This window comes from Biomphalaria glabrata, chromosome 3, assembly GCF_947242115.1.
Source record: "Biomphalaria glabrata chromosome 3, xgBioGlab47.1, whole genome shotgun sequence".
Taxonomy (NCBI): domain Eukaryota; kingdom Metazoa; phylum Mollusca; class Gastropoda; family Planorbidae; genus Biomphalaria; species Biomphalaria glabrata.
Genome location: NC_074713.1, coordinates 44,001,541 through 44,073,629, shown reverse-complemented (window position 1 = coordinate 44,073,629; position 72,089 = coordinate 44,001,541). Strand labels below are relative to the sequence as shown.

The 72,089-nt window shown below is 36.2% G+C and overlaps 2 protein-coding genes across 2 annotated transcripts in view; both read left to right on the top strand.

The window, feature by feature from the left end:
• Nucleotides 1-14,685, top strand: part of LOC106066193 (chitotriosidase-1-like) — a 51,414-nt gene extending 36,729 nt beyond the window's left edge. The window contains exons 7-10 of the mRNA XM_013225162.2: nucleotides 548-694; nucleotides 2,936-3,088; nucleotides 10,749-10,873; nucleotides 14,394-14,685. Coding sequence (XP_013080616.2) covers nucleotides 548-694; nucleotides 2,936-3,088; nucleotides 10,749-10,873; nucleotides 14,394-14,397 — 429 coding nt within the window. The 3' untranslated portion in view covers nucleotides 14,398-14,685. The remainder of the gene's footprint in view (nucleotides 1-547; nucleotides 695-2,935; nucleotides 3,089-10,748; nucleotides 10,874-14,393) is intronic.
• Nucleotides 14,686-22,613: 7,928 nt separating this feature from the next.
• Nucleotides 22,614-49,584, top strand: LOC106066205 (chitotriosidase-1-like). Its single transcript, XM_056022221.1, has 10 exons — nucleotides 22,614-22,676; nucleotides 23,996-24,050; nucleotides 26,372-26,546; nucleotides 29,417-29,669; nucleotides 31,512-31,642; nucleotides 35,944-36,052; nucleotides 39,106-39,258; nucleotides 39,688-39,840; nucleotides 43,698-43,822; nucleotides 49,089-49,584. Exons 2-10 carry the CDS (start codon nucleotides 23,996-23,998, stop codon nucleotides 49,090-49,092), a joined length of 1,158 nt encoding a protein of 385 aa, XP_055878196.1. The 5' UTR covers nucleotides 22,614-22,676; the 3' UTR covers nucleotides 49,093-49,584.
• The last annotated feature ends 22,505 nt before the right edge of the window (nucleotides 49,585-72,089 follow it).

The window sequence follows — 72,089 nt, the reverse complement described above, 5'->3', positions numbered from 1 at the left end:
ATGAGACGAAGCGAGAGGCCAGTACTGATTTTTATACAGCGGTACAGCTTTCTATCTTATGAGACGAAGCGAGAGGCCAGTACTGATTTTTATACAGCGGTACAGCTTTCTATCTTATGAGACGAAGCGAGAGGCCAGTACTGATTTTTATACAGCGGTACAGCTTTCTATCTTATGAGACGAAGCGAGAGGCCAGTACTGATTTTTATACAGCGGTACAGCTTTCTATCTTATGAGACGAAGCGAGAGGCCAGTACTGATTTTTATACAGCGGTACAGCTTTCTATCTTATGCGCAGAAAGCGCTATCTTTACGTTGTTTATGGGGTACGGTTGTTAACGGTCAAATAGATTCACAGCCAGTGTTACGTTTTGCCAAATGTATAGTTGGTTGTGATTTATTGAACCCCGAGTTGTCAAGTTCTTTGAGTTGGTGGTGTCGTGTGGAACAGTTTGTAGAGAGCCTAGATAGTGAGAGTGGTATGATATGTTAGGCGAATATTTATTGACCGTCCAAATGAACATTCTGTTATCTTGTATAATTTCAGAACTTTGTAACCAATTATGCGCTTTCAAAAGGATGCGCCAAAGAAAAACTGCTTATTGCTATAACTGCAGATGCTCTGACATTCCAAAAGTCACATTTTCTTAAATATCAATTTTATAATTTCTACGGATTATTACCATATTGGGTCGTAAGCATACATTTTTTTAAATATATTAAAATAAAATACATACGGACATTGACTGATTATATCTTTTACAATTCTTTTATACAGGTTGCACATTCATTTAAAATATTTCCAAACCTGGTACCTGGGCTCTAACATCTTTTCTTGAAATTTGGCAATTGATGTGCATCCTTTGGAAAAGGAAAACTAGCTCTTTGGCTACTTTGAAGAAAGCCTAGTTTAGCCTTTATATCTGTTTTAGAGTAAAGTAAAAAATATGTTATAGTTAGATAGAGAACTAGATAATCTTAATCCTAAATAGATGATGTCTTCAGGGATTTCCGCATTTAACTCTTTCTCTCCGTAATTATTTACCACATTATGGTGGAATCAACGTTGGTATCGTCAGTTAGGAGAGAAAGAGTTAAGCCATACTCATTAAAGACTTTTTAAAAAAAAACGGCTCTAACAATTTTTTTTATAGAATTTTAACAGTTGAAAACTAAATTCTAGCTTGTTGGTCACTCTAGGAAAACGCTTTTTGATCTTTTTAATTTTTCTTGTAAGAAATGAAATATATTTAAATTTAGCTAGAGATTTAGATCTCGGTCTAACATCGACATTTTAAAAAATATCACGTTCTTGAAAGAACTATCTCGTTCAGGTATTTTCGAATGTAAGTTATTATTCGATCAAGAGTCTTCAAAGTCAAGATAACAGACCAATATATAATACCTAGACTGGAAAGCGAAAACATATGCTTATCCTTTCATGATCATATCGTCATGTCAAATTTTTTTCCTGTTGAAAGTCACATTGAATCTGAAAAAAATCGCTCTTTTTGTCTTGGAAAAATAAATAATGTTTAGAAATAAATGCAGTCCCATTTTGTGGATTTTTTTTTTATAAAGACTATTAATCAGAGACCTAAAGGTCTATATTCAGACAAGTTTATTAAAAAAAAAAGCCAATTCCTGTTAGTTTTACAATTGATCCCTAAGACGAGCTCAACCAAAGTTCCAGAAATTTTACGAACGTGGCTCCTTTACATTTAAGAAGAGAGATGGAGACACTGATCAATAAGAACTCTACAAAATTAACAACTGACAATTATTCACATCAATTTTAGTTAATTAGTCGAGAGAAAATAATTGCATAACAAGAAAAACATACAAATATAAAAAAAAAATAAAGCTAATATGAAGTGCAACTGTATCACTAAGTTTGTATCAGTCATTCAATTACATTTATTGATATATATAGACCAACAGTTACAAATCTGTGTGAGTTGAACTATTTGTTTCAATTGTTTCTGTTTAGCGAAATGTTAACTAAGAAAAATTGAAAAATTTGAAATTCGAAATCAGGGTTTATGTCTCCTCCATGGGACTAATTGAACTCATACCACCATATCTATCAAGTACATTTCTGTTTCTTTTGTTTGACACCAAACAAAATAATTAATAACCACTTGTAAAAACAAAACTAATTTGTTCATTTTTTTTATTGCTTCTTATTTGTCAGGTACAAGAAATAATTGTGCAAAATGTTTACCAGACAGACAGAGTTGATATTAAGCTTTATAGAAATCCTCTCTTTCTTAAGCGTTATTTTTTTTAAATGATTAAATCTCCACTATGATACTATTTAGGGGATATAGTAATTGTCCTCTATGTAGGGCAAGGCCATCCTCTCATTAGTACAGGACGGAGCCACAAGAGTCGTCTGCCCATCTTAAACAAATTGCACTACGTAGCATAAAGTCTTACTCATTTGATATCAACTATCTTATCTTCTAATCTTATATGTTACAGACGTTACTTTAAAAAAAGAAGATGATTACGTCCTACGCGTCATGCAATTAGTCATGAGGTATCTCGTTAGAGCAGGGTATGGAGCTATACTAGTCTACATAGACCAGAAAGACTCATTGGTCCTGACGAAGCTGTATTACATATTAAGAGCACGCTGCTAGTGGACACTTGTTAAATACGACAGTTTGCTAGCCTAAGCCTTTTTTTTCGTCAAAAATGTGGAAAAAAAAACATAAATGTGTTTATACTCAAAATTTAGATATTTGTTTTATCTCTACTATAGAAGCACCAGTTGAGTCGCAGGGGTAGTAGCCCGCTCATTGCTATTGAATATGGTCCTGTTAACAGTACAATCCTTAGCTGGCTTGGACATGTACACATGTTGGACTTTCAAAAAAATAAAAAATTTTGCTACAAAACTTACATAAAAATGTATGTCTTTTTTTTTTAGTTATGCTCCAGACTTAAGAAGTATTCTCCCAAAGTACAGCGATATAGTGATCAAGCTCCTTTTGTCTATTACGAGATATGGAGAAATGATTGGCAACGTGTGGAAGAAAGCTTCTACAATTTCTACGAAGATGCTGTCAGTTTAAAGGCGAAGGTAACTACTACTACTCCTACTACTACCACTACAACTACTACTACTACTACTACTAGCGCCCTGGACTGATAATCTCGACGGTCCCGGGTTTATACCCTGCTAGCTGCCAACCCCCGTATCCAGCGGGAGGCTTGGACAAGGAAGTAAATTATCTTTAACTTTGAAGGAACATCCGAAAAATGTAAAACATTTTACAAAAAAAAATAAAAAAAAAAATTAAACAACGCTAAATGAATCTTGAAACATTATGACTTTTGACAATCAAACCAAAATCACGTCTTGAATAGTCCTTGCGAATAGGCGGATCCGAGAGGCATCCGATGGGACAGCCTCTAAGTTTGTGTCATATCACAAAAAACTTTCTGTGTAATCTTGTAAGTTTTCATTCTATTCATATTTGGATATTTTTATTCCTAAATGTACACATGGACTCAGAAGAAGTTCTACAATTAGAATATTTCTGTCCAGAGAGCTCCACTTACCATTTGCTATTTACTGCTCAAATCTATTCATTTACATGTGCAGGTCTAACATCGTGTCATCATTTTATGTTATGTTCTAGTTATTCGACACCTTCACTATTACGCACTGGCGGATCCAGGGGGGGGGGCGGTAGGGGCGATCGCCCCCCCCACTCGGCCGACCCCCCCCCCCCCCGAATGGGGGGGGGCGGACGAATTTTAGTATAGAATCACACAATTTGTATTCGAATTCATTACTTATGTTAATAATATATACTAATTATTTATATTTCAACCTATTTTTAGATTATTTCGCCCCCCCCCTCTCTAGTATGTTGGCCGATTTGGTGGGGTCGGGAGGAGGCGATGGTATCAAACCCGCCCCCCCACCCCCCTAAACTTTCGAGTGGGGGGGGTCCAATTTCTTTGTAAAAATCACAGCTTGCTAACAGAATCAATTACACATCTATGTGATTAAAACTTGTTAATGATATTTTAACCGATCTTTGTATTATGTCGTTCCCTGTTTGCCAATTTATCTCTACTGCCCTTCCCACCTAAGCCTTTTGAGGGGGGGCGGTCCTACTTTAATGGAGAAATCATAGTTTGTGAACAAAATTAGTTGAATTAATATATAGATTTATATGTCGCTCGCCTTCTTGTATCTTGGCCGTTTCGGTGAGGTTGGGGGAGGGGGAAATTGCATGTACTGCACTCCCCACTCTAGCCCTCTGAGTGGGGGGGGGGCGGTCCTATTTTTGTGGAGAATCATAGTTTGTGAACAAAATTAGTTGAATATCTATATAATATAAACTACATATTGATATCTGAACTCATTTTATATTATGTCGTACCACACTCTAATCTCAAATTTTATCATTATTAAAATTTAAATGAAAAAGGGTTGTACTAGGTGGGAGGGGTGATTCATGCAATCGCCTTTCCCCCATCGGACAAACCAATACTTTTTCTTTTTGTATTACAGTTAGGAAATTACAAAACAAAAACATCTGTCACTAATATAATTTATATATATTATAAATTAAATTCTTACATCGAGTCGCCACACCACTATTCTTTAATGCCAAATGCAATCTTTAGCAGAAATTATTAAAGGAGCGAGGATTAATCGTTTTCACTCTACCGCCCCTCCCATTTCCAGACAGAGTTTATGTAATTTCACATGAATTTATCATAACTATTTTAAGAAAGACTTTGCAGTCAAAAAATTAGAAATCAAACGAAATTTTTCAGTATAAGAGTCACGATTGAGATGAGTTCTAAACCCAAATCATTTTTTCATAGTCGCCTTTTTCTAACCTTTACTCAATCTGATATTTTTCTAGTTAAATAAATTTGGGACTATAACTCACATACTTTGATTTTATTGAATATTATTTATCGAATATTTTTTTTTTCGGCGGAGATCCTCAAAGCCAAAATCTAAATATGTGAGGTATCTTATCTTTTCAAGGAACAAATCGGATTTTTTGCAATGTATTAAGGGCCTATAAATTCATATTAGAATATTATAATTACAACATTATTCAAAAGGTACTTTTTAAATAGTATGAATAATGAGTTTTAGGTCAGGAGAATACCTTTCTTCTGTGAAGTATGCAAGAAAACTCTTTTGGCGGCGGGGCTTCGCCCCGAAATCCACTGATGGATAATGAGCTGTAAATGTCAGGAGAATACTTTTCTGCAGTGAAAAAAGCAAGAAAACGCTTTTGTCATTGGGGTTTCGCCCCGAACCCCACTTAAAAACATTATAGCGATGCCCCAGTTGTTTTGTTTTTCACCAAGGGTTGAGAAATGCTGCTTTTTTAAAATTCTCATATATATATATATATATGATTATTATGGCTCCTTTTGTCTCGAAAGGCAATGGATGCGCCCAAATGAGTCACTGGTTTTGGCTTAATCTTGAAACGGGGCAGAATCTGGTGTGGCTAATCAAGCCAATTCTAGAACGGCAGACTTTGCCACAATTCGTACATGTGTATGCCTCTGATTTAGGGCTAGCAGACAGGGCAGCTTTCTTTTTATCCCTCTTGATTAAAGCCGCTTCAATTCTTTTGTTCTCAGCAAGGGTTGTCCCAGCACGCACAGTCTGTCTCCATGCACTCCGGTCTTTGGCTATGTTTTCCCACATACTTTCGCTGATGCCTGAGGCTCTCATGTCTCGCTTGCAGACATCTCTATATGCTAGTCTTGGGCGGCCCTTGGGTCTGACTCCTTCCACAAGCTCAGCATACAAGATATCTATTGGGATTCTAATCTGGCATGCGGGTGACATGTCCGAGCCAGCGTAATCTTCTTTGTGTCAGGAGAGCATACATGCTGTTCATATTGGCCAATCTTAAAACTTCCTGATTGGAGACATGGATCCGCCAGTGCTATATATATATATATATATATATATATATATATATATATATATATATATATATATATATATATATATGCACGTTTATGCATAGGGTTAGGGTTTACTGGGCATTAGGGTTAGGGTTTGGAAAAAAATCGCCCCCCCACTCAAAAGTTCTGGATCCGCCAGTGCTATTACGTCATGCCTAGATATAATTTATTACTTTGATTAGTTAAAATTTGGCCGTACTAAACCTAAGGCAACTTTGTACATTCTAGACAGTGTTGGATATCTTTTTTAAAGTGGACATTTTGTTGTCCACTTTATTATCACTCAACACTTCCTCCTTGAGGAATGTTTGAAAAGATTGAATTTTATTTAGATCTAGTAGACAGTTTCATTTATGTCATGTCTAAGGTACTATCATTTACTTTTTTGTTTTTTTATTAATTAAAAAAAAACTTAGTTTGTTTAGCCTTCAGGGAAAAATGAAAGAGAGAGAGAGAGAGAAAGAGAGAGAGAGAGAATTAATGACTGAAAGAATGAAGGATTAAAGAAAGAAAAAAAAAAGTTGCAATTAATGTTTGTCAGGTTTAGGAATTATTTGTGTTGTTAAATAGCTGTGGAGGCGCGGTGGCTGAGCGGTAAAGCGCTTGGCTTCCGAACCGGGGACCGGGGTTCGAATCCTGGTAAAGACTGGGATTTTAAATTTCGGGGTCTTCGGCCGCCTCTGAGTCCACCCAGCTCTAATGGGTACCTGACATTAGTTAGGGAAAAGTAAAGGCGGTTGGTCGTTGTGCTGGCCACATGACACCCTCGTTAATCGTAGGCCACAGAAACAGATGACCTTTACATCATCTGCCCTATTGACGACAATGTCTGAAAGGGGAACTTTACTCTTTTGTTTTAACTAGCTGTACACAATTAAGGTGCCGAGGTTCAAGCTGACAAGAACATCATTCACACAGAGTCGTACATAGAGGAACCAACTAGGTGGATGGTTTAAATAACAACAAAAAATTTTAATTGTAAGATACTGATATATGTATATGTACAATGAGAGTGATAAAATGATGAATAGATAATATATATATATAACATGGGCGTAGCAAGGGAGGGGGGTTCAAACCCCCCCCCCCCCCCCGAAATGAAATCCCCCCCGGAATTAAGTGATTGATTTTTGCTTTCATTTTGTTTATATTAGGTGAGATTTTAATACTAAATCATCACTTACCACAACACGTCCGAGGGGGTTTTGAGTTTAAAACTCCCTAGCAGGGGGTTTTGAGATTTAAAAAAACCCTATCAGGGGGTTTTGAGATACAAATCATTCTACCAGGGGGTTTTGAGTTTAAAACTCCCTACCAGGGGCTTTGAGTTTAAAACCCCCTACAGGGGATTTTGAGTTTTAACTTCCCTACCAGAGTTTTTTGCATTTAAATCCCCCTCTTCTATAAAACAAAACAAAAGAATGCAAACAACAATCCCCAAATTCCAACTGCACATTTAAGAAAGATTTTTATTTTAAAACCCCCTCCAAAATTTACGATAAACCCCCTCTGCAATATAAAAAAAAAGCAAATCACACACTCAAAGTTCTATGAGTGTAGCCAAAGGGGTTTTGAGTTTAACCCCCCCCCCCTCCAGTTGGGGTTTCAAGGTAAAAAGTACCTCTTCAATATAAAAAAAAGCAAATTACACACTATAAAATCTATGAGCCTAGCCAAAGGGGTTTTGAGTTTAAATCCCCCTCCTCCAGATGGCTTTTTCTTTAAAGTTTAAAACCCCTCCAGATGGTTTTGAGTTTAAAATTCCCCTACAGAGCGTTTAGAGATGAAAACCTCTCTCTTCAATATTATTTTAAAGCAAACTACAATCACCAAATTCTATGATCGTAGCTAAATGGGGTTTTGAATTAAAAAAAAAACAAAAAATACTCCAGAAATTTTTTAGTTTAAAACCCTTCAACAGATGATTTGACGAAAAAACTTTCCTTTTCGATATAAAATCTAAAGCGAAATACAGGCATGTAATTCCAAGAGCGTAGTCAAGAAAGGTTACAAATTTCTACCAGTGGCTTGGGCTCCATTAATAAAGTGTGAGTAGTCTTCTAACGAAATTGAAAAACACTAAATGTGGCTCAACAAAGATGGCTAAGACAGATTTTAGTAGTCAGTTATAGAGATCGGGTCTAAATCAAAGAAAGCATATGCCGAACTGGGAGTCGAATCCTTAGTAAGGTTGTGACAGAGCGTCGAATGAGGTTTTGCTGGACATGTTCTCCGACAAAATGAATTGCGCAAAATAAGAGTTGCGGAAACAGCTTGCCGGAAAATGCTCCGAACGGTGCGAGAGGGTCTAAGTCAGTAAGAATAGCACATTAGGTTTTTGAAATAAAACTTTTTAATAGCAAGATAATGCACTGTAGATACCTCAGAATATGCATTTTGTTGGCTTTGAATACCAGAAATAGTGCTCGGCGGCGGGGCTTCGCCCCGCGCTTGGGGAGCGCTGAGAGCTCCCCCGACCCCCTTGCTAGCAAGGGCGGGGAGTCTACAATAAACAATAAACATCTTCCGAAAGGGTCAGAATGAAATAAAGATTAATTATGTGTGTACACACACACACACACAAACACACACACACACATATATATATATATATATATATATATATATATATATATATATATATATATATATATATATATATTTATTTTTTTCCGGGGGCCCCCCCCCCCGAAAAAAAATCCTGGCTACGCCCATGATATATAACATATAATAGATAGATATTATTCAATAATTCACATAAGCACCTTGCTACTGCTACCACTTGTCACTGTGATTTCGTAGTCAACCAGACGCTGACCGACTGACGTCACAATACTGCCAACGTCGACATTAATACATTTAGACCTCAGCTGATCCCAACTGATACCAACTTATGTGTAACTGCTCTGACACTCAACGTCGTCGAAGATCGCCAATCTGACAATGGCACTCAAGACTGTACAATATATTTCTGAGACGACAATCGACGCCAACACTGGCATAGAATCGAGCTCAGTACATACAACTCCAACACTGGCACCCTATAAACGAATTAAACATACAATTCAACCTCTATTCCAAAACTAGAAACAGCGACAACCTCATATAACATACAATAAAGATATCACAAAGAAGTAACTCACCCTAAAACAGGGGCCCAAAAATCCTATTGAATAATATAGGTCCTAGAAACTAGTACAGACTAATAATCAGAAGGTGAACTGTCTCAGGACAACGAATGACCAATACATGTCACCGGACTTAGTGACATAGCAAAAACAATTCAAAACAAAACTACAAGGCACTCTCGCCCGTACAAATAATGAGAGTGGAGGAAAGAAACAACGGTTGGGACAAAGCATAAGACACTTTTCTAAAGTACGCGACAATGTTGACATTGTGTTTATATGTATAAGTTTGTTATTCCCCTTAGTAAGAAATTTTAAATCATAGTGTTGTGTGCAACCTGTGTTAAGTGATATTGTATTATTAAAGAGTCTAATGTACCCAGCGTCTAGTGTTGGCGTCGCTTATTAAGTTCAGTGTTCTATAGTGAAAAGCTTGTAAATGTATTATCTAAGATTCTAAGCTAACAAACGTTTCAAACCTTAAAAAAATGTAATATTGTGGATAAGATAATTTTGTTGGCTGGGAAGAATTCCGCATTTGTTTAAAGAAAGAAAACCCTTGCACATGAAAGAAGTTTTCAATCTATGTCAACGATTATACACATCCAGTTAAAAGCTTTAAAATGCTCAAGATGATCAAGAATATGCCTTTGTGGCCGCAACAGACATACAAACTACAGAATATTACAGCAGAAATATGGCATTACGAGACCTGGCAATGTAGTGACAAGGCAAAGAAGAAGGAAGTTAAAGGCTCATTAGAGCAGACGATCAGTGACTGACCAACACGGGGAGATAATCACGTTGACTTGAGTCTATTGTTTTATTCTAGCACTTAGAACGAGTTGTAGAAATCAGAGAAGGAAACAAAATGTGTTTGTTGAGGTTAGACTCATAACTATGCGAAGAACTTACTTTCTATTTTGAAGTAATATATTTAAGGGTTAGTGCCAGATAATTCGCTCGGACACATGACACACTTTTCACAAGTACCGCATATGTAACAGGACTTACTCGGACACATGACACACTTTTCACAAGTACCGCATATGTAACAGGACTTACTCGGACACATGACACACTTTTCACAAGTACCGCATATGTAACAGGACTTACTCGGACACATGACACACTTTTCACAAGTACCGCATATGTAACAAGACTTACTCGGACAGATGCACTTTTCACAAGTACCGCATATGTAACAGGACTTACTCGGACACATGACACACTTTTCACAAGTACCGCATATGTAACAGGACTTACTCGGACAGATACACTTTTCACAAGTACCGCATATGTAACAGGACCTACTCGGACACATGTCACGCTTTTCACAAGTACCGCATATGTAACAGGACTTACTCGGACACATGACACACTTTTCACAAGTACCGCATATGTAACAGGACTTACTCGGACAGATACACTTTTCACAAGTACCGCATATGTAACAGGACTTACTCGGACACATGTCAAGCTTTTCACAAGTACCGCATATGTAACAGGACTTACTCGGACACAAGACACACTTTTCACAAGTACCGCATATGTAACATGACTTACTCGGACACATGACACACTTTTTACAAGTACCGCATATGTAACAGGACTTATTGCCTACTTCTTTCTTTTTCTCTGCATCTCTAGGTAAATTATATTAAGCAAAAAGGTCTTGGTGGATTTGTACTTTGGGAATTTTATAGTGATGATAATTCGAACGATTGCTTAGATGGTCGATATCCAATCTTAAGTATACTCAATCGAGAATGCACGTAAGTTTTAAGTTAGCAATTATATTTTAAAGTAAGCTTTGAACAAATGGCATTCCATGTATCCCTTTCTCTTCACCCTGACTCAATCCTTTCAAAGTATTTGTTTATTCTCTATCAATTTTTACTTCGATGATAGGAATTTATTCGTTAAACTGTTTGGTAAAGTAGTGTTTTTTTTAAACGGTAGATGGTTATTTTTAATTAGGTTTAGAAACAAAATTAATATTTTTAAGAAATGTGTAAAATTCATCAGATGAAAAAATTGAAATAATGGAATGTTATTATTTTAAATTTATAAATTATGGATTAGTTAATAGCATTTCTTTGAACGTAACTAATTCTTAACACTAATCACTTAAAGTGTTCCGTCTGTTTATGCGGTAGACATATATAATCGCTAGTACTGATCATAAAAAGTCTTGCAACTTCTTTTAAAGCTTACTCAAATTATTGCCACAACCAGCTTCCAGTTGAGATTTCCCATCTTCCCAAAATTTCCTTTCTACATTTATTAATATTTATATATGTCAAAGTACGACTATGGTTCATCTCCAACCCTTTGTCATATGACTGAGGAGCCTTTTTTAGGAGAGACACTCCCGTTCACAAATGTCACAGTTTAAGGTGGCTATCGCTTTGGTGGTAGAGGAACTGGTTATTTTTCCTATGGCACGTTTTTCTTTTAGAGCTGAAGCCTATGTTTTTCACTGTCCATAGGTTACTTGGTCACCGACTTTCTCCATCTACGGCTATGTTTTCCCAATGGCCAGCGTCGAGGTTCACTGCTTTGAGGTCGAAACTTATTACATCCACATAACGGAGTTGGGCGCAATCAGTTTTTCTTGAGCCAGACGCGAGTTGCCCTTAGAGAATTACTTTTGGGATGCAATTGTCCTCCATCCGGCGAACATGTCCAAGCCAGCGCGGTTTTGTCTGAAGACTGTAAAAATGCTGGGAATACCTGTTCGCGCAAGGATCTTAGTATTACACACTCTTTCTTTCAATGTCATTTTCTAGATCCTTCGAAGGCAGTGCAAGTGAAATGAGTTTAGAGCTTTGCGTAAATGTTTCACTGCCTTACTGTAGCTTACCTAGAACTAATGCCTTATAGACCTCCATTTTGGTTTCAGTTTTTTTAATTCTAATTTCCAAAACTCTTGGCCTGAGTCTAGCGAAGGTCCAGGCAGAGTTCCATATACTTTTTTTTTTATCTCCTCTTGTAAAGACAGGTCATCTTGAATTGTAGATCCAAGATAGCAGAATTCATTTACGGCATCCAGCTTTATAAAGTCTATGAGGATGGAGGGTGGTGCTGTGGCAGGCGGTTCCATAACATTTGTTTTCGTTGTGCTCATTTTAGGCCGTACTCTTTACATGCCTCGGAGAAGCGTGACATTAGGGGTTGAAGCTCTTTTTGTGAGTGCCACACTACCGCTGTATCGTCCGCGAATAACATATCTCTTACGAGGGCAGTTCTTATTTTAGTTTTGACCCTCGGTCTGGCAATATTTAGAAAATTGCCGTTAAATCTATAATGGAGAAAAATGCTTTAGGTGGATTTGTCAAACGCGTTTTGGATTAGCAGTATCCTAGTTGGGGTCGGGACATATCCTTGATTAACTCGCTGTTTATACTGAAACATTGGAGGAGGCACCGTTGAACTGCACATAACCATAACATTTGGTGACAGGAGACAATTACATTTAGCAGCCAAATCTGTTAAATTTTTAAAGAGGCCATCTCTGCTGACTTGATCAAAGGCCAATGAACGCAATGTACAAAGACATCATATATTCTCTGCCATTTTCCTGAAGTTGAAGGATGAAGAAAAGCATGTCAAGTGTCGATTACGAAAGCCGCACTGTAATTCTTGATAGACCGATCTGCGAGTTTTTTTAACCTGGAAAGTATTACTCAAGCACAGACTTTGCCTACAAAACGTAGGATTTAAATTCCTTCGTAAATTTTGCAGTTTCTTCAGTTACCTTTGTTCTTGAACAGGATAATGATTTTAGAATCCCGCAAGTCTTGTGGCACAGCACATTCTTGCCAACATTTGCAGAGCAATTCGTGTAGAGGTTTCCTAAGTGTAGTTTAGATCTGTTTTAGAAGATCTGGGGGATACCATCGCATCTAGGGGTGTATCTGGCAATCTTATTGTCTATGACTTTGTTGATCTCTATTAGGGGGGGGGTACTTTGTCTCTCTCATTCGTGTGGGTAATAGGTTGATAGCGTTAAAGGCTCAGGCGGAGACTGAGCTTGTTGTGGCGTAGAGTTTGGAGTTGTGTTCAACCCATCTGTGCATTAGTCTGTGATCATTTCCCCAGTGGTTGATTTGAGAGGTGATGTTTTGTTTTGGGAGGGTCCGAGAGACTTTTTGATTCCACTCTTATGTTACTGGCTTGAACTGCGAGCTGAATATTCTCGCTGAACTCAACCCAGTGTTCATTGGCATAGATCCGTGCTGTCCTCTGCACAGTGTCTCTAGTTCTTTCAGATTTAACAGGTTGCGATAAGTAGGTTTTGCATCTCTCTTTGCTCTTATGACAGATATCTGATTTAGATTCGAACCAATCATTTCATTTTGGAATTGTACTTTCGCCTGGACATTGTTTATGGTTGGAACGATGTCGCCCACAAAAAGTTCACCCCTCCAAGCAGCTGATGTGATCAAAGGAACGGAATAACTGTATACTTTTTTTGAGAGAAATAGGTCTCCTTTAAAGTTTCAAATGAACAATAGCTAACTATAAAACCTTCTATTCATATTAGCACTTTGTTGGTACAGTAGTAGGCAAAGTGTATCAGCTTGAAAAGGCCTGAGATCTGGAGTTCATATTCTGGTCGTTCAACTTATTTATTATTTTATAAATGTATTTAAAAAGAGATCATGGTAACATTCCGTCAGATCTGTCCTTCTGTCTCCATTACCTCCCCTTTCTCTATCTGGTCTGATAACATTCCGTCAGATCTGTCCTTCTGTCTCCATTACCTCCCCTTTCTCTATCTGGGCTGATAACATTCCGTCAGATCTGTCCTTCTGTCTCCATTACCTCCCCTTTCTCTATCTGGGCTGATAACATTCCGTCAGATCTGTCCTTCTGTCTCCATTACCTCCCCTTTCTCTATCTGGTCTGATAACATTCCGTCAGATCTGTCCTTCTGTCTCCCTTACCTCCCCTTTCTCTATCTGGGCTGATAACATTCCGTCAGATCTGTCCTTCTGTCTCCATTACCTCCCCTTTCTCTATCTGGGCTGATAACATTCCGTCAGATCTGTCCTTCTGTCTCCATTACCTCCCCTTTCTCTATCTGGTCTGACGTAATAGGATCATAGTGAGAAGCTAAAAGAATGAAATTGCGCTAAAAAAAAGATAAAATTAAATCTAATCGCACAGATTTATTGTTTAGTCTAGATTATACATTTAATTATTACATAACTGATCCAAAGTAATTGATAAAATACCAATAAATACAAGTTTTGTTTTGTTTTCTTATTTCCTTATATGTATGTATAGATGAGGACTGTTGATGTTATACAAGTTTATGTACTCAACCGATGAAACTGGACATCACATATTTAGGAGAGTCAAACAAAAAGATTATTGGCTTTCAATATTTTTTCTCTATATCTTATAAATAAGTAACATTTAAACATTATTGGGATTATTCTTTTTTGTTTCTACTTAACAATTTTCTTTTGAATACTTATTTCTAATACATAACTAGTTATCTCGTCCAAGATTTATTATTGAAATATTTTTTTCTTCATTCTAATATAGAAATAATAAAAGAAATATTGGAAGAATATCAATTATTAGTGTTATGTTTTCTATTTTAGATAAATTATATTTCAATTCCAATTATAATCTAATTTCCCAAAGAAAACCAATACTCTGATGGCTGACTAATCGTTAGGTATACGCGCTGGACAGTACCTTGGACTTCTCAATGGTCCCGGGTTCATACCCTGCCAGCTCCAATCCCTAATGTATCTTCAACTCTGAAGAAACACTCGAAACATGTAAAACATTTACTTGAAAATCTGAATACTGATTCAAAGGACAACTTTAAAATCTAATACAAGTGAAGACAGAATAGTATATGAGCTTTTTATTCAAAATTTAAAAAAAAAATGGTTCCGTTTAAAAGGCATCGAAGAGATTTAAAAAAATATATTTTGACTAAAAAAAGTTGGAAAATCAAATAATATTTTGACAATGTAGTATAGGACTATTTTCTATGGAAAAAAAGGAATCATCAAATGCACATGGACAAAGTTTTAGATGTATTTGGGGGAGCGGTATAAGGTCGTCTTTAATATGGCCTTACTGAGACTAAAATTCACGTTTTTAAAGGGGCAGAAAAAAGGATGATTAGGTCTGATATTAAAATGAACAGGCTAGAAGTGAATATCTTTTAAAGAACCTTTTTTTTTTAAACGGGACGTTCCAATAAATAGTAAAATAATATTTTAGCCTTAACATCTTATTTATAAAATTGCATTCTTAATCAATACAACTGCCAAATTAAATAAAACACATTTTGGGCATGTGAATTCATATGAGGGATTGTTGAATGTCGTCAGTTCTATTTAAAAACAAAATTTAAAAAAATGGAAGTGGTAATGGTCGAAATAAGGCGTGAGAAAAACAAATTGTAGATACAAATGTCACTGACCAAAAAAGTATCATAGAACTTATCATACATTTCGTTAAAGAACTAAATAGTTTTATAATAAGACAGTACATTGAGGATGAAAATCGGGGGATGGATGTAGAGGTGATATTCTAGTTGGCAAGTCAAAGTATGTTTGGGTAGACTTTACGATTGGACATCTGTACCTTTATATTTATAAGGTAGTAAAGAGAACTGCGTCCATGACAAAATAAACACAAGAACCGCTGTAAACGCTGGGTAATGTTTGATGGTATTGCAATAAGTCTGCCATGCGCACCGCCATCCAGGCTAGTGCAGAGGTGCGCACTTCTAGAAACCAGACTAGGAAGGATGTTGACATTAGGAAGAAGAGAACGATTTCCTCCCACGTCTAGAGCCGATGTGAAGAGACGGTGTTCAGGGCAGTTGTTGTTATAATGTACTTGTGATGTCCCCTTGAATAAACATTGCTACCTCGTTGAGTTGCCTCCCTCAGGTTATTACAGTATAAATATGTGTTCCAAAATGTTTGTATAAATTTAACTCTATTTACAATGTCCAGTTTTGTCCCCTTAGAGGCGGATCCTTCTGTCGTCGTTGCTGTAAGCTAGCCATGTCTGTTTGTATAATATCAGTATTGGTAGAAGTCAACTTATACTAAATACTAAATACTGTAGTTGAGACGAAAATTGGAATCATTAGTAGATTGCCCGCCTGTTAATACACTCTTTTGTGTCGCGGGGAACAGGAATGCGTAAAGAAGTGGTGGCGGGGATAAAATCGCTGTAGAGGATGTTACAGAAAGCGGATAATTAATTTTAGATGTAGATCTGGAAGCTCAAGTTTCAGCTAGTGTTTGTAGCTATGACGTACACAGACCGGGAGGAAGTGGGTCCAAATTTGAAAATCTCCAGGGGTCGCACTTGAGAAAAACCCAAAAAAGAGTATCCAAAATTTGTTTTTATTTTAAATATTACGCTATTATCTTATGTCACGTTGTCGAATTTCAAAATGCTAGGACCCCTAAAGAGGTCAGCATCCCAGCCCCCAAATCCTTAGCTACGCCACTGGCGTGTAGTTTTAGATATTCCTGTAAGCTCTTTTGCAATCTGTGCCTAGGAAAAGTAATGTGCTGTTCTCTCTCTCAATTATTCAGCTCTGCCATGCCTAGTGTTGGTTGTATGGAGATGTAAAGGTAGTTAGGGTTTACTTGAGGTAAATTAAGATGGGGCAGTCAGAGAGGATTTCATGACAGATGCTGTAGATCAACATCTCCGTGACCAACAATCTGGCTTTTGAAAGGAGAGATCACGCACAGATCAGAAAGCGACAATGCGCATAATTTAGGAACAGTCCATGGAATAAAACTTCCCTCTCTATGTCAGTTTTATAGACTATGAGAAGGTGTTTGGTAGCGGGGACAGACAGACAGACAGACAGACCCTCAGGAGACTTTTAATACACTATGGAGTGCCTGAAAAAATTATAAATATCATCAAGATGTCATATGAGGGGATGACTTGCTGAATAATTCAAAGCAGACAACTGACAGAGGCATTTGAAGTCCAAACAGGAGTGAGACAAGGCTGTTTACTCTCTCCCTTCTTGTTTCTACTAGCCATAGATTGTGTCTTCAAGACAGCGACAGACCAGAAGTGGAACGGAATACAGTGGACACTGTGGAAACAGTTAGATGACCTTGACTTTGCAGATGACTTGGCTCTTGGTAAAACTCAACCAGCCTTCCATCAGCAGAAGAACACCTGGGGATCTAGCGAAATAAGCACCACAACCAAGATCGGGTTCTTTAACACCATTGTTAAGCCAGTTAAGCCAATTCAATACTACTTTATGGAGCAGAGACCTGGAGAACCACCATCACCACCATGCAAAAAATCCAGGTATTCACAAATAATTGCCTGAGGAAGATTCTTATGATCCGCTGGCCAGACAAGATCTTGAATGAGGAACTGTGGCAAAGAACAAAGCAGCAGCCCATTGAAGTATACATCCTTCAGAGACGCTGGAGATGGTTAGGTTACACCCTTCGCAAGCCTGCATCCAACATAACAAGACAAGCCCTAACCTGGAACCTCCAAGGAAAGAGGAAGAGGGGACGGCTGAGGAATACATGGCGCCGCGATTTGGAAGCAGATGTCAAGCAGATGCCAAGAAGATGGGCAAGGAATGGGGACAGTTGGAGAGACTCGACCAGAACCGAGATGCCTGGAGGAATATGGTTGGTTACCTATGCCCCAGGAGGGACCACAGGCAGAGAGGATGTGGTTTTAGAGTTTACGATGTATAAATATCACATAATGATTTATGTCATGGTCCGTGCCTCTTTTCAAAATTAGAGCCTATTACAAATAGAGAAAAATAAAAAAAATAATGATGCCGTCATGCGGACACACGGTTCAAAGTAAGAAACAAATTAGTACAATAGTAAACAAGTTCACAAAAAAGCGAACAGCGATAAAATATAAGTAATAACTACTCTAATAATAAAACTAGAAGAACTACCTTAAGAAAGATATGGAAGGCGACTTTTATTCTATGCAGACTAAAGTAAGCAGTAGTACGATGAAAAAAGAAACAACCATTTTACACAAAAAGAAAGATAAAAACTTGTCGATTGGTCGATAAACTTCTTTTATAGACAAAGTTGTAAAAAGGGATAAAACTTGTTTATGCAAACTCTTTAGCCTAATTGTGGGTGCTCCACAAGGTTGTGTACTTTCTCCTGTACTATACACTCTTTACACTAATGACATGGGAAGCATCTATGACTCAGTTAAACTCATTAAATTCGCTGATGATACTGCCATAGTCGATCTTATTTCAGGAAACGAAACTCAGTATCGAAGCTCGATAGAAGAGTTTACAAACTGGTGCACCGACAACTTTCTAGAACTGAATGTCACAAAAACTGAAGAATTTATAATAGATTTTAGAAAGAAAAAACAAACTATACGTGAACTGCAAATAAACACTACATCTATAGAACAAGTAAAGGCAAATAAATATCTAGGCGTTATCATCAACAACAAGCTTTCATGGGAAGACCACCTTGGAACTCTGACAAAGAAAACAGCCCAGCGACTCTTTTTTCTATACAAACTCAATAGATTTAAACTTAACAAGAAGATCCTTGAGACTTTTTACGGCGCGACCATACAAAATCTGCTAACATACGGAATAGCTTGTTGGCAAGGCAACGCCTCATCTAAACTGTTGCAACGTCTAGAAAACATCATTAAAAAAGCATCAAAAATTACACTCACAACATTATCACATTTAAAGGAACTTTTTGAACAAAAGTGCCTAAGAAAAATCGATAACATCATGGAAGACAATGGCCACCCGCTCCATCACAACTACGTCAGGTCGTCGCGAAGTGGGCGACTGCTGTCAATCAAAACAAGAACGGAGCGGTACAAAAACTCGTTCGTACCTCACTCGGTCAGACTCTATCACCGCCACTCATTGATCAGGGAACATGAAATGCACCAAGATACCTGTGTGTAGTCGCTGAATGAACTCTTTATGTTGTCTGTTGTATTTATGTGTATTTTTCTGTTGTGTTGTCTTTATATGAGAAAAGAGTCCTTGTAATCACAACAAATTTCCGTAAGGATCAATAAAGCACTCTTAGTCTTAGTCTTAGTATATGTCCTTAAAATTGAAGATAAGTTCGTCTCCCATATTGGCTACCAGTGGAATGGACAGCAATGTAAATTAACCGATAATGATATGGTAACTATGTAACTAGATTTCGTCGCTCGAATGAATACATCAGAATCTGCTTATCTATCCGGGTTTTAAAAAAATGCATAGATTGGTAATAGATGGGCATAAAAAGTGTGTAATTGGTGTTCCTGCGGTTAATGAAATATCGTTTGTAGGTAATGGTATAATTTAAACCACTAAATATTAAATAATAACGTTTTAGATCCCCATTTTATTATGAAATAAGAGACACTATCTGTACCAAGGCCTAGACCCCATGACCAGAAGGTATGTAGTCTTTATAATATAAGCCTGATTACCACTTAATGGTCTTAAATACATGAACTATACAACAAAGACAGCACTATTCATTGGAGAGCTTCACATTAGTTTAATATAAATGCAAATATTCTACATTACCGATAACCGTATGGCCAGGACCAGTAGTGCTTTTGGATGCTTTAAGGCGAGAGTTTGGCGGAAAACAACTAAGACTTCTTGAGCTCTTTCACCAAAGATGCTTGCGCTCCATCATAGACGTACGGGGGCAAGACCGCACTACAAACAACGATGTCCTTACGAACGCCGGCATGAACAGTATAGAGGGACTTCTTATGGTCCGACAGTTACGCTGGGCAGGGCACGTATCCCGTATGGAAGAGGAAAATATGCCCAATGCAGTCTTTTTTGGTGAGCTAAAAGGTGGTCGACGTAACAGAGGCGCCCCACGGAAACGCTTCAAAGACCAGCTTAGGCGTCAACTTTCCTTAGCTGACATAGAAGAGAAGACCTGGTTGCAGGCGGCCTCAGAACGAGACAGCTGAAGGTCACTCATAAAGGCCGCGGGATACACATTTGACTCCAAACGAGAACCCGCTGCCGAGGACAAATGCGAAAAGAAAATATAAATTGACCACCTGCGGACAATGGTTATGCTTGCCCTGGTTGTGGCAAAATATATAGGTCAAAGCTGGGGCTTCGCAGCCACGGGAAATACTGCATGCCTCACTAATCTTCGGACTCGAAAACAAGCCTTATTATTATTATATTCTACATTAACCACCACACATTTACAGTCGTAGGTCTCGTAAATACACAGCATTAAGCAATACATAGATTAGTCATCACATCTGCCATATTCGCTGCCAGTGGAATAGACAACATCGTAATTAACCCGATAGCAAACTTGTCTGACTATTTAAATAGATTTCGTCACTGTAATGAATACACCAAAAAGCCGATTATCTCTCTGATTTAAATAAATGCCTAAGAAGTCAATCGATGGTATTGTTTCTGTTACACAATTAATGGATGTAACCTGTTTGTTTTAGGGGGCGGAGATTCGAGGAGGGGCGATTTTTATCATTATCTCTCTCACACACACACACTATCTAAGGTTTACAAAAAGGGGGAAATTAATGTTCCTGCAGTTAATAACTTATCGTCTGTAGCTAATGGATTAATTTAAACCACTAAAAATTTAACTACAACTCTTTAGATCACCATTATAAAATATATAGCGGTCCTTAAAAAATATAAGCCTGATTACCACTTAATGGTCTTAAATACATAAACACATCTACTCACTATTCATCCCAGACAGCACTTCTTATTGGAGAGCGTTAACATAAGTTTAATATGCATGTATATATTCTATATTAATCAATACATATATCTTTTACTTTCAGTAGCCTCGTAAACACACACTGTCAAACAATACACAGATTAGTTTATATGATAGAACTATCTGTTAATAAATGCTGTTAAGCTTTAATTCATCCATCAGTAATAGAGGTTAACAAGACTGTTTGTGTAAAATTCTATCAAATGCAATTGATAGATGAACATGGAGAAGGAGGGTTTACAGATTTTGTGTGGTGCCCCAACGGTCCAACAGACCAAGGAATACGTGAAAACGAAAAAAGTAGCCGTTGCATCAGAACTTGGAATGTTTAAAATATTGTTGTAACTCTGACCACACTGATGGTGCGCATCTGAGCACGACTAAACACAAGAGTGGAAGACATGTTTAGACAGGAAGAAGGACTGTGGCAGATCCGGCTGCAGTGATTATTGAGATCTGGGCTGTCTTGACTCGAGAGAACGTCCATTGTTCCTGTTTTGAGAACCTGGGGCGGCACTAACATGAGCTGTTTACAAGACATGTAGGTATTCGACTGTAACCAGATATCCTATTTTATTATCCAGCCATATCCAGCTCCAACCGGTTATCAAAAAATACTTTCTGGTACAGCCCAAATACATACTAATTCATTAGTCTATTAACAGATTTAACGCATAAAATGACTAATGTCCACATGTTTTTATTAATTTAGCAATGAAGTGCAGTACGCTATAGAGTGGTCGATCTGTCTTACACTAACCACTGTAACCACTCTAAGAAATAAAGCAGGTAGTGCTTATTGATTAGCTTTTCTGAAAACACATACATTATAAACACTAAGGATATAATTAAACGTACTTAACTATTATCCTATATTATTAGTGTTTACATTAACCCCATTTATGATTTGTGTTATAATTAGTTTATCGGGCATTTTTTTTCAATTAAAAAAATAATATGTATGCTCCTTTACGTTTGATAATAAACAAGTAATACAAATTATAGAAACATCGATTTCTACTTTATTGGATCGGATGTAATAGGATTGTCTTTACAAAAAATAAAAGGCTTGTACATGGGTCGGAGCCACTAAATTCGGCTTTTTTTCAAATTTTTAATTTCCTTTCACTTAGGACTATTATATTATGTGACCATATCCACTTTCAATGGTAATATACAACATAAAAACTTGGAACATTGATTTTTAAAGTGGTGTGTTTCTATGAGAAAAAGGTTTTCATAATTATATATAAAACAAAACTATTCGCGTTCAGAAAAAAAGTAACTGTTTCATCTAAATTTTAAAAGTGACGAATTATAATGAATTCAGAATTTGAAAATCAATATTTTTTTTATGTCTAAACCTAGTAGATGGAAGGATAGACGGGCAGATAGACCACATAAACCTAATAGCTGTTTTTCCTCCTGCGGAACTACAAAAAAAATCAATTTTCAGATAACCATTAACACATTCTTTTAATTTATTCTTAAGGCTCTGCACATCTTTTCAGATCTCACACTCTCTCCGTATCATATGGAAGTCATAATTTTTCCTTTTGATTTCACTTGTCTGGCTGCTATATAAGTTACAAGGATAGGGCTTATTAAAATATCGAAATCGATTACTTTTTTTAGTTGTGTAATAGATACATAGACTTTTTTTTTTAAATTCAAAATCAATATTGAATCTATTATACTTGTAAAATATCTTTTCTTTTTAGTATATATTACACATAAAATTCTCGCACACACGAGAATTGCAACTAAAGGAACGTGTTTCTTGTTCAAGGTAAATACCTCTATTTGTTTGTTGCACAGTCGATGTAAAATATTTCAAGGACTTTTTCTCTTTAGACGTTTCATGCTACACTAGCCTGTTTAGTCTCGACATATCTCCTAACATATCTCCATATACTCTTTCTTTTCACAAATGCCTCATAACGAATTCCTTTCGCCTCATGACGTGAACTGCGCTTCTCTTTGTTCTGCGTTCTGGAGCTCAAAAATGCTCTACTTCTTTGTATTGTGTATATCTCTTCTCTTTCTTTGTTTTCATCACATATCATTGTCATCTATATATATATACATATATATATATATATATATACATATATATATATAAATATAAAAAGAAACCTACCCTGTTAAACATGTGATCAGATACTGGAATGCTCAAAGAATGAAATAGTAGATATGGTTAAAGAAGTCATACATTTCCGACTCAATAGTATGTTGATAAAAATAAGACCGCTAATGTTATATTTTCTTATGATAATATAGCATATTGAGGCAAAATAACTCCGCAGTTTTACTCATGCGATTAAAACAAAGGTAACATTAACACCCAGCAGCAATATACCTAAAATAAAAAACATACTGTGTGTGCTGAATGTGTTAAGGTCAGGAAGACAAAAGCTGCACGTTCAAGTTTAAGTGATAAGATAAGATAAGATAAGCAGTGCCTGAACTGTCCTGTTGGCCAATAGACTTATTCTAAGGAGCGCCTTCTGTGTGAACAGAAAATTGCAGTGATAAAATGTAAAAGCACTTTCAGCCATATTTGTATATTTGTATGTGCAAGTCGTACACAAGTTTGCAAATTTCAATTCCAGGCAAATCCAAAACTCAGTGTCTCGCGTCATTTTCCTTTGACTATATCTTTAAATATATATATAAATGATATTCTTTTTGAAAATATTTTAACTTGTCTATTTTTTTTTCATGCCATTGCAGACTACTTTGGTGTCCGATTTGAGTTTTGTGTCCACACAAACTGTCTTTGTAATCTTGTAACCTTGTCTTCTTGTACTTATACAATACTTCTTTTTAACTCGTACCTAAGTCTAGATCTAAAAGCCTATCATTTGAATGTTATAGAGTGTAGTAAATTTCTACAGTAGCGTAACCAGGAATTTTCTCGTGGGAGATGGGCTCGGTGAGACCTGGTTTAAAAAATGTTTAAAAAAAAAATATTCCGTTGTTATTAAAAGCAAAATTATGGCTCTATTAACATGTATAACGGAAGCTGTTTTTTTTTTTAGTATTTTGAATGTTTTCTTATTTTAAAAAGTATTTTTTATGTTTTTTATTTATTTTGTTTTTAATCAGATGAAAATTACAGTCTTTGTCTTTGCACTGCTCAGTTGGATACAATTATCTCATGGTATGTTTCTTTTTTTATTTTCAAGTGTAACGATGTCCTTTATAAGTTCTAATATTACATGTGACAGATTTTTACAATACCTTACTTTAAGTCTCAAATTTGGAGTTGGTAAATCTTTCTAATCAAAGGGTGGCCACGGTTCTCGAAAACGGCTCAAATGATTTTAAAAGAAATTCAGCAGTTGGTGTACATTGTTGGGAAAAAGGTTCACTAGCTTATTGACCACACTAAGAAAACTTTAGTTTGAGTACTATGATTTTGAAAGTATATAAAATATTGTTACGATCTTCTCTTCTATGCCTTCTGCAAACACTACTTAACAACAAAACACAACACATCTAACACAAGAACTTGACAACAAGAGCTTCAAGTAACAAAGTGGCGATTTAATTTACAAATACATCGACAGCCAATTCAACACAATTGGCTACATCAAATTCAAATGCTTCATTGTACTCAACAGAACTGCCTAACTAAACATGACTAGTGTCTCTAGCTCCTACAGCTACATTTTCGAGGACTCACAAGGTACCACAGTCCTTATGCCTTGCTGTTCTGGACTCAACTGTCCTTTTCAACACACTGTCTCTCGACCGTGAAGGCTCTTGATCACATGACCACAACACAGGTCATACTTGCGGTTATTAGCAGTACTGTCCCTTGTCTATCGACAGCCGTTGACCCATTGACCTATGTGATTGGCCTGAGTCGTGTGTATCAGTAGGCCGCACACACATTAACCCTTTCAGTCCGCCACTGGAGTTGCAACAATATTAATTTAAATTTGTCTAGAGAACTAGAAAATGTTAATTTTGAACAGATCATACTTGATCGGGTATCTAAAAAATTACAATGTTTAATGGTGAAAATTCACAATACCACATTAACGTCAATTTGCTTTTGACTTTGTAAATTGTCTCTTAAGAATACATAAAAATAACGAATGTCCTTGTTTAGAAGTTTAAAAAAGAGAGCGTCCAATTATAGAATGTCAGAGAAAAACATTTTTACAGAACTTTATAAAGGCAATTATAAATTATTTAGAATTTAAGACTTCTAAAATCATTCCATGTTGCACGCTGAGTAAATTCAAAATTTAAAATAAAATTAATTGTGTATGCAAAAATAATTGTCAAAGTTTATGTATGGATTGCGTAATTTCTTAAACCCTGCTACCGCTTTTTATTACACGCTTTTTTTAACTCTGTTTCTTAAAAGTATCTTCCTAGTATGTTGCTTAAATCTTTCTGTTATGTTTTTTTTTTTGTATTTTTATTGTATCTTTTTCTATTTTTCTCGTATGTTACTTTAATGTTTCTTGTATATTTCTTTTTTGTATGATACTTGTAGGGTTGCACCTGATAGTACTTCCTGATATCATTTCGAAGCCGGAACCGAATAGAAAAATATGATATTCGGCCGGAGCCGAAGCCGGAGACTTTTAAATAGCTCCTGTTACTAAAAATTTTGCAAATCTTCAAACGAATTACCGATATTCATATTAATTTAATCGTATTATTTTTAATTACATTTATTTGCTTTATTGTTTTAAACTCTATTACTGAATGATAAATTAAAGTTAAACAGCATTTTTTAACAAATATATCTATCACAAACTGGTCATCAGGCTTGTTTTTTAAATGACATCTCAGACCGTCTCTAGTCCTGGCGTTTAGGGCTTATTAGTCTTTAGGACGTTAATTGAGATCTATGTTTAGATGTACATTTATATAGATCTAAGAGAATTAGGAAAAGACCTACTCTAGAAGACAAAAAAAGATCCACATCTTCCATGTTAACTAACCAACTCAAAGTTCAAGGGAAAGATTTTTTTTAAATGTGCCCGCAGATGATGCTCTGTATTTAAAGCGCATTTATAATGTAAAAGTCTCATTTCTAATTACAGAAACACACCTTGTCTTTGTAATTAAATGAGTTTGGTGCATATACATATATTTTGAAGCACATCATTATGTTTAAAATATAAATGTGTATAAATTCCATAACAGACATCAATTCAGCGATGTCCAATTGATACATATTAATAGAAATGTAGGTACAAGGTATACTTTTTACAATCCGGCCAACTATTCTGCAAAGAGTTTCGGCAGGAGCCGAATATGGCCGGATAGTGAAAAATGGGCGAATATTCCATGGAGCAAGAGCCGGAGCTACTAGTTTCGTGCATGTTTGTTGTATATTTCATGTATGTTTTTTAAGTTTCTTGTATTTTTTTTATATCTTTGTTGTATATTTCTTGTATGTATGTTTAAAAATCATCATTTTTTAAATATTCAAGTGTATGTTAAATAATTGTATAGGTCGATGTGCAAAAGTCTGCTTATTTCATGCCTCGAGCACATCTTTGCTAACTTTCAACTCTCGTCATATTGATTCAAATATAAGTTCCCTGTGCTCGCATGTCATCGTTGGCTATGGATTGGTGGTTGATCCCTATGATCCACGCATTCAGACTCACGAGAAAGTTGCTGACTTGTAATGTATCTTACTGTTTTAACATTCTTTATTAAATAACAATTTGTGTTTTTAATTAAATATTTATTGGGTAGTTGAGTTTCTCAACCATTATACTTCCGTAACCCCCCTTTTTTTTGTAATTGCTCACTATGTGGTGTGAATTCCAAATATTCAGCCTTCTCTGCTTTTGTTAGTGTTATAATATTATAATCATAATTTAATTATCTGGCGAATTCCTAAGGCGGTTTATTTAATCATAAAATACTACATAGATATTTGGATAGATAGATAGATATTTGGATAGATAGATAGATAGATAGATAGATAGATATTTTTGATTAAAACATTTAATTACTAGTCAACGTAATGGTACATTCTGATAAGCATATACGTAAAGATAAGTGCTGAAAGAAATGAATGATAAAATACATATTGAACATACACGGGCAGCACCGGGGACCAAAGTAGTAATATGAGAAAATAGTGAATTAAACGTCACAAAATAGGGGACTGCACCGATCGAGGCACAGCTTGATTACTCAGACTCACTGAAGCTTCTATATGTAATGTGTTTGTGTTGTCCACAATGAGATATGCACCTAGACAGAGCCTCAGACATAAAATAATAGCGGTACAAAAATAATGCCAATATTTTGTAATATTTAATAAAAATATTTTTAAGCAGTTAATTCATTTATTGTAATGTAACGTCACTGTTAGACGCTGTGGTTCTAGAAATGTGGTGCTAAGAAAGAAAGAGTGATCTTATGAGTATTAATAAATTATGTAAGTTTTAGCGATGAGTTTTTTTTATTACAATATCTCTATTCAAGTTAGAACTTCATGGATCCTGGATCCAGAAACTGCTCTACCGAAGTACATTAAATATGTAGTTTTCACATATCGCCCTTCGTTATCCTCATCCTCATCATCAAATTCAATGGAGTGAGTGAGCTCAAATACTCTCTTGCAAAAGCCCTGGACAGAAACCCTGCTCATTTGCGGGAAGGAGATCAGCAAGTCTGGGGCAGTTAAAAAAGAATATGAGACACTGTTTCCTCTTTTTCTTCATAGCGAGGACACGTGAGTCAAAGTTTTGCCACAGACGTCAGAAATATGAGCCAACAAGACAGTGGCCTGCCCAGAACTGTACATAATACCATGCACAAGCCTGGACAGCCTCCACCACGGGGAAGTGTGACTAAAACGCCTTATGCGCTCTCAAACGCCTTTCATGTCTTTTCTTTGAAAAAAATGCGTCGGGTTTGACCCCAACTCTTCGTATTTTTTGCTCAGAATTTTTATTTGTATCAGTTGCACTGAGATTTAAAGCTTAATATTTTATTTTCAATTCAAAAGTAATGTGCGAAATTCAAATCGCATGTAAAGAAAATGTTTTTAAAAGTTCCGTCTCAATATTTCATTATTTAAATAGAAGGTAAGAAAGTAACAATATCAACCCCTCAGAAGGACTCTTTTTTTTTTAAATTATAACAGCAACCATCCACGTGTCTTGTCAAAAGTTGGAGTATATCTTCATTCGTGATTTTTGAGCAGCTGCGTTTGTCTAATGCATTAAGAGCTGTGTCAGTAACTGATGAGTTTAGCTTATCGTTTTGTGTGTTAATATTCTGGTCAAGGGAGCTCAAGAAATTGAAGGCTGAAAATCACCGTACTAATAGTGTCTCAAATTCGGAGGCTGTTTGAGGTTGATAAACTAAGTCTTGGTCGCTTCCAGTGCCCAAAGCGTCTTGCTTGGCCTTGTAAACGCTGCGTCGAGTGTTATGAAAGTGTGCTATCTGGTTATACCAAAAAAGTCTGTGGCATTTGTTTCGTAAATAGGAGAGGTTTTGACTTAGAGACAATGATGCGACTAGTAAAAACATAAATAGGATTTTAGTAAGAATAGCGAAATATAAACAGATTACTTTCGACGGCTTTAGTAAGGAGCAATTTTTAATGAACGTAGAGATGTAGGTTGACGACATACGAACCTTTCCTTTGTTATTATTAAATTGATTCTACATTCTCTATCGAAGTCGAGTAACTTATTTTATTGGCCTTTCGCCTGTGTTCTATCAAAGACAAATGACAGAGATAATGGAGAAAAAGTGTTGACAGATTTTGTATGGTGCCCCAGCGGTGCAGTAGACCAAAGGATAGGTGAAAGTGAATGTGACGTTAGATGTGAACCTGGCCTAACTGATGTCTTATAATGAGTATCTAATTGATCTAATTATTTTGTAAAGGATCAATCTCGTATTCAAATCCTTAAGAAAAACAAATCCCTATGGTTGAGTGCTCAATAGCTACGGAACTTATCTTATAATATGAAAAACTACTTATTAATTTTTGTTTTAAATTCTGTTCAACTTATATGCATACTAAATCGATTTTTTTCTCTTTAAAAAATAAAGCGCTAGTAATGTAAATGTCGTGGGTTTATATTGATCTTTATTTTTTCACTGACAACTGAATATGAATATTTAGTTAGCTATACTATTAAAACACTTAAATTTGATTTAACTGTCTTTGTTAGGATTTTGACGGTCTTTGATAAGATTTTGTTTTAGTGGTAATGATTTGGACTATAGTGTTACGATTTGTTTTTCGTGGTAATAATTTGAACTAACCTGGCTGGATTTGTACTTTCTTATTTAAGAATATAAAGAATATAGATGTCTTGTTTAAGAATTTGGCTAGTTAAGATTCCAGCTCTCGTGACTAAGATTTTAGCTGCTGAGGTACAAATGTAGGCTCCTGAAAAAACATAAAAGAAGCATTTTTAATTTTTAAATAAGATTGCGAATTCCCCCTTAGCCTATTATATAATAAATGGGGAAAAAGTTCAGTGATACGTTTTTTTAATTTTATTTTTCATGTATAAGCTTGCCAGGATTAAAAGCATTAAGGAAGGCTAATGGAAACTTTAAAATTTTGTTGCAAGTTCAAAACTGGAAATATAGCAGTGAGCTTCAATTAACTTATGAGAATGCGATATCTACTTATTATGGACGACGTCATTTTGTTCCAAATATCGTGAAACTTTTGCGGGACATGGGTTTTGATGGCATACAGATAAGAGAAAGTAACTCTGGACGAATTGTCAGTATTAAAAAAGACCATATTTTGTTTCTTCAGGTATTGAATGTTTAAATTTTTAGTTCGAATAATTTTGTTTTTAATCTAAATTAATGAAAAAGTAATTAATATTGTTGAATATAAGGTCGTTTAGTAGCATGGCGCCCACATGGGGGGGGGTGCAAAGTGGTGCATTTGCACCCCTCTGGATTCTGAGCTGCCGAATTCTAGCCATTTATTGCACCATGAGATCAATTTAAATCTAAGTAGCGACTGAACAATTAGTGCTTCCACTGGTGACTGAAGTACTTTTGTTGTAGACGAGCCTAGACTTATCAAGCATTGTTGGCTGACCATGTACGTGAACCCATCTGAACTCTAGGTAGCCAAATTTAAACCTTCGTCCATCTTATTTGACTTGTGGTCACCTGTCACTGAACTGTCAACAAACTCGATCTTATGGACTAAAGATAAAGGGGGGTAGGAGTTGTTTATGTGTACCTCTGGAGATATACAAGCCTAGCAAGAGAGACGTCTGGTCAGCGTGACGTAGTCAAGGAATATAACATGTTAAGCACTGGCGGATCCATGGGGGCGGCGGAAGGGGCAATCGCTCCCCCCCCCACACACTCGGCCGACCCCCCCCCCCCCGTAGGGGGGGCGGACGAATTTTAATATAGAATTTACACAATTTGTATACGAATTTATTACTTATGTTAATAATATATACTAATTATTTATATTTCAACCTATTTTTAGATTATTTCGCCCCCCCCCTTCTAGTATTTTGGCCGATTTGGTAGGGTCGAGAGGGGGCGATGGCATCAATCCGCCCCCCCCCCACCACAAACTTTCGAGTGGGGGGGGGGAGGGCGGTCCTATTTATTTGTAGAAATCACATATTGCTAACAGAATCAATTAAATATCTATATGATTAAAACTTGTTATTGGTATTTTAACCGGTCTTTATATTATGTCGTTCACACTTTGACCGATTGGAAGGGGAGGAGCGAATACCTCTACTGCCCTTCCCATCTAAGCCCTTTGAGTGGGGGGGGCGGTTCTACTTTTATGAAGAAATCATAGTATGTGAACAAAATTAGTCGAATATCTATATAATATAGCGATACATGCAATCACCTTCCCCCCATCGGACAAACCAATACTTTTTCTTTTTGTATTATAGTAAGAAATTACAAAATTTAAAAAATCTGTCACTAATATAATTTATATATGCTATAAAGTAAATTCTTATATCGAGTCGCCCAACCCCTATTCTTGAATGCAAAATGCAATCATTAGCAGAAATTATAAAAAGGAGCGAGGATTAATCGTTTTCATTTTACCGCCATTCCCCTTTCCAGACCGTTTGTGTAATTTCACATGAATTGATCATAATTATTTTAAGAAAGACTTTGCTTTGGAAAAGTTATAATTCAAACAAAATGTTTTAATATAACAGTCACGATTGAGATGAGTTCAAAAGCCAGATAATCTTTTCCTAGTCGACTTTTTCCAACCTTTACTCTATCTCATATTTTTCTAGTTAAATAAATTTAGGACTATAACTCACAATTTATGCTTGAATTTTATTGAATATTATTAATCGAATTTTTTTTTCGGCGGCGATCCTCAAAGCCTTAATCTAAATATGTGGGGTAAAATATCTTTTCAAAGAACAAAACGGTTGTATTTGCAATGCAATAAGGGACTATAAATTCATGTTTGAATATTTTTCCACATTATTCAAAATATACATACATATATACATACACATAAATACATACACATAAAGACATGCATACATACATACACAAAAATAAATACATATACATACTTACTTACATACATATTCCTTACTTTCAATTATTTATATTAGATTTTAATTTTTTGTTTACAAAGGATTTAGCCGCAGCGTTTAGATCTGAGTCATCTACAACTGGAAGAGCAAAGTTGCTTTTGTTTGAATCTCTCCCAGAATCAACTAATATGCATATACTTGATACCTTTTCTGATGTTAATGGAATATGTCGGTAAAAATTGTTATTTGTGTTTCTATTTCCAACGCAGACATGTATTTCCGTTTAAAATTAAACTAATTAGGTGGGTTTTGTTTAAATGTTATGCATACAAAAGTATTGGGTTTGGATAAAACGTAATACTTTCTTATCTTATCTTAGACATTACAGACGTTACAACAAAAAAAGAAAATAATTACATCGTACGCGTTTGATGTGTCAATCTAGTCATGCTTAACTCTTTCTCTCCCTAATTATTGTCCATGATCTGTGTGACATGTCAAAAGCTTGCTGTCAGTGTCACTCAAACTTATCACAGCATTAATTATTATTATTTATTTATTTTATTTTAGTTATTTCCCCGTCCTACCCCCAATTTCACCCGCCCCACCTTTTATTCTACAGGCTAGACTTAGTCCACCACCTTGGCGGCTTTTCACTTATCTTCCCTTGACCGGGGTAAAGATAAACACAGTCTCTTTGATCTTACCTGCCGGATGTCTGGCGGTCGCAGTTGACACCACCTTGGGTGGAATGCAAGTCAATCTTTCTTTCCCCCCCCCTCCCACATCTCTCTTTGTCACAGTCTTAGTTGACATTACATGATCTAAAGTTCACGTCATGTTAAGAGTTTAAAAGACACGTGGAATTATTGATGTAGAAAACAGGAAGTAGAATGAATAAAGTTAGACTTTGGGTCAGTCAGTCAAGTAAAGAAGACTAGTAAAGTCAAGTTAGTAAGAAGTCAAGTGTTATTCTTTGGACCGAGTGGTCAAGTATATTTTAGTCCGGGATGGACAGTAGCGACTTAGAAAAGTCTGTAGTAATTTCAGTTAGAAAGTAACTTGTGGGCAGTTGTTGCCAGTGATCTTTTGAGACAGGTATTAGTTAATCTATATTTCTACACAGTGTTGCCCGCTGAGATGCGGACGTGATTTCTTGTTAACGTATTGGATACTTTTGATAACACTGTTATGTGGATAGGATTGTTTATTATTTCTTGACTTGTAGCACTAACAAGGAATGCAGTGTATTATTATTGTAGTAAAATAAACTTCATGTTTGTCTGCTGAAACGAGCTTCAGTCAGTCTATAATATTTGTCTTGTCACGTGTCTAGAGTACTTCATGTAGCAAGAATCCAGTATTACACGACATTCGCATTCTGCAACCTTACACCATTCAACCTTTCATTGACACTCTTTGATCTAAGAGATTACTCGAGTCAACACGCCTCTCGACGCTCCAAGGTGCGACTCCCATCTCAAGTCTAATTCACCCACGTGTAAGATAATTCTTAGCCTAGGACATTTCCTGTTTCCACCCACATTTTCCAGGCCTATATGAAAGATAGATTAAATCAAGCCAGGCTCTCTCATTTCTCATTCTATCTGAGCAATCGAGTCTGGACTATATCATTTATTCTCACTCCTAGAGGAATACATGGTGGTAATCCGAACTTAATCACAAGTTCCACTTAATTACTTTTGTGTATATTTCTCACTAGATATTATCATGTGTATTTTATTATTTCATTTATATTTAATTAGAGCATTGTGTATTTCTCACTGGCGTAAGTAGAAAACATAAACATGTCCTATGTATGTATTTATGAATTGCTCATTAATCTATTAATGCTACGTGGCTCAATTGACCGTTGATGCAACCATGTATATATTGGTACATCTTATTTTATTTCCTTCATCTCGGCTGACCGCATTGATAATTTTACTATCGCACTAATACTGCGCTTAGAGAAGATATATGAATTATCTCACCCTTTAGTCATTTTACTCTAACCAGAGTTGCGCCCCTTGAACGGACACCCTCTCCATTCAAGCGCGCTTCATTGTTCTCGGCCGACGGACATGTGTAAACAAACCGTCATGGTCGCTGACCATCGCCCATTCCGCCCCCCCCCCTTTTTCTCTTTCCAACTTGTGTTGTACATTTTTATATCGCTAATTTCAGCCATCTATTTTTCCATATACCATTTGTCATCATCTCCCCATTGTGCTTTAAAGCAATGTTACCAATCTGACGAATGCACCTCAGTCGAGGGCATCGATAAGATACATGAGAGACAGATCCTAACTTGTCTTTATTTATCCGCAGCCTCCCTCAGGTGTCTGCCTATGTGCTTAGTGCTATTCAGCACTTTATTTGCCTACTGAGATCTACCCAACTATTTGTTTGGATCTATTGCCTATTTACCCGCCTATTCATTTGGCATAGAATTGAAGGGGGTGCATGCTATTTATGTTACACAAATTAATTTTATAAAAAGAATAAAAAAAAAAATTAATGGGATCAAATCAACAATGGTATTGTCAAATAGGAGAGAAAGAGTTAAAAATCAAAGAGTTACACTCTGTTAAGTCGTTGCTGATTCAGGCAACCCATTCTATTCTCTAATGGCACTAGGGAAGAAGAAGAAGCACTAATACAAATTTGTTCTAGCATATGGAATAAGAAATGGTCCTCTATATTTAGTCTTACTTAGTATTTCATTAGCTTTGTTTTTCTATTTGCAAATTATGGTTTAATGTTTCATGTATTATAGTATTTTACATTTTAATCTTCTGTCCTGAAGTGTCTCTAGGTTTAGTGATTTTACTAAGGGTGCTACTCTAATGATCTAGACTTAGAATCTTGGTTTTAATTTTTCAGCTTTCCCCGTTACATCCGTAAAAACCAAATTACATTCGCTGATTTTTCTTTGAAGTCTTAATTCAATATTAAGTATTTCATAGTCTTTTAGTCAGATCCCGCCCCATTTTTCCCCTCTGGCGTTGTAACGCCCTCTCGTCCAAGAATTATATTTTTTACCTCCACCTCTCAGAGCACTAAATAATACACTATTCCATTTAATTTTGTTTTTATAATTTTTACACACAAAAGCACGTGTTCAGTAAAAGCCGACTTCATACGGCAAACATAAATATATTTATAACACTGTCTACAAAAGCAAGTTTCGCTACACAGATTAGTTTGTGATAGAACTATCTGTTAATAAATGCTGTTAAGTTATAATTTATCAATCATTAAAAGAGTTTAAAACAAAAGTTCAATAAAATTTTAAAATAATAATATGTATATAGGTATGTTATTTAGAAGATCTGCAAAATCTTCAGATACACGAGCTATTTGAAAGTCGTAAAGTTATCCGGCTTCTGTCGGATATGTTGTTTTACTGTCCGACCATATCCGACTCTGGTCGGATATCAAAAGTAATATCCGGTGCACCCTTAATAAGCACAACATTCTAAGACAGCATACTGACACTGTAAATAAATATTACTCTTGAATTGCTTTTCCTTACGTACTAACTTCAAATCGTACTATTAATTGTCTGTCTTGATTTCATAATGATATTTTTAATGCTTGGGAGAGTCACGTAAATTCTCGTTAGTAATCTAACTACTTACGATATTTATTTTGTCACTATGTATCAGGCCGATGACGTCAGGACAGGAAGTGCTTTGTAACCAATAAAACACGATCCTGACGACCAGTTGATGGTTTGAAATACATGGACAAATACATCTACCCACTGGTTGGAAATACATGAACAAATACATCTACCCACTGGTTTGAAATACATGGACAAATACATCTACCCACTGGTTTTAAATACATAAACAAATACATCTACCCACTGGTTTGAAATACATGGACAAATACATCTACACACTGGTTTAAAATACATGGACAAATACATCTACCCACTGGTTTGAAATACATGGACAAATACATCTACCCACTGGTTTGAAATACATGAACAAATACATCTACCCACTGGTTTTAAATACATGGACAAATAGATCTACCCACTGGTTTGAAATACATGGACAAATAGATCTACCCACTGGTTGGAAATACATGAACAAATACATCTACCCACTGTACAACACAAAATGCACTTAACCTTAATGAGCATAAAAATTAGTACATTATGCATGTATATAGTATACATTCACAAACAAGTTACACAGATTAGTTTGTAGTATATGTTAATAAATGTTAATCAATTTTAATTCATCAATGAGTAATATAGTTTAAAAATTAATGTAAAAAAAAGTATAATAAGAAATATAACATAGGAATGCTATGTGAGAGGTTTTCCTAAATTTTTAATATATAGCTATTTACTAGACATGTAAGTACGGTATCCGGCTCAGACCGAATATATTATTTTACTGTCTGGCCTTATCCGGGTCTTCCCGAATATAAAACTTATTTTCGCCGATGTTATATATATGTACAATTGCGTAAATATGTTCGATTCTGTTGGTATGACTTTTTAATTTATTTCAGAGAAGTGGACATGGTGATTTTGGAGACACAGTTTTTTTATCTAAGGAATGAGACTCATAGACACCATAGTAGATTGTATGGCGATACAGCAGATCAGGAACATAGTGTTGTGAGTTCAATAGCAAATACAATATTAATAAGATAATGAGCTATGTTACTGAAATATAAAATATATAACTATTAGTCGATATTTGACCCCAAAAAAATAAAATCCATTTTTAAATTGATTGCAAACTATTTAGCTAGCCATAAATTTCAATCTTTACCTTCACATATTGTATTGTATGAAATTGTCTAATAGAGATTGACAGCTCTGTATGTATAGGTCTGCGAAATGCTTAGAATATATAAAGAAAAACTAACCTACGACCCTAGGCATTTGTTTTCAAAAAGAAAAAGATACGCAAGTAGGGACACCGGCCCATCAATAAAAAATCTAACGATTCTTCTTCTTCTTCTAGCCAGCTTTATTGCTGCTGAGCTGTGAGCTCTTTTGCAGACTGTGCCAAGGCAAAAAGTGTGCTGTTCTCTTCAGTTGTTCAGCGCTGCCGTACAGGGTGTTGGTTTTATATTGGTCTGTAGTGGTAGTAGGGTCTGCCTTGGGTGGATTAGGAAGGGGCATTCAAAGAGGATACGGTTTCATAAGAGTGGGCGCAGTGTCTACAAAGGGGGAGTTGTGTGGAATTTATTTTGTTCAGGTGGTAATTTAACTGAAGTGTGTGTCCTGTTCTTATTTGGAAGATTGTAGATTGCTCTTTGCGGGGGAGGAAGTTAATAACGTTCAGCTTGTTATGTCATTCTTTAAACGTGGCTCTGCCTTTGTTTTCTGATGACCATTGGTTGAGTTACTCCTCTTTGTGATTGTTGACTAACATTGACCTTAGGGTGAGGTAGGTAACAGGTCTATCTTGTTGTTCTATAGATGATCCTGCCTTTGATAGTTTATAGGCCTTTTCATTTCCCATGATGCCAATGTGTCCAGGGATCCACTGTAATGTGATAATGATATTTAATTTTGACATCGTCAGATTTATTGTGACAATCAGTGTTGTCAACTCTCTTGGGCTTTTTGAGGTGCTTCTGTAAAATCTAACGATAAAATAAAAAAAATATTAGGTTGCACACACTCCGTTGACGTTGATAGAACATCACCAATGCATAGTACAAATCACAAGGAAGAAACTATTTTAGTGAAACAGCATCACTAAAGCTATTTGAGAATCGTAACCTTTACGAAGGCGAGAATACAATTTGAAACAAAATATAATACTCTTCATCTTCTTTTTATTATCAACTATAATGCTCTACGCAGGTCGTCACATGACTGAAACATAATATGGCATTATTTTAGCAGCAAGCTATCAGTTAATATGGCATTATTTTAGCAGCAAGCTATCAGCTAATATGGCATTATTTTAGCAGCAAGCTATCAGTTAATATGGCATTATTTTAGCAGCAAGCTATCAGTTAATATGGCATTATTTTAGCAGCAAGCTATCAGTTAATATGGCATTATTTTAGCAGCAAGCTATCAGTTAATATGGCATTATTTTAGCAGCAAGCTATCAGTTAATATGGCTATATGCTGAATTATAGGCTATGGCATGAAACGAGCCTATCGTCTGTGATCCAAAAGATACAAACAAGAATTGAGAGTTATTCTGGAAAGTTATTTAGGCTAGCCCACAGAAAACATTGGTTTAGTTATTTTAAATAGAAATATGAAGCTAGGTACTGAAACAAATGAATGATATACATATATATTGAACATAAATGAAAAGCAACAACAGGGGACACGTTTTTAAATGAGAGAAAGTAGTGAATTAAATGCGGCAAAAAAAATGGCCTGTGCCTGTGCCGAGGCTCGAACCAGTGACCCTGGAAACGACAATACTGCCTAGCAGTAACGCACTGCAGATCGAATTTAACATCTAGACGACCACAGGAATGTCAACAAAAAAAAAGGATCTTCTGGTCCAGATCCATTGGCCCGTATGTGAATTACAACCCAGTGGTCAATGATAACATGCCCTAGCTAGCCCCTCCCCTACCTCACCACAACCGTTCACCAACAACTTCAATAGAGCCGACACAGACAGTAGGCATGTGTTAGAGTAGACAAACAATGGCCCTATTTAATCGTGTATTTCTCATAATGACAAGTGGACAACATAAATATCTTAAATATAGAAGCTTCAGTGGGTAGGAGCAATTAAGCTGTGAACGTAAACATAGAGTTGAAGCTAGGTGCTGAAACAAATGTGATACATACATATATTAAACATAAATGAGCATCAGCACCAGGGACCAAGTTTTTAAATGAGAGAAAATAGTAAATAAAATGCGCCGAAAAAAAGGACTGAGCCGACCAAGGCTCGAACCAGTGACTCTGGAAACGAAAACAACGCCTAGCGACAACGCACTAAGCGAATTTCACATCTAGACCATAAGAATGTCAAATAAAACGTTCTTCTGACCTAACCGTCAAATGCGCCGTACATCAAACTAATACATGCCTAACGGCTGCCCTAGTTAACCCTGCCCCCACCTCAATTTCTACAGGTCCGACACAGACAGCCGTTAGGCATGTATTAGACATAAGGATAATACGTACAAAATAATACATGCCTAACGACTGTCTCTGTCGGATCTGTTGAAATTGTTTCTTCACAAGAACAGAGGTGTCAGAGGTAACGACGATTCAGTGGTGTGGATTTGTACGGCGCATTTGACGGTTAGCTTTTATGTAGAGTCAAGACTCCTCGCGAGTACGAAACAACACATCTAGCCAAGTGTCTGAAGTCAGTCCTCAACAGTGGAACTCACTGCAAATGTGAGACAAAGCGGAGAGGCAAGTAGAGACTTTGATACAGCTGTACGACTGTGACCACTGTAGTACAGTTGATAACGTGAACTATGTGTATACAGTCAGTGTTACTTTGTTGCCAGTTGTACAGAATTGATTGTGATTCTTTGAACATCAAACTATTACGTTATTTTGAAACCCCGAGTTGTCAGTTCCTTCGAGTTGATAGTGTTTTAAGGAGCAGTTTGTAGAGAGCCTAGATAGTGAGAGTTGTTACAATATGTTAGTCAATGTTTTATTGGCCGTCCAAATTGACTGTCAATATCGACCTTTATTGTTATCTTATATCATTTCAGAACTTTGTAACCAATTATGCGCTTTCAAAAGGATGTGCTCAGGAAAAACTGCTTATTGCTATATCTCCAGAAAGCTTGACATTCGAAAAAAGTGTTGGATATTTTTTTAAGACAAAAAATTTTACTTTAAAGGGATTATTACCATATAGCTACGTAAGTATAATTTTTGTTTTCCATATAGAATCTATTACTATAAAATACATAGAGAAATTGACTGGCTGATAGAGACATTGACGAGCTGATAGAGACTTTGACTGGCTGATGGAGACTTTGACTGGCTGATAGAGACATTGACTAGCTGATAGAGACATTGACTAGCTGATAGAGACATTGACTAGCTGATAGAGATATTGACTAGCTGATAGAGACATTGACTGGCTGATAGAGACATTGACTAGCTGATAGAGACATTGACTGGCTGATAGAGACATTGACTAGCTGATAGAGACATTGACTACAGTCATACATTTTCAGGATTTCTGTCCAGGGCTTTTGCAAGAGAAGATTTAAGCCCTCACTCAAATGGAGTTTGATGATGATGATGATGATCTTCTGTTTTTTTTTTGTTTGTTTTTTTTTTAGTTTTGCCAGTCACTTAAAGAATATTCTCCCAAAGTACAACGATCAAATGATTTAGCTCCTTATGTGTATTATGATGTAAAGAATAAATACACTAAACGTGTGGAAAAAAGTGTCATCCATTACTTCGAAGATGCTGTCAGTCTTAAGTATAAGGTAACTAGAACAATTCTACAACTCGGTTATTCTTTTAAACAAATGAATGAGTTTATATTTTAACGGATTCTTTCATTTTGGTAAGAAAAGATGAGAGACTATGGACTTTACTATATCTGCTTTATTTCTGGTGCTCACTGTCTTCTTCTCTTTGCCGTGTACACACCATTGCTGGCAGATTCATCATAACCAGTCCCTTCCCACTATAGGCTAAAGACTATCTGATAAAACTTTGAAGTATCGCCCAAGTCCGAGAGGCCGGATAACTACTGTTGGAAGCCTCCCCCCCCGCCAATAAGCCAACAGGACAATAGGTACAATCACTGGCTGAAGCTGATACGAACAGATGATGAATGCTGATTTTTTTCTACTCTAATTATTCACTCACTCATTTATCTAAATCTAAGGTTGTATATTCTCTCTTACAATATGTACTATTTTTTTACAAATTATGAATGCATATGCCAATGTTTTATATAACTAAAGAACTGCTCTATTGAGTTGTTCAATTGGATGATGCTAACAAAGTTTTTGGTTCTCATTGTAATACCAAAAAATAGGCCTCAAAGGGTTAAAGCGGGTGTGTGGGGGCAAATGTTTTCGATCGAAAAGCAACACGGAGTTAATAAAATAATTCAATATTGAAATGAGAAGCCGAAGAGAAGTCAGGTAATCTACGTGGGACTAACTTATTTTTACTGAAGCATCGCAAGGGAGAGAAGGAATAAATAAAAGTGATACTAGGATTTATGAGTCAAAAGTGTGGGTCAGGAGGTGGGTCGTTATAAAGCCATTCGTCTTAATCCAAGACAAAGAAAAAAATGCTATTTCAGAGATAGAGAGAGGGATAGAGAGAGAGATAAAAAGTCAGAAAGATAAAAATAGCCGACTATTTGATCTCATTGTAAGATACAGTGATTCATGAGCTTAAATGTTTCTTGGGGTATTGTTCAAATGTGGTCAGTTTTGGAATTTAAAAAAAAAAAAAAAAAAAAAAAAAAAAAAAAAAAAAAAAGTCGATGCTGCGGCAATCGTAAACTGCGGTACTGGTAATAATTGTATTCAGATAAAGTATCATGAAAAGTTCTTCTCCTCTTGAAAGCTATTGAAGTCCCTGCTTCGTATGTTGCCACTTTCTCAGTCTCTGAGGTGACCGGTAGAGATGAAATATTTGTTTAAAACAATGTTGATACATTTCATGTTTTGCTCTGACCTTGTCATATGATACTCAAGCGAAGTGAGACACTGTAGTAGAATTTTTTTTTTCGCTATAACGAGTTAAGTAGAATGCATTTATTCGTGTTACTGTAAATAAATGTCTACTTAGTCTCTAGTCTCTATCCTCCCCTGTTTAAGTTAGGCAGGCTTTTTGATTTATACTTTTATAGCCAGATTTAATTTGAGTATTACTTTGAGATAGAGAGTTTGGTTATTGAGATGAGACAGTAGTGTATCTCAATGGAGAACGGTAAGTTGATTTTCATGACCTTCACTTGCCCTACTACTTTTGATTTTTATTTTGCGCTTTTTTTTGGCCCTATGAACAAACGGCCTTTTGTGTATCTTATCTTATCTTATCTTATATAATACAGACGTTACTTCAAAAAAGAAGATGATTACGTCCTACGCGTCATGCATTTAGTCATGTTTATTAACCAATGACTTAAATTCTGCCATGTCACTGGTTTTCCTGACTAGCTCAGGCAACCCATTCCATGCTCTACTAGCATGTGTATTTGTGTGTGTGTGTATTTGTGTGTGTGTGTATTTGTGTGTGTGTGTATTTATGTGTGTGTGTGTGTATTTGTGTGTGTGTGTGTATTTGTGTGTGTGTGTATTTGTGTGTGTGTGTATTTGTGTGTGTATTTGTGTGTGTGTGTATTTGTGTGTGTGTGTATTTGTGTGTGTGTGTATTTGTGTGTGTGTGTGTGTATTTGTGTGTGTGTGTATTTGTGTGTGTGTATTTGTGTGTGTGTGTGTATGTGTGTGTGTGTGTGTATGTGTTTACGATATTTGCCTTTTTTTCTTCTGTTTGTAAACTCCCTTTCAATTCGTTTCATTGACAACTTTGTTAGATCCAAAAGTGTATGTCTCAGTAAGTTATATATCTAGAGGACCACAAAGTACCACTGGACTTGCATGACAGTACAATGGTCACTGGCCTTGCACGATAGTACAGAGGTCACTGACCTTATGACCTAATCCTATTACAAGTTTTCACAGGAATTTTCTTAGTCCTATTTTTTTTTTATTTCTTGGAGCAAATTTTAGCCAGTTTGACGTTTTAAACGAAGCTCTGAGCATACATTGGAGCAGAGAAGTTCTGAGCATACATTGGAGCAGAGAAGCTCTGAGCATACATTGGAGCAGAGAAGTTCTGAGCATACATTGGAGCAGAGAAGTTCTGAGCATACATTGGAGCAGAGAAGCTCTGAGCATACATTGGAGCAGAGAAGCTCTGAGCATACATTGGAGCAGAGAAGTTCTGAGCATACATTGGAGCAGAGAAGTTCTGAGCATACATTGGAGCAGAGAAGTTCTGAGCATACATTGGAGCAGAGAAGCTCTGAGCATACATTGGAGCAGAGACGCTCTGAGCATACATTGGAGCAGAGACGCTCTGAGCATACATTGGAGCAGAGAAGTTCTGAGCATACATTGGAGCAGAGAAGCTCTGAGCATACATTGGAGCAGAGAAGTTCTGAGCATACATTGGAGCAGAGAAGCTCTGAGCATACATTGGAGCAGAGAAGCTCTGAGCATACATTGGAGCAGAGAAGTTCTGAGCATACATTGGAGCAGAGAAGTTCTGAGCATACATTGGAGCAGAGAAGCTCTGAGCATACATTGGAGCAGAGAAGTTCTGAGCATACATTGGAGCAGAGAAGCTCTGAGCATACATTGGAGCAGAGACGCTCTGAGCATACATTGGAGCAGAGAAGTTCTGAGCATACATTGGAGCAGAGAAGCTCTGAGCATACATTGGAGCAGAGAAGTTCTGAGCATACATTGGAGCAGAGAAGCTCTGAGCATACATTGGAGCAGAGAAGTTCTGAGCATACATTGGAGCAGAGAAGTTCTGAGCATACATTGGAGCAGAGAAGTTCTGAGCATACACTGGAGCAGAGAAGCTCTGAGCATACATTGGAGCAGAGAAGTTCTGAGCATACATTGGAGCAGAGAAGCTCTGAGCATACATTGGAGCAGAGAAGTTCTGAGCATACATTGGAGCAGAGAAGCTCTGAGCATACATTGGAGCAGAGAAGCTCTGAGCATACATTGGAGCAGAGAAGTTCTGAGCATACATTGGAGCAGAGAAGCTCTGAGCATACATTGGAGCAGAGAAGCTCTGAGAACACATTGGAGCAGAGAAGCTCTGAGCATACATTGGAGCAGAGAAGCTCTGAGCACACATTGGAGCAGAGAAGCTCTGAGCATACATTGGAGCAGAGAAGCTCTGAGCACACATTGGACCAGAGAAGCTCTGACGGATCAGCACTTTGTTGACTGGGAGCTGGGGGCCCATTTCTGATTCTAGTGTCATTAGAGCATAGAACGGGTTGCCGAAATCAGATAGGAAAACCAATGACTTGGTCAAAGTTAATTCTTTAATAAACATATACGGCTCGTTTCATGACTATGTACAGCGAGTAAAATTTCCTTCTTTTCAGACCTTGTGGTCAATAGGGCAGACATGTAAAAGTTATCTGTTCAGACTATGCGAAGAACGTAATTATCTTCAAGTACGTCTGTAAGTGTGAGTGTAAGCTAATTCACTCTGACACACGCTCTTTTCACTAGTTAAAGTATCTAGATTGCATATTGCATAATTCTTCTTTTTCTTTTTGCATCTATAGGTAAATTATATTAAGCAAAAAGGTCTTGGCGGATTTGTACTTTGGGAATTCATTCATGATGATTTTTCGGGCAATTGCTACGAAGGTCGATACCCAATCTTAAGTATACTCAATCGAGTGTGCAAGTAAGTTTTTAAGTTAGCAATTTATATTTCAAAGTGAGTTTTGAACAAATAGACATACCATGTGTCCCTTTCTCTCCACCCTTAGACTTAGGTCCTCCCGCGCCGTTCGGCGCATTGGGCGGCAAGCTGTCTCCATAATGATCTGTCACTGGCAATGTCTGAAGCCTCCTCCCATCTGGTGTCCACTGTTCTGAGGTCCTCCATGAAGGTGTGTCGCCAGGTAATACGAGGACGTCCCTGTTTGCGCTTTCCTCGTTTTGGCTTCCATGTTATCGCAACTCTTGGTGTGCGTAATTCATTTGACGTAGAACATGCCCCGCAAACCTCATGCGACGCTCAGTCACAACCTCACTAAGTGTTCGACTCCCGGTTCGGCAAAGGATTTCCTTGTTTGAGATCCGGTCTGTGTAACTGACTCCCAAAATCCGTCTCAGCCATCTCTGTTGAGCCACATTTAGTCTTTTCTCAATTTTGACAGATGACTTCCACGTCTCACATGCATATGTAGCAGTTGGAATGACGATTGTGTTGAGAAGGTATATTTTTGTCTCGAGTCCAATGGCTTGGCTAGTCCAAATAGGCTGCAGCCTTTGGAAAATGCTCCCTGCCTTTCCTATTCGGCACGCTACATCGTGGTAAGCATCTCCATCATTTGTTATGATGCTGCCAAGGTACGTGAACTTGTCCAGCTCTTCAAGCTTTGACTCGCCAAGTCTGACGGGGACACCCTTTGCCTTATATCCCACTCGCATAATTTTAGTCTTATCCAAGTTTATGCGGAGGCCAATTTTGGGTGCCTCTCTGTCTAGGCTCTCCGTCATTTCTTGAATGCATTTATTTGTAGCCCCGAGTAGTGCAACATCATCAGCAAAGTCCAAGTCCGTCAATCGGAGTTGTTCATGCCATGGAATACCAAAGGCAGTCTGGTTCATTGCTCTCCTCATTATGTAGTCGATGGCTAGGAGGAAAAGGAAGGGAGATAAGATGCATCCCTGTCTCACACCTGTCTCGATTGTAAAAAAAAACTCTTTTGTTCCCTCTTCTGTTTTAATGCAGCAACTAGACTTACTGTAAAGGTGTCGTAGGATCTGGACGAATTTTTCTGGTATACCGTATTCTCTAACTATTTTCCATAGTGATTCTCGGTGGACACTATCAAACGCTTTTTTGAAGTCCACGAAACTGATCGTTAGCCATATGTCTTAATCCTTTAAAATAATTGTTAATTCTTTATCAATTAATTCTTTGATGGTAGGATTTTATGTGCTAATTTTTATGGTAAAATAGTTTTTTTAAAAAAAAGGTAGATGTTTATTTTAATTAAGTTTAGAACCAAAATGAAATGTTTTTAAGAAGTGTGTAGTATTCATCAAATGAAATAATTGAATATTATTATTTTAAATTTATAAATTAAGGATTAGCTCATATCAGATATTTGATATTTAAATCCTATCTTTGGGCGCCTGTGAGTTCACCCATCTTCAATGGGTACCTGATATGTGATGGGAAAAGTAAATGCGGTTGGTCATTGTGCAAACCACATGACACCCTCGTTAACCGTGGGTCACAGAAACAGATGAACTTTTACATTACCTGTATGTACTATAAACCGCAAGGTCTGAAAGGGAACTTTTTAAGTTTGCTATAAGTTGTTGACATTTTAAATTATGGCTGTGGTTATCAATGTAGGCGTGGTGGTGACATTGGGTTCTTGTTACAAATCACTGAATAATGAAATGACGCTGGGTGTAGCAGACACAATAAGTTTAATATAACACCACATAGTGAATACACCATACAATTCGACCTAGGAATGGTCAGTATTAATCCAACAGTAATATACGAATATCACAACTTAGTACTTATTCTATAACCAACTACTTTAAACATCTAACTCTACTGCTTATATCTTAAGTGACTCAATACAAGTGCTTGCTACAAGATCTCTGTGTGGACTGACTGCCTTTAACTCTCTGGTTCACCTAAGGTCAAAAGTGTTCACCTTAGTGCAACATGGGTTGTGAATAAGATTCACAATATGGATTAACATACACAATACAGAATTAGGGTTTCCACTCTATGGCACCAACTTTGAGGTGGTGACAATATTCAATGGTAGTTTTGCATTTAGTTATTTAGTTTAATCTGGGGGCCCGTTGTATTTTCACATTCGACATCATGACATGAGATAATGTACATAATAAATATAAAAGCCTACATTCTAATTGGTATAGTATATCAGCTGAATTAACAAATAATCATTAAGAATCTTTTAATGAATAATAACGTTGTTTATTGGTGAAATAATGCACAAGTGACAAATCTCAATTCATACCGCTTCACGTTGTGCTTTCTGTGCAGCAAAGGCATTTATAATATCATCTACATCGATACTGTCTATTATTCGTGACTCCACTGACATTAAAGCCATGCTGCTAAGTCTTTCTTGCGTCATTGTGCTGCTTGAGCTTTTAGAACGATCTCTGACATGACACAATGAAGTATTGCAAGGTTTGAGCACACATCATTACTATATGAAGCCAGCTTCCTCAATATGTCGATTAGTGATTGTGGCACTGGTTTGTTGATGAAAGGTGCTCGTGCATCAATGATAAAGAACAAGCGTTTTGCCTGTATTTCATCAAACAGGAAAAGGTAACACAGTTTTTCATCAGCGTGTCATCATCCAGAGACTCCAAGAGGTGTCTTGGTTCAAGAAGAAACCCAAAGGTGTCCACATGGCTTTCCAGCCTTTGGAATCTGCCCTTCATCTCTATATGAAATCTGTCCAGCACTTCTGTTGCAACACGTTTGAAGAGCAGTTCTGACATTCCTAGATCAGAACTCAACTCCCTATAAAGTCTTTTCTTTCTTCTGGCTATTTTGATTAGAGGAAACCCATGGTATTCACTACCTTCTTTTGCTTTTTTTGATGGATTGGGTGATCAGTGTCGTCTGTTTCTTATCATTTTGCATAAAACATGAAAGGGTTTTAATGTCTTCAGCAGCTTCCCGTATGTGCAGTCCAGACGTTAGTAATTTCTTCTGAACATTATTAATTGATTTGACCAGAATTCCAGATAAGCAAAAAATTCATAATTTTCCACTGCATGAAAAGATTCCATGCACTTCTTCTAGTGTTCATTCATTTAGTTATTGATTCAGAAAGTTTCTGCAACAGCTTGATCATTCTGTGAAGAAGCTTTTTCTCTTCCGGACCACCTTGTATATTTTTTTAACTCCAGCTTCTTTCAGTTTGGCCCATCTCTGGGGTGAATTGAAAAAAAAAGTTGAACATTTCATGTACAATTCCAAAAAAGGTTACAAATGCTGGATCTATCTCAGCAGAATGAAGAGCTACCAGATTCAGAGAGTGATTCAGAAATGTTGCCTTTGAATTTATGTCTAAGAGACTTTTCTACAGGCCAGACAGACGACCACTCATTGTGGCTGTGTTATCATAGGTTTGACCTCTTCAAAGATCAAAGTCCAGTCCAATGTCTTTAAGCATTTTCAGAACAAGTTCTTCATAATGTTGTTCATCAGGTTTCAAAATTTCATAGTAACCAATGAATGACCCATTTATTTAGAAACTATCAACATCCAAGTAACGAACTATTAAGGAGACCTGTTCTTAATGAGAAACATCTAGGGTGGAATCGAGCGTCAGAGAAAAGTAACAAACTTACTTGACTTGCCCAACAATTGATTCCCTAACTTTATTGCCCATCAAGTTAATGAACTCATTTTGAATTTCTGGTGACAAATAATATGTCTTCCCATATTTGATTCTATGTAAGTGGTGTTTTGTAAATTCATCAAATTCTGCAAGAAATTTCAAAGATGCTAGGAAGTTCCCAGGATTGGGTGAATTCAGTTTTTCGTTGTGACCACATAAGCTTGAGTTTGTTTTTGCTAAGTACTTAATAGCTGCTGCTACACGCTTTGGAATCTCTCCACTTCTGTTGATTTTTCTAAATTTGCGCATTAAACATATGTGACAGCTTTAAGCTTTTTTTCTTCTAACTTCCACTTCAAAAAAAAGCTTGTCTGTGTTAGACTATTTCTTTATATTCTTTCAGTCTCTCAGGTTTTTTTCAATTTGGTGAAACCAACTTCAGCTTTGCTCAATGCACTAGATGTCTTTTCTGATGCCTCAGAAAACAGTACACAAGTGAAACAAAACAGATTTCCCAAGTGTGGAGAGAAGAGGCGCAGAGATCGGTTGTAGATTTTTCCTGTTGGAAGCTATCTAGTGAACCATGATGATATCAAACTACGTGATTTATTTTGGGTATAACTCTACTCAAAACAGATACCGTTCATTTTTGTTTTAGAAAAATAAGCTACCCTTAAACACAATCTTTGCTTGCAGTTCCTCGGATGAAATTCCAGGCTGGATATATACAAAGTCTTTGTACTTAATTACAGCTTCTTCCACTTCTGGAGAAAGTGATTTTGGAAGACCACTACTTAACTCATCATCACTTAATTCAAATGTTTTCTCTGTCTGTGGTAAAAGGTATTCCCCTGGAGTTTCTTCAGCACTACTTCTGTCATCAAGAGACATTTTTACTTCTTCGACTGCTGTATCTTTGTATGAATCATCTGAATAGTGATAAATTTCTTCGACACGTTCATGGTCTCCTTTGTTTATAGTGCTCTTATAAGGTTTCTTCTTAAACGATAAGGATAATGAAATAAACTACCCCAAACTACTACTTCCTGATATTAAAACGGCAATAGTCAGCGCTACTCCTTGAAATTGAGAGTAACCCTTCTCGGAAAGAGCTAATAATATGTGGAATACATACAACAGGGTCACTAACAACATAAATATCAAGATTACATGAAAGGGACGTAATATTCAATTATTTAAAAACAAATTTCGGAGACTCATTTGGGGGCCCCTCTCAAGTGGGGGACTCGGAGGATCTTCAAATTCTCCCCCCTCCTCCCCCCACCCTAGCTACGACATTGTCCCTTACCCCCTCCCCTTTTCGCAACTGGTCCGAACTAATAGAATCATAGCGTATTGAGAAAGTTAGAAGCATAAAATTGCACTAAATTAATTAAGACGGTAGATAAAATGTATATATGTATATATATATATGTACACTATATACATATCTGTATATTTGTCAATCTAGATTTTCAATTTAATTACATGACTGATTCAAAGTAATTGATACAATTACAGTTAATAAAAGCTTTGTTTAGAAAAGGATTTTAAAAATTATTCTTGTTTCCTTCTATTTATGTATAGGTAAGGACTGTTGATGTGATTCAAGTTTATATTGAGATGAAACTAGACAGTACGTATTTAGGAGAGTGAAAGAGATTCTTAGCTTCAAATTTTAGTAATAATAAAAGAAAAATTGAAAGAATATCGACTGAGTTTTTTTTTCTATTTTAGACATATTAAAATTTAATTTGAAAAAAAAAATCTAATTTCCAAAACAAAACGAAACAGTCTGATGGCTTTCTGGTCGTGCGTTATGCACAAAAAGTTAATTGTGCCTTTTTTTTAGAAATTAAACGTTGCTATAGAATTTGTATATTTACTATTTAACCTTATTACATTATTGAGATCATTATTCTCATATTATTGTGTATTGCTTTGTTGATAAATTAGATTGCAGTTAGGTGCCAGATAGCCATTTCACTGTGATTAAATTGCTTGATATTCTGGTTATTATTATAGCTTTTATATAGCGCTACTTTCATGCTTATAGCATGCTCAGAGCGCTTTTGATTCAATCCCTTTTGTGGACCAGAGGGGGGGGGGATATCTAGGAGTTAGTTTTCCGCGCTGCCTTTAGGCGCTCAGTAAACACAACTCTTCATGAGCCCACCCTTCTCGGTAGCCAAGCCAAGCCAAGTTCAAGCGCACTTAGCTTCTCGACCACGCTTTCCACTTGCGGTATTGTTGTTCTTTATTATTGTTATAATTATAATTTATAATCTATATTACTACTTTCATTATTATTACTTTTCATTTGTTTCATTTTGATTCTGTGTATATTGTTATTACTTGTAATTTTGACTGCCTTTCTATCACCTGTGCTTTGTGGCAAAACAAATAAAATGGTTAAATAGTTAAAATTGTTCGGACTTTTCAATGGTCCCGGATTTAAACTCTGCCCTCTGCCAGCTCGCGTCGTCCTGGTTTGTACTAGGAAGAAAACTATCTTCAACTCTGTAGGAACATTCAAAGCATGTGAAACATTTACCTGAAAAGCTGTATACAGATACACTGACAGCATTTTATATAGTAATTTAAAAAAAAAATGGTTCCCGAAATACCATTGTATATCACGAACTAGACGAAATACCATTGTATATCAAGAACTAGACGAAATACCATTGTATACCACGAACTAGACGAAATACCATTGTATATCAAGAACTAGACGAAATACCATAGTATATCAAGAACTAGACGAAATACCATTGTATATCAAGATCTAGACCAAATACCATTGTATATCACAAAGTCTACGAAACTTGTCAAACATTTTTACATGATTTTATAAACTACCGAAAGGATTTCAGGACAAAATTTCGAATTAGTCATAGGTTGATTTTTTTAATGGATTTGTAATTAAACCGCAATACCGGTAAATGTTTAATCTAAACATAAAGCCTAAATTATATTATCTTCCTTTTTTTAGTAATAGTAACTTGTAGTTCTCACCATTTTAGAAGAAAAATCTAGCATTTAGTTCTTCCCCTAACAATACGAAATAGCTGCATGAATATGCACATTTCTAAAAAGTTATACAAAGTTATACAACGAAATAAAAGGCCTTCTTCTTTGGACTAAATGTAACCGTGAAAAACTTTACGATCCACAAAAAAGTAAAGGCCAGTTGCAGACAAGAAATCAATCAAACATTAAAACTTAAGTTATAAAGAAAAATCTTTACAGTTTTAAAATAAATTAGTTTCCCTTTCAGACCTCGGGATCTATAGGGCAGATGATGAAAAGCTCATATGCTTCTGTGGCTCACGGTTAACGAAGTGTCATGTGGCTAGCAAAGTGACCAACCGATTTACCTTTTCCGCAACTAATGTCAGATACCGGTTAGAGCTGCTGTAGACTCAAGAGGCGCCCAAAGATCCCTAAATTAAAAATCCTAGTCTTCACCAGATTCAAGCCTAGAACCCTCGATTCAGAACACCAAGCAATTCACACTCAGCCACCTACCGCTCCTCCACTTTTAATATATTGATATTCTGATAAATGCGAATGTTTTATATAGAGAAGAACTATGTGTCGGAAAGTTGGGAAGTCTCCACTGGAAGCATAGCTGTTTGTGAATGTAGTATTTGATTTTAGTGAGCTCGAAAAAAATGCTCAAGACTTGTAACGACCAGAACTGGCGTTTATGTATTCTTACCGCATAAAGGAAACATACATGTAAGCTACAAGCTTATAGAAAAACACAAGGCTGTAACTGCCTTCTAAATGGTACGGCTGGGAATCTTCTACAAAAAAAATCCACATAGGAAGAAGCATAAAAAAACAGCTTTATGAGACAGAACGAAGTTAACAAGGGTCTACCAGGGAATATTCATATTATTGAAACGCCTGCAACTTGTAGTAAACTTAGCTTTCTTAAATAGTGAGGAGACATGAACGAAAATGGTTGACCAAGTGACGATGAGGAGACTTGAAGAGAACCTAGACGCCAGGAGGAAGTTAATTGGTGGCCCAAGCCTAGACGGGACCGCAGGCAGAGTTAAAAGATCTTGTTAACTTGTCATTAGATGGTTCTTAATGCATTAATTTAAAAATAAATACATTTAATTATTTCATCATTTGAATAATAAACTACACATTGCTTAAAAATATTCATTTTGTTTCTAAACTTAATTAATAACAAGTTATATTTAAAAAAAAAAAACTATTTCACCATAAAACCTCTCTCTATGGCCTCCTTCAGTCGCGAAGCGACTATGTATGATCTCATGGAAATGAGATGAATGCCTGGGCATTAGCTGTGGTCAGAACGATGTAGCCCACACATCAGTTCCCCCCTCTCCACGCAGCTGATGTATCCAAAGGAACGGCAGTGCCGATACAGTTTGGGGTCAGCGGCGTTGCAGGTTCAGCCAGGGTGTAGCACTGGATGCTGCAAACTGACTTAGGGTCACCAGCTCCTGATTTTTCCTCAGGGTTAACTCCCGAAGCCTTTTCCATGATTGGATATAGCTGCAAGGCAACAGAGGTTTAAATTCAGAGTTTTCCTTCTAGGTGGGTAGCCAGCCATGGCTAACGAGCCCCTCCTGCCCGAAGCTTACTGGTTAAGGCGCCAGTTACTCGCCTTTACCCCTTCTCCTGTTGGTGAGAACAGTTCTTACCACTAAAGAATAAGGCGATAGAGAATAAAAAATTAGTGAGGAATACGTGAAAGATCCATTCGTTCAAAGTTAACTTAAAAATACAAATAATTAACCTAAAAACTTACTTGCATTCTTGACTGAGTATTCGTAACAATGGATATACACCTTCATTGCAAGCGCCCCAAGAATCATCCAGAATGAATTCCCACATTATAAATCCACCAAGACCTTTTTGATTAATATAATTGGCCTTTAGATGCAGAAAAAAAAGAATTAGGCAATAGGTCCAGTAACTTATGCGATCTAGATGCTTTATCTTGTGAAAAGAGCGTGTGTCAGAGTGAATTAGTTTACACTTACAGACTTACCTACTTCAAATAGAAGAAAATTAATTTCTACGCATAGTCATGCACCTTGACGTAGTTGCTAATAAAAGAATTAACTTTTACCAAGTCTTTGGTTTTCATATCTGATTTAAGCGACCCTTTCAATTCTACAATGGCATTAAAATAATGAAAGGTGCCCTCCTCAACATGAATAGCCCCTAGTTAGGTAAATGCTAGATCGCCAAAACCTGTATTGTCAGGTAAAAGAAATGATTGTGCAAAAATTAAGCTTGATCCGAGATAGTCTTTGCGGGAATGTTCTCCGATAAAATGAACTACGCATTCCAAGAGTTCGGTGACATGTAGACAATTACGAGGAAAACTCAAAGAGGGAAATCTTAGTTTAGTTTGGCGCCACACTTTCATGGAGGACATCAGAGCAGTGGACACCTGGTGGGAAGAGGCTTCAGATATTTTGTGGAGACAGCTTGCCGCCCAATGCGCCGAACGGCGCGGGTGTATGTAAGTCCTAAGTAAATAAGAAAAGCAGATTAGATTTGTGTACTAAAATTGTTTGATAGCAGGATAATGCACTGTAGATACCTCAGAATATGCAATTTTTAAAAACCGAAAATAATGCCTGGCGGCGGGGGTCACAGCGAATAATTCCTTGCGGCGTGGGTTGCAGTGCTCCAATATCTCACAAAGACTGCTATGACAAATCAGGTATAAACATTTGGAGACTACACGACCTCAAGAAAACATTAAGAAACTAGAACAGACACAAAATAGAGAAGTGAGATTCATAACAAACGAATATTCACACTAGATTAGAGTAGCACTTTTTTTAAAAATCATTAAATTCAGACCCTTCAGCATAGTGGACTTACAATTAGTAAAGTAGCAATTATACATAAAACACTGTACCACAATCTTCAAATGCAAAAACAAAACTTAATGAAAGATAAAGGCCATTCCTTGTTCCATATACCAGGACGAATGTGTGTAAATACTCTTTCTTCCCTAGTGCCATTAGAGCATGGAATGGGTTGCCTGAAACAGCCATGATAACCAATGACTTAGTATGCATGACTAGATTGACCTAGGGGCACGGGTAGGTCGTAGCGTCTGTATTTGATAATATAAGATAACACTAGGAAGAATATTGAGCAAAGGAAGATAGGTCGGAAAGAATTCGCTGATAGCACCATAACGGATGTCATGATAAAGAATACTTTTATGTTAAGGTCTTAAATAGTTTAATTTTTTGAATGATGTGGTTATTACAATTTTACTATCGCTACAATTTTAATTTGTACAATTATTTTTGTGTGTGAAATTGTGTATCGGAAAATACCGGGTTCTAGAAACAAGCTAGTCTTTAAAAAATACGCAGATTTTGGCTAAAAGACTTGTCAAATAAAGTACTGTAAAATGTGTAGTTCACACGCTTGTTTAAGATCTTTTCTTATTATAGCCTCTATAAAGTTTGATCCCGACTCCCCGTATTTTTGTGCAGATTTTTTTCTCTTTATCAGTTACACCATGGAACTATACTATCTTCTTTACTAACATGTACAGTTTTGATATCAAAAGTTGGTTAAATAGCCATTCTCTATCTCGGTATCCTTAGATTTAATGAAACTTAAGGGGTTATGGTCTGAGCTTACGGATTCAGGATAAAATTTACTATTTATATATCTTAGCGGGCGGGGTGTAGCTAAGGTCCAGCCCGGGTTAACAAGACGTTACAATAGGAAGATTGTTACGATGCTAGGTGGGTATATATGTGCACCTCAGTCTGTAACCAAGGGGCTAGTCACTTAAGCAACCAGACTACATTTATCTCAGCTAACTAACCAAAACTAATTTTAAAAAGCATATAACAAATTTAATTGAGAATATATACTGTGATGTTGCTTATTCAGGCTGTCTTGAAGTCAACCAATTACTCTGCGAGCGTTTGAGTATAGATGTTCGGGTGTACTCCGTGTAGTTGAACAACAATACATACAAGAACAGGCACATCGGTTTTTAACTAGTGAAGAGATGTAGTCAACACTGATGAACAATTTCACATAAATTTATTCTGATAAAAGGCCACAGTAGAAGTCTCTGTCACTAAACACGTCGTTACCCTGGAGTATTCTATCGCTAACTGATTTTTCCGGTCTCTAACCCAACATATCCCAAACGTCACTAGTCCCGTTCAATATGCGTCTTCTATGGTGCGTCGCTAAATAACTAACCTATATAAATAAGGTGTCTAACAGATTCCTCCCACCCCTTGAAAAAAAAATATGTCAATATTTTTCCACTACTGTCAAGTCTTACAAGGGCATTTTCAATTTAAGGGGAAGACAACAAACATAAAATCTTGACATCTTCATCTTGACTTGACAGTTCCTCATATTCAATGTCAATGTTCATAACATTCCAGAATCATCTTCATTAGTACACAGTTCATCATGGAGGAAAATGTGGCATCTTATGGGCACGTCATACATCACAAATGTTCTTCACTGGCAGTAATCTGATAAAATACAATATTTCAAAAAACAATTATAGACTTTATTTCCACATTCAATAAATTTTTTCCTTACCACCCTTTTATACGCTTTTGTCCATTTTTCTTTTATACTCACCCTTTTCCATAGAACTAACTTTCGTCAATGATATATGAAATGATTCACACAAATAAAAATATCCATACTTACTTTTAAATGCTTAACATCAAATTTACTTATCTCCCTTTTCCATAACATATAAATGGTGTCAATATATTAATATATATTACATACTCAATATAATCATAGTTTATTTACAAAATTATTTCATTTCAATGTCATTCTAGATAATAGATCAGCTACAATATTCACAGATCCACTAATAGCTTTCACTTCAAATTTATACTTCTGTAGTGATAAGAACCATCTATAAACACGACTGTTTTTCATGCTCTTTTGCTGTATATACTGAATAGGTTTATGATCAGTTAATAATATGAATTTCCTTCCTATTAGATAGCTCTCTAGCTTAGTAATTACCCATATTACAGCTAAAGCTTCTCTTTCAATGACACTATATTTTTTCTCTGCCTCTGACAATTTTCTACTTACATATAATATAGGATGTAAGTTATCATAGTTCTGCATTAAACAACCACCAATAGCATTACCAGATGCATCAGTTGTGACATAAAATATTTTGTCTTTATCAGGTAGTCTTAATATTAGTTCATGACTAAAAATATCCTTAATTCTGTCAATAGCTTTCACACATTCCTCATTACAGACTACTTTTTGAGGTTTTCCTTTCTTAAGTAAGTCATTTAATGGATTCACTATTTCTGCTAAGTTCTTTATAAACTTTCTGTAATAATTTACTATTCCTAATATGCTTTTAATTTGTCTTTTTGTTGTAGGTATTTCAATATTAAGTACTTTCTTTATGTTATCTTCAATAGGGCTAATCATGTTGTTATTTACTTTATGTTCTAAAAAAATTATTTCTTTCAATCCTATTTCTACTTTTTCTGCTTGAATTGTAAGTCCACTTTCTTTTATTACTTTAAACACTTCTTTTACATCTACCAAATGTTCCTCCCAACTATTATTAAAAATACATATGTCATCCAAATAGCAAATAACATTTTCTTTGTTTCCAATTATCATGTTCATCATTCTATTAAATGTGGCAGGTGCATTTACTAATCCAAAACTCATATAATTCCATTGAAAAATACCATATGGTGTTAAAAATGCTGTGTAAGGTTTTGCATTTTCTGTTAAAGGTATTTGCCAATAACCTTTAGTTAAATCTAATTTAGTAAAAAATTTTGCTCCATTTAATTTATGTAAAATATCTTCTATATTTGGCATTGGATATGGGTCAAATTCTGTGATGTTGTTAAGTTTCCTATAATCAATACATAACCGTATATCTCCATTCTTCTTTTTGGCTATCACAATTGGTGAAGCATAAAGAGATGTTGATGGTTCAATTATACCTGATTCTAGTAAATTGTCTATTTCTTTCTTTACTTTGTCTTGTAAATGTATCGGTATTCTATATGGCTTAAGCTTGATAGGTTTTGGGTCTGTTACTTTAATGTCATGTTTAATAATATTAGTTTTTCCTGGTATGCTGGAAAAATTTTTTTTGTATTCCTGTATTATTTTAGTTATATCTTTTGACTTTTCCTTAGTTAAATTATTAAGATTAATCTTTTGCCAAGTTTGATTCTCTTTTGTTTCTATTACAGGTATTTCCTTAATATCATTTTCATTGTGATTTTCATTTGTTATTATCATCAAGCATTCTTCTCTTTCTGAAAATGTATTTTCTATTTCCTCCTGAATGTTTTGTATCAACTCATCTTCTCTATCATGATACAGTTTCAAATTATTTATGTGATATGTTTTAATTTTCCCATTTATTTCAATTTGATAATTCACATCATTAATTTGTTTTATCACCTTAAATGGACCTTTCCATTGTTTACCAATTTTATTCTTCAGGTCATTTATTAATATTAATACATTGTTTCCTACTTCTAGTGTTTTCAATTGTCTTTTCTTATTTATATTCTCATGAGCACTTTGTTTGTACTTCTTGTTGTTGTAATATGCTTGAGTCCATATCTCTTTCAATTCTGTTGTGATTGTTGTTTCACTGTCATTATTTAATTTATTATCATTGTCTATTAGATTTTCTTTAAAAACATCTAATTCATCTCTGGGTTTTCTTCCATGTATTATTTCATATGGTGAAAATTGTGTTGCTTCATGGATGTTGTTTCTATGAGCAAATAGTACATAGTTAATGTAATGATCCCACTTGTTCTGATTATTCTGAATTATTTTTGTTAATGATCTTTTTAATGAACCACCATACCGTTCACATAAACCGTTACTCTCTGGGTGGTAAACCGAAGAGTATATGTGTTGTATATTGTATTGTTTAGTCCATTTCTTAAATTGTTCTGACTGAAACTGAGATCCCTGATCACTCAATATAATTTTAGGTATACCATGTCTTGTAATTACTTTTTGAGTTATGGCATTAATGATATTCTCTGCACTTGTATTTGATAATGGGATTGCCTCTGTGTATCTACTAAACATGTCTATTACTGTTAGAATGTATTTGTTATTATTTTCAGTTTGAATTAAAGGACCTATTAAATCAATAGATACTTTCTGAAATGGTTCTGTAGGTTCATCCATTTCTTGAATGGGTGCTTTATTCACTAAGCTTTTGTTAGATCTCTTTTGACATATGTCACATGAGTTTATGTATTTGTTGATTGTTGCTTTCATTTTGGGCCAAAATACTTGTTTTGACAAATTCCTATAACATTTCTTTACTCCCCTATGTGCTGCTAAATTAATATCATGTGTCATGATTAAAACATCTTTCCAATATTTCTGTGGTAAGACAAGTTGTTTTATTTTCTTGTTATCATTACTTGTTTGTCTAAACAATATTTTATTCTCTATACAAAATTTCTCCATTGGATTATTATTGTTTTTATCTGATATTCTTGAATATATTTTCCCAATAATATTGTCATTCATTTGTTCTAATGCAAATGTGGGTGTTGTTTCTTTTTCACTTTGAGATATTTGTGTTTCAAGACTATTTTGTGTTTCATTTTCTATCTCTCTTTCCTTAACATCTGTATTTTCTATTTGTATTACATTACTGGTTTCTTTTTCTTCATCATTACTTATTACATTTATTGTATTTTCCTGTTTCTCATCTTGTTTATCCATTGATCTTGTTATTATCATACTTGTTATATTTTGTGTTTTTATGTTTTCATGATTTTGTCTTATGTTTTTGTATTTGTTTTGCCAGTCTTCTAATTCTTTTCTTGAACATTCTTTAACTCCTTTTATGTTTCCTACTAACATATCATATCTCATTTCTGGTATTGCAATGCCATCACAATAACCAGTGAAAAATGGAGTTTCAATGTATACCCTTATAGCTTTAAATTCCCTTACGGTGCCATCTGCTAATTCTACTTTCTTAGTAAACCCTTCATACCAATGAGGTTTGACAAATTTAGTTTTTACTGCCAAAGTGTTACAACCTGAATCCCTGATTAATTCCACCGGAATTCTATCTACAAACCCTGGGTACACTGCAAAATTGTTCCTATTTCCTTCCATGAAATATATCCTATCTGTACCTTTATTTTTGTATTCCCTACTGTAACTCCTATTTCTATAATTTCCCCTGTCATTCCTATCTCTACTCCTATATCTACTGTTATTTTGTTCATTGTATCTATTTCTACTTCCAGACCTACTATTCCCTCTTCTACAGTTAGCTGCTATATGACCTTTTCCTTGACATTTAAAACAGGTTATTTCACTATATTTTCTATTTCCACTATTTGATCTGTTTCTATTTCTACTTCTATCAACATTTTCTTTGGTGTATCCTATTAAATCTACTTTGCTCTTATCCCTATCAGAAAATGGTTTATTGGGATAGGCATTTTTGTATACTCTCATTATCTCTGTTATTTCATCTATAGATTTTGGGTTTCTTTCTCTAATAAAAGATTGTAATTGAGGATCACATTTATTTACAAAGTTGTCCACTAGAATAAAATTTTTTAATCCCTCATAAGAGTTTATCACTTTTTCTAATTTTACCCACTTATTGAAAAAATCCTTTTCCATATTAATAGTAGTTTGGGGGTCTATTCCTAATGATGGTATATTGTCAAAGTATTTCTTTCTAAAAGTTGTAGCATTATGACCATAGGCATTCAGCAACTCTCTTTTTAAAACTTGATAGCTATCATCAATATGATGGTCATGATTTTGGCATATTGTTAGAGCTTGACCATGAACGAAGTCTATCAGTATTTCAGACCATTCTTCTTCAGGCATATTAAATGTAGACATTTTTGCCTCATATCTTTTCAGAAAATCACCAATGTCATCCTTCTGTTCATCAAAACTTTGTATCTTTCTCTTTAGCCATGTCTGCGAATTAGGGTTGTCTCTTTGAGTGGTATAATTATTTGAGTTATTTGTGTTATTTCCTTGTTCAGTTTGAGCTCTGGCTTGTGCTGCGTCCAATCTCATCTTTTCCATTTTAGCTTCATGTTCTCTCTGCCTTTCTTGGTCCTCTTTTTGCTTCTCATATTCTTCCTTTCTGATCCTATCTTGTCTCTCTATCTCTTGTCTTTGACGTTCTTCTTGTCTTTCTATCTCTTGTCTTTGACGTTCTTCTTGTCTTTCTATCTCTTGTCTTTGACGTTCCGTTTCTTCCTTCACAACTTGCTGTACATAAGCTGCTAAGTCCTTTCCTTTTAACTCCATGGCCTTTCCATCCTGCATAGCTGTTTCCTTAACCTCCTTAAGGTCCACATATGATGATGTAGCCATTGTATTTTATTTTCACCCAAATTTATATATTTTTACTTAGCCTATATTAGTTATGGCTATACTTTAAACTTATTTTATATTTAAGTTTTTACACACTTTTATACAAGTTTTAAGTGTTATGTCTCTATCTATAGATTTAGTAAATGTGTAAATCTAGTCTGAGTTATTATGGTTATATTCAAATCTGTATATTAGGTCTAGTATCACACAAATTTAAATCTAGTATATTATAGTATGTATAATAATATCATTTAGATCTAGTTATCAAGAGCACTATGACTATTAGTATGAATAACTATGATCAATTTTAAAATTTGATATGACTGAAGTGTCTATAGAGTAAATTCAACGACTGTCTAGAGTCTAGATCTAGAGTAGATTATGGTTCTATTTAACCATATGAAACAAATATGAGTTTATACAATGTCAAATATATCTTCAACAAGATATAAGTCTATATATCTAGAATGTACTACCTTCATTCATCTTTCAATTAATAATATTTCAAATTAGAGTCTAGATGATTTAATGTACTAACGAGGTGTACAAAAATTTGTAGATCTAAATTTAGCCAGACGACAGTGTTTGACTACATAGCCAGTTTCGGCATTATTCTCATGGCAAAATCATATTTGATTTTAACCGCTCAAACTAAAATTATTTTAGTCTGATTCACAATAAAAGAATCCTACCCGTACTTTCTATCATTAAGTGAAAAAAAATTACAGATCTAATTAAATTAATAAAACTAAATAATTTAAAATAATATAAACAAATGAAATAATTAAATGAGACTATCGCTATGGGTTGGGATATGACAATATGGCACACAATGATAACGTCACGAAGTAACTAAGCAACAATGGATATGACGTTTACACAAACAAAACAATTACAACCCTAAACGTATAATATAGCTTTTCATCTAAATTATGTCTTCTACCCCGAACGGGTTTTAAGGCTTCAGCACCACCTGAATTTCAGGCTAACATACCAAATTTAGACAAAATCTATTTCTAAGGACAATCTAAACATATACTAATAAGAAAAATGGCACTTAGCTTTTGATAAGAAAGATCCCTTTGTTCGGACTCCCGAATATGCTAGATCACAACAAATTCTCTTCCAGTTCTGACTCTGTTCTCCGGTGCTACCAGTGGATACAATCCGTGTCGAGTATCCCACGTAATGCCACAGATGTCTTGATATGCCACAGCAAAATGTTTCAGTTTCTTCGACGACTGTTGATGACCGTATGTGTAGTTCCGACGACTTTGTGTACACAGTTACTGACGAATAGGTTAACGGTTCTTCTGGCGATGACTTGATTTGTGTAGACGACTACTGACAAATAACAGTCTCTTGACGGCAACTTGATCTGGACGACTGACGAATAACGAATTTCTTGACGATGACTTGATCTGGGCTGACGAATAACGACTTTCTAAAATAATTCACTGCTTCTGCTGCTACTCTGGTAGTACGACGAAGTTTGCTGTTGTATGCTGCTTCACTAGACCAAACTGTCCAATGTATACTAGGTGAAACCAAGGTCACCTCCGACGACGTTCCGTTATACGACTAACGGTTTTCAACGAAATTAAGTGGATGTAGCTGTTTCCACAACTTCAATATCAACAAGTCTAGATATCGTCTAGACCAACGAATACTAAATATATCAGTGTCCAGCAGCGAAAAATACGATTTTACTAACCTTCCAAGGGTTAAACACAGTGACCGTTATAAAAGTGGCAAGCAACCGGTTCAATGAGCAAACTGCTCCACAAGAATCTCTCAAAGGGTAAGACGACAGAGCGATTTCGATTTAGTTAGCTACCAAACTTGTAGTACTCACAATACTTCTGACAGCGGGTAAACTGTCCTTCTCGAAACTGACGAGGTAAAACTTGATACTCGATGTGGCTCCTACGACGAAGAAAAAATATGTCCAACAGGTTCACTAACGATCTCTCACCCGTTATGAATGAACGGTTTCTCTGGTTGTAGGTCGATTCAGCATATGAAGATCAGGCTTTGATACTATACTGGTTAAGTAGACCAGACGTTGCGATGATTACTGTCCTGACGAAGGTCACCCTGAGTTAACGGCTCGTTGAACGTACGATCAAGAACATGTAGATCTAGAACAAAGTCACTCTGCGATGATGCTGTGTTCAGCCGTACTCCGATGAAACTTTATAACTTCGAGTGCACGATCCTCACCTGAGTAAACGTTCTGCTTCGAGGTCCGGTTCGATGTTCGGGCTTCGGGCGTCGGGGGTCGCCACTGTGATGTTGCTTATTCAGGCTGTCTTGAAGTCAACCAATTACTCTGCGAGCGTTTGAGTATAGATGTTCGGGTGTACTCCGTGTAGTTGAACAACAATACATACAAGAACAGGCACATCGGTTTTTAACTAGTGAAGAGATGTAGTCAACACTGATGAACAATTTCACATAAATTTATTCTGATAAAAGGCCACAGTAGAAGTCTCTGTCACTAAACACGTCGTTACCCTGGAGTATTCTATCGCTAACTGATTTTTCCGGTCTCTAACCCAACATATCCCAAACGTCACTAGTCCCGTTCAATATGCGTCTTCTATGGTGCGTCGCTAAATAACTAACCTATATAAATAAGGTGTCTAACAATACATAAGCGATACTTTATTAAATATATTTCCATGAGCGAAATTAAATCAATAATAAAATACGGCCTCTATGTACACTAACCACTCTTTATCTTTCCACCAACCAAAACAGATATATTTACTACCAACTTAACTTCCGTATATCACTTACAAAAATAAACCATTGTAATCAATGAAGTACCCGATAATAACCTAAAGCTAACTAAAATTTAACTAATTCCTACCAATGCCAAAACTTAACTGCAACGCGAACCTAATCTATCCTAACAAAAAAACTTATGTCAGAATTGGGATCTGTGCTCAAGTGGCTAAATACAATATTTTTTAGGATTAAAAAAATGAGTTGTAGAATTGTTCTAGTTACCTTTGCCTTAAGACTTAAAGCGTCTTCGAAGTAATGGATAAATTTTTTATACAAACGATTTTCTCTCCAATCCTCAGTACACAGATAAGGAGCTTGATCACTTAAATGCTGTATTTTGGTAGCGTGTTCTTTTAGAATATTGCAGAACTAAAAAAAAACAACATCAAAGTACAAAAAATACTTTTTTTTTACATGAACGCTTATATAAAGTATAATTGAATGATTCTCCAAGAGAAATGTAGAGAGCAAAATTCAAATCTCAAACTGTATTCATAGATTTGACTAAAGCTTTTGATAATGTTAGTCGTGAAGGCCTCTGGTAAATCATGTCCGAATTCGGCTGCCCGGATCTATTCATAACAATGGTGCGCCAATTCCATGTATGCAAGCAAGAGTCCAAGACAACGGAGACTACTCCAAGCCTTTTCCTGTCTCAAATGGCGTGAAGCATGGGCTGTGTGCTGGCTCCAACGCTTTTCAGCATACTGTTTACCGCCATGCTGAAAGATGCCTTTTGCGCAGAAAGAATTGGAGTTGGCATACGATATCGCACCGATGCAAGTTTATTCAATGCTCAGAGACTCAAGGCAAAGACCAATGTAAACTACGACTGCATCAGAGACCCACAGCGTCTATCTGACCAGGTACTTGAAGTTAAATAAAATATCGTTTGCCGCTAAAATAATTTATCTAAACCACTAAATATTGACCTACAATGTTAGTAGCAGTACTAAACTCTTGATGCCAAAAGCAGAAGCGGTCATTGGCCTATAAATTACAATCCTGATAACCAGCTGTTGGTCTGAAATTCATGAACACATACATCCACCCAGATCGCCCTTTACTTTTAAGAGATTTTAATTAGTAACTAGTTGGAATTATGCATTCACATATTTTACATTGACCATCCCACACACATCCCCTTTACAGTTGGTGGTCTCGTACATACACATAAACACACTCATGCTACACAGATTAGCTCTGTTAATAAATACTATTAAGTTTTAATTCATCAATCAGTAACATAGTTTAAAACAATAAGATAAAAAAAAAGAAAAAAACATTAGTAGGAAAATAGGTATGTAATTATGTGTTTAGCAACACATGCTATTTACAAGACATGTTGGTTTAAAAAGTCAGTCAGTCAATGTGGCTATGTATATTATAGAATGGATTGCTAATAAAAAAAAATGTATACTTACGACATCATAGGACCTTACTCCCGCAGATAAGTACAAGCCCTCAGGATATATTCTAGCGTTATATTGGAACGTATGAGGAGCTGGCAAAATAGCAATAAGCAGTTTTTCTTTGGCACATCCTTTTGAAAGCACATAATTGGTTACAAAGTTCTGAAATTATACAAGATAGTACTTGTTTTTCCTGTTGTTTGTACTTGTGTGTGACCGATGATGATTTGTCAAATATATAAAGCTTTTATGGTTTTACGAATCTACATATTATACACCAATACTTATTTTTTTAAAGAGTGCAATATGGGAAGCTCAAAATTAATTCAGTAAAGCAATGTAAAGATCCTAACTGATACCTTTGCTTGTCTACGTTTAAGTAAAAAAACACAACTAATAGGACTAATTGATGATTTTTTAAAAGGTTTAGATAAAAATGAGTAAGTAGATGCTATCTTATAGATTTTTACAATGCTTTTAACAAAGTTCACCAAAATAGTTGACTAAAAAAATAAAATATTTTGTCATAGATGGTCCACTGCATCAATGAATTAAGGACTTTCTGATAGTGAGAGAACAGTCATAGGTCCATTACTTTTTAAAATTTTCATACATGATTTACGAAAATTGCATTAGTTCAGGAACAAAAGTCAGATTATTTGCAGACGATTGAATAATATACAGAACAATGAAACAACAAAAATTACAGAAATTTTACTAGAGAATTTCTTTCCACCCAAAAAAAAAATGTCAGTAAATAAGAGTAACAGAAAAACTAAAGCAAATTAATTTCACATATCTTATTCATGGTAAACCAGTAGCACAGACTAAAAACTAAAATACTTAGTGTTATAATAAATGAAAAACTTTTAAGAAATCCGTATCTTTTACATTAATATACACATATCTGAGCCATGTATCAAAAAAGCAAATAAAGCATTAGGGTTTATTAAAAGAAATTTCTATAAATCAAATAAGAACATAAAAATAAAATGTTAATTAACTTTGGTTAAGCCAATAATAGAATATGCATCCTCTGTTTGGGACACCTCAACTCTAGAAAAAATTAAGAAACTTGAACAGACACAAAATAGAGCAGTGAGATTCATAACAAACGATTATTCACATTTGACTAGAGTAACACCTTTAGTAAAATCAATAAATTTAGAAAGCCTTCAGGACAGAAGACTTAAAAGTAAAGTAGCAATCATACATAAAACACTGAGCCAAATACAGAAACAAAATCTAATAAAATTACACAGAAAGACAAAAAAATAAAGACACATTCCTCGTTCCATATGCTAGGACAGATTGTTAAAAAAAAAAAAAACAGTGACTTGGCAGAATTTAGGTCATTGGTTAACATGCATGTCCAAATGCATGGCGCGTAGGATGTAATCATCTTCTTTTTTGAAGTAACGTCTGTATTATATAAGATAAGATAAGATTAAGTAACGCCACATCTCTAGGTTAAAATATGGATTTTCTTTTACTTTTAAGAAAATAAATTGGCAGATGGACAACCAACAAAAAGAAAAGCAACAAAAAAAAAAACAGAAGTTATGTTCTACAATTCACCCAATAAAACCTATTTAGCCCTAAAAATCCCCGTAATTGGAGATCCACTTAAAGTGGTGGATCACTTCAGATATCTTGGAAGCATGGTATCGAATGACACATCGTTTTCAAGGGAAGTTGATAACTCTCTTGTCATGGCCAGTGGTGCTTTTAGACGCTTCCAGGAGTGAGTTTGCGGAATACCAAGCAGTTGATCTATCAACCATTCTACATGGATCTGAGACATGGCTATAATACAGAAAGCAACTAAGACTTCTTGAACACTTTCACCAAAGATGTTTTGATCCTCATCATGGACATTCGATGGCAAGACTGCACCACAAGCTGTGATGTTCTAGCGAACGCCGGTTGGACAGTAAAGAGGGACTTCATAAATGTATACTGTAGGCAGTTTTGATTAAAAAATAATTTTACATACAAGATAGTTTATATTTTTCAAGAAGGCCTTAGTGACGAGATAATATAGAGAGAGTGTGATTCACTCCGGCACTGTTAGTCTACAATGAAGAGCGTCCGGTTTTTAAATTGAAATAATGTCATGTCAGGTCGCCGATATCCTTCTGGTTGCAGTAGCACAATCCACTAAGAACAGTCAATAATCCAAGTAATCGAAATAATCGAAATAATTTCACAGTTCACCAAATCAAATGTACATCCAACTATTCACAAAAACCGATTCAAGAAAAACAATCCTCCGTTACAACAGCATAAACCAAAATCACCCTACTTTGCACGTGGAAACAAAAAATGGTTAGTCAGGGAGGAACAGGGTTACAACAATATTCTTGTGGTGAAATAGTTACTATTTGTTTATGTTTGTGTAAAGTCGTGAGAATGTGTTCACAACATTGATTCAAGTAAAAGTAGTAATACAAATGGAACGTCTATTTAGGTCAAAAGAGCTAGACATAGAGCCTAGCTCGCCATCGGCTGCCGAGAAGTGGCTGCACTGGCTCAGAACATTTGAGAATTTCATCTCCCCAGTCTCTCATTGCGAGATTGACAAAAAGAAATTACTGGAAAACTACGTTTCTTCGAGCGTATTTCAAAACATAAGTGAGTGTACCACGTTCGAAGAATCAATCAAAGTTTTACAAAATGTCTACGTGAAGCCTAAAAGCGAAATTTTTGCACGGCACATGATAACTCTTTGTCGACAAGAGAACGGACAAACCGTTGACTCCTTCCTACTTAAGCTTAAAATTATGGCCAAAGACTGTGACTTCAAAGCTGTCACCGCTGAAGAACAGAGATGCCTTCGTAAGAGACGCCTTCATTACTGGACTGGCTTCAAACAGCATAAGGCTACTCTAACTCTACAGTGCGCCTATGAAGAGGCAAAACAACTTGAATATGCCCATAACCATGCCATGGCGTATAACATCCACTCTGAAACTCCCTGTGGAGCTAGCGCCGACGAGGAGAGCCTTTCTCCAACGACAAAAGTAGAACACGAGGTGAGTGCGGCGACTAGTAAAAGATGTTTCTTTTGTGGAAACAGCCCACATCAACGCTTTAGATGTCCGGCCCGTGACGCTACATGCAACTTGTGCGGTAAGAGGGGCCATTTACAGAAAGTCTGTAAATCGACCAGACAGACACTCAAATCTATAACCTCAGCCATAGTGAAAGCAGATGATGAGACATCTCGGACTACAACCGTTGGATCTTCCTGGGCATCGACACCAGCGTCCGGTCTTACTAAATCTACTATTTCAGTACTCGTCAATGGAGTACCATTGAAGGCTCTCGTAGATACGGGGAGCAGTGAAAGCTATATATCTTCTTCAATTGCTAAAAGGTACAAATGGAAATTAGAAACGTCCAGAAACAGAATCTACATGGCCTCTACACATCTTTCTCGCACTACTCACGGCCATATTTTCGCTAAAATAAAGTACAAAGATGAACAATATGAAAGTGTTAAGCTCTCACTACTAGATGGACTAGTATCTGATGTAATCTTAGGGCTAGATTTCATCAGCCAGCACGAAAAACTGATGATCCCATTTGAGGGAAAACGAAGCACTCTCCAGGTCTGTACGCTGAAAGCTGCACGAGTTGAAGCCCCTCGCCTCTTCGCTAATCTTGCTCCTAACTGCCACCCCATAGCCACTAAATCTAGAAAATATTCTATGCCTGACTCCAAATTCATTTAAACTGAAATCAAGAGACTTCTATCTGACAAAATTATTGAGCCTTCCACGTCCCCGTGGCGAGCCCAGATAATTGTAACAACGAATGAAAGGCACAAAAAGAGAATGGTTATCGACTATAGCCAAACCATCAATCGATTCACTTACCTCGACGCGTATCCCGTGCCAAAAGTGGATGAACTGGTGCAGGAAATATCTAAATACTCAATGTACAGTACATTTGACCTCAAAAGCGCTTACCACCAGATACCTATCAGGGATGATGAAAAGCAGTACACGGCGTTCGAGGCTGGCGGAAAGCTTTATCAGTTTTGCCGCATTCCTTTTGGAGTGACAAACGGAGTCGCTGCATTTCAAAGGACGATCAACACAAAAATTGTGTTACTACAGGACACGTTCGCTTACGTGGATAACATTACCATCTGCGGACTTGACTCCATTAGCCACGACCAGAATCTACAGAGATTTCTCAATGCCGCTAAAAAGTACGGTATCACCTTCAACAATGATAAAAGTGCTATTGCGACTAATAAAGTATGCCTCCTAGGCTACGAAATATCACAAGGGCAATTAAGACCAGACCCCGAAAGATTTCAAGCATTGAGAAATCTACCTCCACCACAAGACATGAAATCACAAAAGCGGGTGATTGGACTACTGTCCTATTATTCTCAATGGATCCCAGATTTCTCCAGCAAGATCCATTTATTGGTGAACAACAAAGCCTTTCCTCCCCCTGAACAAGTACAGGAATCTTTTAAACAGCTAAAACACGAACTTGAAAACGTTGCTGTGTCGACGATAGATTACAATCGACCTCTAACAGTCGAAACAGATGCCTCAGACATCGCGATCGCCGCCACTCTTAATCAAGACGGCCGTCCTGTCGCCTTCTTTTCAAGAACACTCACTAATAGTGAACGCAGACACTCAGTAGTCGAAAAGGAAGCATACGCTATTGTAGAAGCCCTGAGAAAATTGCAACATTACCTAATCAGTAGACCCTTCACATTGGTGAAAGATCAAAGCTCAGTGTCTTTTATGTTTGACCAGCAAAACAAGGGCAAGATCAAAAACGAAAAGATACAAAGATGGCGACTGGAGCTTAGTTGTTTCCAATATGACGTCGTATATCGACCCGGGAAACAAAACGCTGCGGAGGATACCTTTTCAAGAAACCACTTTGCGTCAGCAATGGCTGGAGAAGACCTCAAACTGTTACACAACAACCTCTGTCACCCAGGGGTCACGAGACTCCTCCATTTCGTTCGGACTAAGAACTTACCTTTTTCCTGCGAGGACGTCCGGAAAGTGGTAAACCAATGTAAAACTTGCGCTGAACTGAAGCCTAGATTCTTCAGTCTTCAGGCACCCTCATCAAGGCTACCCAACCATTTCAGAGAGTAAGCATCGATTTTAAGGGGCCACTCCCATCTGCTACTCACAACAAATACTTATTAACAATGGTGGATGAATACTCACGCTTCCCATTTGCCTACCCATGTCCCGATATGTCCTCATCTACTGTCATAAAGTGTTTAAATCAGCTGTTTTCCTTAGTTGGGATGCCAGAGTACGTCCATTTTGACAGAGGTACGTCCTTTATGTCGAGGGAGGTGCAATCCTTTCTGCACGAGAGGGGAATAGCTACAAGTAGAACAACCGCTTTTAATCCTTCAGGCAACAGACAAATTGAACGACTAAACAAAACTCTATGGAACGCTGTTACTTTAGCACTGAAAGACCTCGATCTCCCGATCTCGAGATGGGAGCTTGTCTTGAACCAGGCCCTATACTCGATTAGATCATTACTATCTACGGCAACAAACGAAACTACACATGAGAGAGTTTTCCGGTTCAACCGGAAATCCTCCTTCGGGATATCTATCCCCACTTGGCTATCTAGCCCAGGTCGAGTGTTGCTGAGAAGAGAGAACCGATCTTCAAAGTATGATCCTCTCACGGAAGAAGTTGAATTACTGATGTGTAACCCCCAATATGCCGTCGTACGGTTGCCCAGCGGTAAAGAGGAGACGGTCTCTCGAAGACGCTTGGCTCCCACCCCCCTCCCCATCCACAACAAGTGAACCTTCGTTCTTCCCTCAGGGTGAGGATAATGAATATCCTCCAGAAACTCAAAACACGGAAGTACCAGTCAACACCCCTACGGTGATACAAGAAAGGAAAGAACCCCAGGAAGGCTCTGAGGACCTTCGAGCGCTTCCTCTTGAAAATACACAGAACCATCATACCCCACTTGACGCTCAGGCACTCACTCGTGACTCAGTAACTGTAGAACAGGATAGTCAACCCCATTACAACTTAAGAGAGTGAGAAGAAAAAGACCGAACTATAGAGTCTAGAGTTGTTCCTCTATTGCACTACTTATGTTCTACATAAACTGGCATTGTTTATCTCTTGCTACTGATACTAGAGTTTACTTTTCACTTACTTACGTACATGTCTACTTACTACACTATTTGTTAATATTTAAAACAGAAACTAGTCATTGTTTATAAGTCGTACTACAGAGACTGGTTTTTAGGTTTCTTTGCATCACCATTCACTATTGTTTACAAGAGAAATTATTATTTCGACACTATTTATTGATCTATTGTATTACAGGCACTGGCATTCTCTTTTATTTATGCTATTGGCCTACTGTATTACTATACTTGCTATTTTAATTCTAGGCGGGGTGAATGTGGTGAAATAGTTACTATTTGTTTATGTTTGTGTAACGTCGTGAGAATGTGTTCTTAACATTGATCTAGTGTGCTACTGTCCAAGTCTCTTTCGTCAGTTCATGTGTCGTTCTAGTTTAATAAAGCCTTGGTTTAGGTTACTCTTCAGTGTTCTTTTATTTCTTATTACAATTCTATTCAGACTAATTCATTCCTGTTTTTAAATTGAAATAATGCCAAGCTATACATAGACCACATTATGTTTTTAATATTGCATTTGTTATTTAACTTACAACAGAATGTTGATCCAGAGGGGATTCTCCAAACAATCTACTATGGTGTCTATAACTCACATTCCTTAGTGGAAAAAAGAAAAAGGTCTCCAGAGTCACCATGTCAACTATACTGAAATGAAATGGAAAAAAAATGATTAAAGTCTAATTAAAATAAATGTGCAAGTTAAATTTCAAATTGAAAAAAAAACTTGACAAGTTAGCTAGTAGTTTTAACAATAACAGAAGTAAATTAACATGTCTTCTTTTGATCGTTTAAAGTAAAAAACATTTTTAAAATAATATTGGGCACTTAATTAAAATTATTTTTTTTTTAAATTTAACTCTTTCAAAATGAATTTTTAACCAACATAAATACTTCTTCGATTACAATTGTTGATTTTATATCTATCTATCTATTTATCTATCTATCTATCTATCTATCTATCTATCTATCTATCTATCTATCTATCTATCTATCTATATCTATCCATCTATCTATCTACCTATATCTATATCTTTACCAGGATTCAAACCCGGAACCCCCTGGTCGGAAACCAAGAGCTTTACCACCGCGCCTCCTATATATTCTATAATTTGTACACTAGCAGTACTGTCCCTTGTTTAACAGCCCTTGACCTGTGTGCTTGGCTTGAGTCGTGTGTGTCAGTAGTGTCATTTATATATAGATATATATATATATATAACATGGGCGTAGCCAGGATTTTTTTTCGGGGAAGGGGGGTTGGTTGGGATTTTTATCTTCCCCCCCCAGCCACCCCCCACCCCCGCGACAAAAAAGTATGCACGTGTGTGTGTGTTCATAATTAATCTTTATTACATTGAGACCATTCATTCTTTCAGAAGATGTTTATTGTGTCTAGAATATGTTTCTCCTGGAGTTAGTGTAAAAAAATGTAGATTCCCCGCCCTTGCCATCACGGGGGTCTCGGAAAGCGCTTGAGGCTCCCCCAACGCAGGGCGAAGCCCCTTCGGCTAGAAATATTTCCGGTTTTGAAAGCCAACAAAATGAATATTCTGAGGTATTTACAGTCCATTATCCGTAAATACTGAGACCAGCTTAGGCGTCAACTTTCCTTGGCTGACATAGAAGAGAGCACTTGGTTGCCTGCGGCCTCAGAACGAGACAGCTGGAGGTCACTCACGAAGGCCACGGGATACACATTTGAGACCAAAAGAAAATCTGCTGCCGAGGACTAACGCAAACGGCGAAAAGTAAATAAGTAAATCTCAATCGACCACCTGCGGACAATGGTTATGCTTG

Bases quoted from the DNA above. Each gene is read 5' to 3' on its own strand.
- LOC106066205 (XM_056022221.1), top strand. From the start codon at position 23,996: ATGAAAATTACAGTCTTTGTCTTTGCACTGCTCAGTTGGATACAATTA. The intron at 29,670-31,511 runs GTATTGAATGTT...TTGTTTACAAAG, and splicing joins ACCATATTTTGTTTCTTCAG to GATTTAGCCGCAGCGTTTAG. The intron at 31,643-35,943 runs GTAAAAATTGTT...AATTTATTTCAG, and splicing joins GATGTTAATGGAATATGTCG to AGAAGTGGACATGGTGATTT.